The sequence below is a fragment of the Lepisma saccharinum genome, chromosome 20 (assembly GCF_977018435.1).
Source record: "Lepisma saccharinum chromosome 20, izLepSacc3.1, whole genome shotgun sequence".
Taxonomy (NCBI): domain Eukaryota; kingdom Metazoa; phylum Arthropoda; class Insecta; order Zygentoma; family Lepismatidae; genus Lepisma; species Lepisma saccharinum.
In genome coordinates, this window is record NC_139248.1 from 22947144 (window position 1) to 23008091 (window position 60948).

A 60948-nucleotide genomic window follows, 5' to 3' on the forward strand; every position below is an offset into this window, starting at 1 on the left:
ATTTAAAGCCTCTCTGATGCTTCATGTTGACCAGGGTATTCACTTGTTTATCTCAGTTGTCTCAACCTCTGTGGTATGTAAATAATGCACAGTGTTGTGCTATGCAAACCTCCTGAGGTATTCAGGATATAGGAAGTTCCATCAGCCTATGAAGTCAGCGGTTTGCATAGTGGCAGTTAAAATCACGATTCGGCATGGAGGAAGGTCTCCATGGCCTGGGGAATATAGAGGTGAGACAGACTGAGAAGGGACTGACTTTTGATTTGGATTGAGGAGAGAGAGGAGCTTGGGAAATGGATTGGAGGAAAAGGGAGGCGAGGCGCTGGTCAACCTGCAACGAAGCCTAGAGAGGACTTAGTTTATTTTATTCTTCGAAATTATCTTCATCCTTCAGATAGACAGGTAATTATCCTAACCCAGCCATGATTCAGGTTCAAAGGTTCATAAAACCCAATGAGTGACCATTGTCTTTTCGTTGTTAGTTTGCTTGTTAGGGGTTTAGTTTTAGTTGTGCCTTTTGCACTGCCAAGTGTTAACTCGTCATGTTAATGACGAATGCTTTCATCTCATCATCGAGGATGAAGAATGAATAAGTTACATCACCCATTGATTAATTGTGTAAGTGACTGGTTCTGATCCCCATCATTCTGTAGAATGACACGTTATGACAAAATCCTAGATGTGCGTTGTCTCATTGTTTAACATGGAGATGTACTCGGTTATGTGATACATCTGAGGCCTCTTGTGTACCTATGACTTGATATTGTGTTTTTTTAAGGTAGTAAAACTTGACAATGTCATAATGATTAGTAATAAGCAGGTGTGTTCAATTAAATAAAAAAAATCAACAATTTAATGTTCATAATTTATTTAATATTAGATTTATCATATGTTCCGGGTGTTTCAAAATTACTTGAGGGGTTACAAAAATTTATTGCAAGTGAAGTATTGAACTTACATAAATGAAACCAGTCCAGAATAAATGAGAAACTTACATTTTTTTTTTACACCTACAAATGTTCAATGTGTGCACCAAGGACAACACAGCACGCATCGACATGATAGTCTACTTCTTGCCACACTCCCATCAACATGGGCCTGTTGATAGTGTATATTGCTGCATCGATGATACACTCCCTTACGGCTGCTATATCACGCGGCATTGGTGAGACGAATACCCTGTCTTTGATGAACCCCTCAAAAAGAAGTCACACAGTGTAAGGTTCGGTGATCTGGTGGACTAAAACATTGCACAAAACGCTGTGAGTGATGTGGCTGATGTGAATGTCACCTAGCAGCAGGGGTGTGAACTCTCAGCTTAACAAAACATACACGCACAAACTATTTGCTTTCCTCGATTGTTCTGGACTGGTTCCATTAACATAAGTTCAATAGTTTACTTGCAATAAATTTTTGTAATCCCTCAATTATTTATGAAACACCCTGTATAAGAGTAGTGCATTGTAAAAATAAGTTTCTATATAATTGTGCTGTTAAATGCCTATTTTCAGATAATAAGGTTCAATTAAATTCTATCCGAGCTAGAAACCCAGCTGCCCCTCCTATGTAAATTTCCTTGCTGGGCCCAACCGTTAGAGCAGTTATGTAGTTGCCGACATCCAAAGTGGCAGTGTCCTTCATAGAATCCAGATCCCATTCACGGAGTGCATTGTCCCATCCTCCACTGTAAAGCTTGTTCCCATCACCTGCAAGCGAATTAATGATCCTGTCATGTCCCTAGAAAAGACAAAAATGATTTAAAGTTTCCATGCTATGAGCACAGGTTTGCTAAGTGTACAAGAATGAATCTCTAGCCAAACACACTGCTACAAATGCTGAAATTTTAATGTACTGATAAAGTATCAACTTAAAATTTATTACAAAATATGTCACAAGAAAGGAGTGCAAGTTGTGACTCGCCCATTCACAAATGATTATTATTATTATTATGTAAATGTGAGACTTTTCTCCTCAATCCACCTGCTGAGTGAATATATGCAGCACAAACTCTTTTCCATATTTTTAATATTTCATACAGTTAATGTACTGACATGCATAGTTAATCTATTTTGTTATGAACTTTAACACACATCGTTCAAGAAAAAGCTTGAAAAGTGTGGGAGGAGGAATTCCAGTATTTTTTTGGTATTTAGAAAACTTTAATCGTTGAATTAAATGGTAGAATATGAAAACATGACAAGGTTCCTGTATTTTACACTGATTTTGTTTTATCTAATGCAATTTTTACTTTGAATACTTCCTGACCTTTATTTCTGTTATTGACAATAAAAGTAACAAGCTTTCTTTGTTTTTGTAACGTGAAATGCACGATGTCAATTTCCAGTGGTGGGAGGGGTCAACCAGCTTGAATTAGTTCTATCTATTGCAGAGAGATGGCACTAGTGTTCACATGCCTACATGTGACCAATAGTGAATTACAATGTACCTGGAATGGTAACATTGTCCAAAATTTCCAAAAGGTGAAGGTAAATCAAGTCATCGTACCCATACCCTCTCCCAGTTGGGTGTCAGTGGCCCTAAAAACACCCCACACAAAGTTTGGGTGTCCCACGTGTGTTAATTTTTCCCATGAGGATTAAACGCCTATAATGTGCTGAATATGTGATACATATACAAACAAAATACATATATTAACTTACCTTTAGAGCTCCAATTTTATTAAATTTTGCTTGCACATCTCCGTGCACCAGTATATTCATCCCTTCCCTATCAACAAAGCATAGTTTTCCACCTGTAAGAACCATTGGTCCTCTCCCCATGATAGTGGTTTTTGTAGAATACTTATTGGTACCATCTGAAAAGTGCATAATAGACTTTTAGAATATATCGGCAAGGAAAACATGAACATTTATTTTCTCAGCTAACATTACTAAATAGAAATGTTATGTAAAAAGGTCGAAGATTGAACAAAGAATTATATTTTTTTTAGTGTTACATTTCATTACACTCCACCTCAAATTATATATCAGCGAAGGCAGTCACCAATACCAGTTCAAATATTTATCTGGTTTTGGATATCCTGTGGACTCTGCAAGATGTTGCACAAAACTTTTGTGGAGTCTCATTAACCCTGGAAATGATGCGAAAAGCACAATTTTAATTACACCAACATTGTGAGGCAAAAGTGGATTTCCTGATTAAATGTAAGCTATTGTATTGTTACTCATTATCTAAAAGTATGTACTTGAAATACTAGAATACACTTTTACTGCATTATAACCCATTAGAGATGTGCAAAATGGAAATACATGGTGCAACAATGAATCGGGCAATTTTGAACACACTACACTTAGAATAAAACAATACATAACAAAACATACATAAATACGGAGAAAATAGTACTCACTGTATCTGAGAAACTGTTTTTTTTTTCTTATTTCTTCTATTAATTTTGGTGGCTACTGCCACCAACCTCGTTGGAACTTGCTGTACTGTTGCTTGGCATGCAACCAACAACAAGTTCCTACAAGGATGGCGGCAGTGGCCACTGAAATTAATAGAACAAAGAAGAGTTTGACGGATACAGTGAGTACTTTTTTCTCCGCGTGTCTCTTCTCCCAATTATGAAAACATACATAATTAATACAAAATGAACTACTTTATTCATTGAAGAAAAAATACCACAATTAAATACAAATCAAATCCTTACACTGATTATTTGAATATACCATTACTAACATGACCTCCATTTCGTTCCACACACTTGAGCAGTCTTGCATGAGAATTTGAGCTATGTTTTCCCTGATCTGATCTTTAAGTTCATTTAGGGTGCGTGGGGGTTGGTTGTTAGACTTTGGTTTTCAAATACCCCAAAATAATTTAATCTCACGCGCACATATCTAGTGATCTGGTGGGCCAAGGAATATCCCATTATTGTTTCTGTAATATGCTTTTACAGTGAAGGTGCACTGTGCCCCGTTCTAGGACTCCTTCATAACTGAATGGTAAACAGAAGCTGCAAGATGGCAGTAGTCACATGTTACCTCTGACACAACAAATATCTCCATCCAGTGTTGCAAAACCACCTGATTCGTTGCTGCACCCTTTAGTTTTATCATGATTCAAAATATTCAGGATTTCACTACATGGTAAAATCGAGATTCTACAAATTATTTCTCCTTGAAGTGATGTTTTCACATTTCTGTAGTGAAAATTGTAATTTCCAAGACATTTCAAAGATTTGAAAACTTCAATAATAATTAATACTTGTAATACACAACCAATTAAAATTCAGCCATGTTTGGATTTCAAAACCAAGGAAAACATTTAAAACAATTGGGGATGGGGATTGAAAACTTTTTATCCATTCCCAGAACCTACATTTTGGGACCTTGTACAGTCAACGGCAAAGATAATGGTAGGCAAATTGTCCATCATTAATTTCATTACTTTTTATTCTACATCCTGTGTTGTTTTAAGGAATGAAATTATGTTGGTGCGAAACAGACATTGCCCTCTGCTTATTGATGTCTGTATTTCAATTCATCATATTGTGCAATGCAGACTGAATGAAAATGGTGATGGACAATTCGCCTACTGTTTCTTTTGCCGTTGGGTGTACATATCTACAACAAGCACAGAGCAGATAGAGAACAACACACAAAATGTACAGCACAAGTTTGAGTAATTAATCACTATTGTGTTCCATATCCAGCAGCAAAAGAAACATTTGAAAAAATATAAAGAACAGTGGAGTGGATATGTTTTAGGGAGCTTTCAGACCAAAGTGACATGTGTTCCTTGGTTTAACCCTCAGAAATAGGGCAATGTTTTGAACCAAAGAGAGACAAGCTACACATGTTACTTGTTGCCAATGTTTGGCTTGGACTGAACCATTTTCTCAATGGCTTTCATCTTGTCACTTCATGAATGTGCAGTGAATGCTTGCTTTCCCAGATAGCACGTAAGCTTGTGGCGATCTGATGATAGCTTGCCTATAGAAAAACTCAATATGCTGACCAAGGCAGAAATGTATTTTATTATAAAACACAAACTAAACGTAACGTTTCAACCTTCTAGCAAAGTCTTCTTCAGACTCTGCACCCAGTACAAATGTAACAAAGTACAAAACAGGACGATGTATATACACAAAAATTACTCCCCTCCAGACTATTAGAAAGTTGTTTTCCTGGAACATTCTACAGAGCATTCCCTGACATTCTCTATGAGACTCGGCGGCAAGCGGCCCTGCATCAACGCTTGTCTTTCCCAGTGAACGGGTCCGCGACTGTCACTTATATTAAACCTCATAAAAAAGTTTGGAGTAACAGGGTCAGTTCTGAATAAAAGTGGAAATAAAAATGGTAAAATATAGTATACAAAGACAATACGCACACTATCCGTGAGTTAAAAGAAAGTATTGTACGAGAAATCGGGAGAATTACAGTAGACGAACTTGCACGTGTAAATGCCAATTTCCTTCCGAGATGCCAGGAATGTGTTGCAGCAGAGGGGCATCATTTTCAACACCTTCCGTAGTCAAGGTTAGTACACAATATGAAAACTGTAATTTTAATAGCTGACTCTACCGACTGTCGCTGACCCGTTCACCGGGAAAGACAAGTGCTGATGCCGGGCAGCTTGCCGCCGAGTCTTGTAGTGAATGCCAGGGAATGCTCTGTAGCAGGTGGCCTTCCCTTGTCAACTGTACTTTCACCTGACAGGCGATTTAGCTAAACATTTTATTTCATCTGGAATGTGGTTGGGCTCTTTATCTCACGCTCTTTTTCCTTTCAGAAGCTTCTTAAGAATAGCGAAGAATGCAAACATGATAAAGGAAAACAGAAAAGAGGAAGAGAAAGGGATTATCTACGAAGTGAAATGTAAAGAATGTCAGAGTGTGTACGTAGGAGAAACGAAAAAGAGGTTGAAAGACAGGTTGAAACAACATGGGGATGATGTACGACTTAAGAGAGAGAGAAATGTGATATTTAAATACACGAGAGAAACAGGACATGACAGAGTGAGATGAGGATAAGCAGATAGGAAGGGAGAAGAGAATACTTGTGAGAAAATGGAAGGAGGCCAAGGTGAAGAAGACACAATGAACTGGAATGGGGGACTGAAGATAAAGAATGGAAGAAAGTGTTAGAAAGAGTGGAAAGGACAAGAGAGAAAGAGGAGACAAGAAGGAAGAAACAAAGGAAAAAGATCGTGAGATAAAGAGTCCAACCACATTCCAGATGAAAGAAAATGTTTAGCTAAATCGCCTATCAGGTGAAAGTACAGTTGACAAGGGTAGGCCATCCAGGAAAACAACTTTTCTAATAGTCTGGAGGAGAGTAATTTTTGTGTATATATATATCCTCCTGTTTTGTACCTTGTTACATTTGTACTGGGTTCAGAGTCTGAAGAAGACCTTGCTAGAAGGTTGAAACGTTACATTTAGTTTGTTTTATAATAAAATAAATTTCTGCCTTGGTCAGCATATTGAGTTTTTCATATCATGGAAACAAGGTTTAATGGTGTTATACTTGCCTATTGGTTGTCAAAAGTAAGTTTGATGTGGCAAGCTGGATACAAGTTCAAATTAAGTAGTACCCGGGAAGCAGGTTTTTGCAGATAGCTTGCAGCTAGTCATGACAAGTGTGATGGAGGTTTGAATTGTCAAGGTTGCTGCAAATTCGACTTGCATTAACGAGATAGCTGGATACAAGGTCATAGCTTGCCATGGAGAGTGTGCTGCAAGCTTCTCACTTGGCATGGCAAGATTGCTTCAGGCTTGCAGCAAGTTTTCTGTTCTATCTGTAGACTGACAAGGCCAGTGGCGTGCCCAGGATTTTTGAAAGGGAAGGGTTATGTGTACATTTTTTAAGTAATCCTCATTTTACTATATTTTCCTGCCTTTGATGTTCTTTTTTTAGAAATACTGGACCAAAAAGGAGGGGATTATAACTCCCACCAACCCCTCTTTGGGCACCCCACTGGACAAGGCCCATGTCACTTACCACTTATCACTTCATTGTGACCCACATCTCTGAAAGCTCCTGTAGAGCTGCACAAGTAACAAAGAGTTTAAAAACAAAAATCCCATATATAATGTTGTTAACCTTGGTTTTCTTATATTGATTTCCAATTTTTTGCACAAATTTGTTTGAATTGCATATATATGTCAACTTTCGTACCTTTAAGCTCAGTGACAACCACATCTTTATCTCTAACAGTGAAAAGGAGGTTGCCTTCTACCAGCAGGTCCCATATTTCCTCCACCATATTGTATACATATTTTTGAGTATCATTTTCCCACATGCTCACCTGTTAAGAAGAAAATAGGTCAATAACTCATTAATGTTCTTTCAAATAAAAATGTCTGTCAAGTTTTACTTTGGCATCCTCAAATGTGCAGGATTGTTAGTATGACTTTTGTAATGAAACAACCTGAATTGATTTTAATTGTATTATATCATAGCACCCTCACATTATCTTCAAACTCTACATGGCTCGGTATCCAGCTCACAATCTAATGACCAAAGTTTCCAGTTCAAGTCTCAGCTTCTTGGATGCGAGTGTTTCATGGTGTGTGAGTGTCTTCAATTAATTTCATGAAAGCATCATCCTCCTCAGTATTACAATTAGCATAAAGAGGCAGGAAGAGAAAGAAAGTAAATGTTTACAATTCATTGTACTTTGAAAGTAATATATTATTTTTCCATGTACCATAGACAGATAAGAATAAGAATCTTTAGTTAAAACATGCGTGACATACTATTGCACACATTTGTGCACATCCAGTTAGTCATAATGCAAATAAACTAGTCCATTCTGAAAGTAGCAAATTATCACAAGTAATTGTTACCAGTTTGGTATTTGGAGAACTGCCATTGTGTAGGTGAAGGTTGGGAGTCCAATAATATCTTTCAAAAAATAAGGATGTTATGCTCACACCGTGCCACAAGGTCTAAAGAACTTTGCGACAAGAGGAGGAATGCCCCCTTATCTCGCCTTACAAATATCACCCAAATAGTTATTAGTTTCATAAAGTAATATGTTACCATTATTACAATATATATATAAAAGCAAGGCCAAAAGTGCTAAATAAAAATCAAAGGAGGAGAAAGGAAACTGAGATTGGAAACACTCACCGGAGAGTGGAAAAATTCAGAATTTTCGCTAACTTCGAGAAGAGTGTTTCCTTTATCCTCCTTTGATTTTTACCATATATATGCTGATATATATATATATATATATATATATATATATATATATATATATATATATATATATATATATATATATATATACACACACACACACACACACACACACAGGGTGTCGCAAATCTCTTTCAACAACGCTTGGGTGCTGGTAGATATCATAAAAACAAGTAACTTTTCCCTATAAAGTTTACCTCGAAAGCACTTAGTTTCTGCGCTATAAGCGCTTAAACTCTATCTCCAACACAGCAAACGCTTGCTCTGACATAACTACCAGGGGCGCGTGGCAGGGTTGCCACTAGCGTTACTCGCTAAGAGAGATCACTTGAAAACAACAACTTGGGAGTCTTGCCTGAGCAAAATCCAAAACATTAATGATACTTGCGATGTTGTAAGAAGGATTGACAGTATTTATAAACTGACCAAGACAAATAATGGGCAGACTGAAATTCAAGATTACGTACTCATTCTAATATATCTCCATAATTGATCGATTGATTTGGTTTATTTTTAATTTGCTTTTCTGCCACCTTTGGCTAATCGCGAAGATTAGGATGATAGCTATGATGAAATAACAAATGACACCATTGTCTAGGCCGGGATTTAAACTTGAGACACCTGGCGCCTTGGCGATCTTTGCTAACAATATCACTAAGGAGTGTTTCGTGTATCATGCAATATCAACAATTGCAAGGGACACGTAAGGTAGGGGAAATCCACGAACGAACAAATGTAGACATGATGTGTTTGCTGCCTCGTTTCGAACTCGCAGACTGTAATGTTATTACAATTTATTTGAAAATTATTCCTATCTGTGCTACCGTTATTGCTAATCGTGTTCGTCTCATTAGGCATCCCCGATGGCGCAGTGGTAGCGCCGTCGACTTGTACTCAAGGAGTCCCCGGTTCGATACCCTGTGGAGGCACATAGTGGTTCGGATCCCACTTTAAACTGTAGCTCCAGTCCCAATTAGCCTTACTGTGTATTCAATGGACTTAAAACACCCAATCAATCAATCATAAGGAAATAATTGTAAGGCTATTTTAATTTTAATGATTCATTGATTGATTGATTTTGCTTTATTTTACTTTACTTTTTGTGCCACTTTTGGCTAATTTGCGAAGATGGGGATGAGTGATGATATGATGAAATTGATGAATGGACACTCACAAACATTCATACCCAAGCTGGGATTTGAATCCAAGACTCCTGGCATCGTAGCGCGATGTTCTAACCACTCCACCACAGACGCCGACTTTCAGTTTAATGAAAAACGTCCTTTAGACATGAACAAAATTCACACATTAAAACGAGTGCTTATTAAGAACCAAAACCAAGAAATGCATAATTATGTCAAGCGCTGAACTGTAAAGGGTACTCGTATTGCACATTTGCGCATTATTTACATTTGTTCGTTAGTGGATTTCCCCTATCTTACGTGCCCCTTGCAATTGTTGATATTGCATGATACACGAAACACTCCTTAGTGATATTGTTAGCAAAGATCACCAAGGCGCCAGGTGTCTCAAGTTTAAATCCCGGCCTAGACAATGGTGTCATTTGTTATTTCATCATAGCTATCATCCTAATCTTCGCGATTAGCCAAAGGTGGCAGAAAAGCAAATTAAAATAAACCAAATCAAACGATCAATTATGGAGATATTTTAGAATGAGTACGTAATCTTGAATTTCAGTCTGCCCATTATTTGTCTTGGTCAGTTTATAAATACTGTCAATCCTTCTTACAACATCGCAAGTATCATTAATGTTTTGGATTTTGCTCAGGCAAGACTCCAAGTTGTTGTTTTCAAGTGATCTCTCTTAGGGAGTAACGCTAGTGGCAAACCTGCCACGTGCCCTAGTAGTTATGTCAGAGCAAGTGTTTGCTGTGTTGGGTTGCATACGTACAGGATAGAGTTTAAGCGCTTATAGCGCAGAAACTAAGTGCTTTCGAGGTAAACTTTATAGGGAAAAGTTACTTGTTTTTATGATATCTACCAGCACCCAAGCGTTGTTGAAATATTTTTGCGACACCCTGTATGTATGTATGTATATACAGGGTGTTTCTAAAGGTCGTTTACAACGCTTGGGAGGTGATTCCTCACACGAAAACAAGCAAAAAGTCTAAGTTCCATTTTTACGACTGAGGCTTCGTTTCCGAGATAGGAGCCTCGCAAAAGGTGACAAAGTGAACGTCACACCTGACTGGGACGAATACTATAACAGATAGAGAGGCGGTTCCAAGGGAATCATAAAGGAATCGTATGTGCTCAGTCCGGAAGTCACTATGAAAAGTTCACTGCACGCATGCGCAATGGAGTCCTCAAAGGAATTGGGGATTTCCAGCAAGAACAATACATGGAAAGGGTATGTAACGCAGCAAGAAGGACCGTGACAATGAGAAATGCGTTCAAGACAACACATCCCGACCTCAAACATCAAAACATGAGCACCGAACACAAAATCCGAAAAGTTGAGCACGGTTGCATACCCCAGTTACACGCGAGGAATGAACGAATCATGTCATGTGGCATACGAGAGACACATTACTCCACCAGGAGGAGGGAAAGAAAAACACAATATCAGATGATTGCGACAACGTGTATTTTTACACGCGACAACTACGTAATATCCCCCCCCACACACACACAACAAACAACAAATGCTACAATATCTTACGCACAGACAGTCCCTGTCACTGTACACCAACTGAAGATGTCACTTTCACCACACAATGGGGGTGGGGAGCAATACCAAGAGTGTTCTCACTGAGATTTGCCGAGGGCAATAATCACAGACGGTTTTCAAAATGTCTGCCGTTTACTTCTACGCAGAGATGACAGCGACGAATCAAGGATTGTCGAGTACGAGCAAACAAGCCAGGTGTATCTGCTATAGTGGAACCACAAGCAAAACAACCTGCGCAGACCCGCGACTCCTGTGCACCGTACTCCCGCGAGTAGAGGAGGGGGAGAGTGGACCATGCTTCCTTATGGCCCGAGGTGGAGGGAAGAAGGGAAAGCTTCGCGGGGACTTTTCGTCCCAAGGTTTTTTTCCTTGTGGTCGATCTGTACAGTCGCGGCGGCGACGTTGATGCGAACAACGAGGTCCTCAGCTGATGTGACAGGTGTGTCGTATACGAGGGTTTTCATTTCTCCCCATAAGAAAAAATCGAGAGGGTTGAGATCTGGCAACCTCGGTGGCCAAGGCACAGGCTCATCCCTACCAATGAACCTATTGCGAAACACGTCATGCAGGAAATGTCGTACATTACGATCGAAATGAGCTGGTGCCCCATCTTGTTGGTACCACCTTTCTTGCCGCAGTGCCAAAGGTACGGTCTCCAACAGTTCAGGCAGAATCTGACAAAGAAATGCATGATACGTGCGACCATTCAGGCGAACAGGGAGAATGTATGGTCCAATTAAATGATCATGTACTATCCCGCACCACACATTCACTGAAAACCTGTGCTGGTGATGGGCCACAAAAAGTGCATGTGGGTTCTCAAAGTCCCATACATGACTGTTTCTACTATTGAAGACATCCATCCTGGTGAAAATGGCTTCATCTGTACACAATACGTTTGCCCCGAAGTGAGGGTTTGTGTCCAGCTGATGCAACAACCATTGGCAAAACTCCATACGAGGGCGAAAGTCACGAGGTAACGGTTCTTGTACTTTCTGCAGTTTAAAAGGGTGCATTCCTTCCTCTGACAACACTCGCCAAACATTCACATGGGACGTGTTTCGTGCCCGAGCAAGCACTCGCGTACTGGTGCCAGGATGTTCTGCGACCGCTGTTAACACATCTTCTGTAAACTGATGTGTGCGTACACTTCGGGGTCTTCCAACTTCTTGCCGCGGTGGTAACACTGACCCTGTTTCACGCAGTCGACTGTCCACTACCTGAAAGAAGGTGTGAGACGGTAAACGTCTATGTGGAAAGCGTTCTCCATAAAGACGCCTTGCCTCACGGTTATTACCACGTGCCTCCCCATACATGAGATGCATGTCTGCTAGCTGCTGGGTCGTATACGCAGCCATCTGTGTAATAGGGAGCTGGAACTGCAAAGTATCGTTTTTGTTTAACACTGGCACACTGCACAAATTGGTCGTATCACCGTACGAACACCACATACCAATTGTAGCGATACTTGACTTGCCCACTCCACCACGTCAACTTCTTTCAATACAACATACTAGTACTCTTCAACCTAGAGCGAACTGCTGATCATATCCCAGCACATGTAACACGACTGGAACGACTGCCGGAGAGAACCAACCCTTCGAGCTCCACTCGCGGGAACAGCAGTCATGAAGGTCAAACGTAGACTACGAGAGCCAGACTTGCCTGTGCAGCGCTTCCAAAACTGGTCTCTTTTACGTCACAATGATCGCGTGCGAACACTTTTGGTATTGCTCCCCACCCCCTTTGTGTGGTGAAAGTGACATCTTCAGTTGGTGTACAGTGACACGCACTGTCTGTGCATAAGACATTGCATTTGCTGTTTGTTGTGTGTGTGGGGGGGGGGGATATTACGTAGTTGTCGCGTGTAAAAATACACGTTGTCGCAATCATCTGATATTGTGTTTTTCTTTCCCTCCTCCTGGTGGAGTAATGTGTCTCTCGTATGCCACATGACATGATTCGTTCATTCCTCGCGTGTAACTGGGGTATGCAACCGTGCTCAACTTTTCGGATTTTGTGTTCGGTGCTCATGTTTTGATGTTTGAGGTCGGGATGTGTTGTCTTGAACGCATTTCTCATTGTCACGGTCCTTCTTGCTGCGTTACATACCCTTTCCATGTATTGTTCTTGCTGGAAATCCCCAATTCCTTTGAGGACTCCATTGCGCATGCGTGCAGTGAACTTTTCATAGTGACTTCCGGACTGAGCACATACGATTCCTTTATGATTCCCTTGGAACCGCCTCTCTACCTGTTATAGTATTCGTCCCAGTCAGGTGTGACGTTCACTTTGTCACCTTTTGCGAGGCTCCTATCTCGGAAACGAAGCCTCAGTCGTAAAAATGGAACTTAGACTTTTTGCTTGTTTTCGTGTGAGGAATCACCTCCCAAGCGTTGTAAACGACCTTTAGAAACACCCTGTATATATATATATATATACAGGGTGTTGCAAAATACCTGTTACAACGCTTGGGAGGTGATTCTACAAGTAAAAACAAGGAAAAAATGTCATGTGAAAAAATGTCGAAATCGGCACCGTTTTCGAGTGACAGGCGTGCGAAAATCGCCTCACACCATGTGTAAAGTACAATAACTCAAGAAGGAAGAAATATAGCAATGTCGGAATAAAATAATACAAACAAAATCGTACCTGGTGAATACAATGGTGCATCAATTGAGGCCCAGTGTAAATTGCGCAAGGGGACTCTCAAAGAAAGTGGGGAATCCCCTGATGGAAAATACAAGAAATTTACTACTATCTTCTACATAATGTTGAGATCGGAATGTAGCCAGTAAAAAATGGCGACGTATGTCCACATGTCCCACTACTGCTGGGACACCGTCCCACACCCGGGAAATAGGAAAATAACTGCAAATCTCCTGTTGTACACGGTTCACATTGCGGTTCGAAGAAAAGAAACCAATTTGTCGCATGTCTCACTACTGCTGGGACACCATCCCAAATGGAAAAAAATACTGGAAAATCATAAAAAAAAGTTTTCAATCCCTTAATGTTGACACACTACTTTGCAGTACGAAAAACAAAAGTTAAACAATGGCCACATGTCGTTAGGCTGTACATATACTACAAGAGAGCTCCCCAAAGAAAGTGGGTAATCCTCGAAGGAATGAAGACGGAGAATGGCGAGAAAACGCACACAATGGCATGTAACATTTCCAGGCACAGCACATCTGGAAGGGATTCCACTGAGAAGCGCACAACCTCCGCACATGCAGATCGACGGTATGAAGTACAGCGATATCCAGCATCTTCACTCGCACCTTTCACTAAAGGACACTATGTGGTGCTGATAGGGGCTCACACAAACACCGGTATACTCAGAGACGTTGTTGAAAATGTCCGCCATTGACTTCAAGACAAAGATGGCATCGGCGAAGCACTGATTGTCTGGTACGTGCAAATACCTCTGGCATGTCACCAATTGTCCCAGCAGCGGCACTAACACGAGCAACGAGATCCTCAGCACTTTCCACAGGGGTTTCATACACGAGCCTTTTCATTTCTCCCCACACAAAGAAATCCAGTGGTGTGAGGTCGGGGGAACGAGGTGGCCACGGTAAAGGTCCACCCCTGCCAATCCAACGATCGCCGAAAATATCGTTGAGTAAGGCTCTGGCTCCCCGGTCGAAATGTGCGGGGGCGCCGTCGTGTTGAAACCAGATACGTTGTCTACCTGCCAGTGGCACGTTTTCCAAAAGTTCAGGTAATACGTCATGTAGAAACACCCGATAATTCCCACCACACAAAGTAGATGGCAAAATGTACGGGCCTATCAAGTGGTCACCTACTACGCCACACCACACATTCACTGCGAACCTATGTTGATGATGGCGCACAATGATTGCATGCGGATTGTCCATATCCCAGACGTGGCTGTTGTGGCTATTGAACATGCCGTCCCTGGTGAACATTGCCTCATCGGTCCACAAAACTATTGTTGGGAACTCTGGAATGGAAAGAGTTTGTTGCACGTACCATTGGCAGAAATCCATGCGTAGGGGAAAGTCCGTGGGCAGTATGTGGTGCACCTTATGCAATTTGTATGGGTGCAATCCCTCCTCTCGAAGAACGCGGAACACATTGCTATGGTGGGTTTGTTGAGTACGAGCAATGACACGTGTGCTGGTGTCAGGACGGTCTCGTATCGCGTCCAACACGTCCTCTTCAAATTGCACAGTGCGCACAGTGCGGGGTCTTCCACAATCCCACCTACGGGGTAGTAGAGATCCAGTTTCACGCAGTCGAGCATCAAGTCTTTGAAAGAGTGCATGTGCTGGTAATCGCCTATTGGGAAAACGTTCGTGATACAAACGACGTGCTTCACGGCTGTTTCGGTTTGCCTCTCCATAAACGAGATGCATATCAGCAAGCTCGTGGGTAGAGTACTCCACCATTGTCTTGTTCGAGAACTGCCCAGAAACAGGGGCACTTTCCCTCCGAGTGACGGATCACAACTACCGTGATTAGCACCCACGTAATGTCACACAGGTGTCCACGCAGTTGTTGCAAACCGAGAAAGAACACGGGAATACGTACTCTACGTACAGTATTCCTTAGCGCAATTCAACCATACACACACGCCAGACTAAACTCCACGCTGCGAGACGCAGAACAAGACAGGAAAAACAACGGTCGACTACAGTCTCTACGTAGTATCCACCAACACTAATACGTAACAGGTGACCTACACTCACAGCGCCTCTAGTGGAGCTTTCTGTATCAATTAGCTGAAATCAATCTGAGCGTAATTTGACGGCATAGCGTCATTTTCGAGTGAATTTCCTATTTCCCGAGTGTGGGACGGTGTCCAAGCAGTAGTGGGACATGTGGACATACGTCGTCATTTTTTACTGCCTACATTCCGATCTCAACATTATGTAGAAAATAGTAGTAAATTTCCTATATTTTCCATCGGGATTCCCCACTTTCTTTGAGAGTCACCTTGCGCAATTTACACTGGGCCTCAATTGCTGCACCATTGTATTCGTCAGGCACGATTTTGTTTGTATTCTTTTATTCCGACATTGATATCTTTCTTCCTTCTTGAGTTATTGTACTTTACGCATGGTGTGAGGCGATTTTCGCACGCCTGTCACTCGCAAACGGTGCCGATTTCGACATTTTTTCACATGACATTTTTTCCTCGTTTTTACTTGTCGAACCACCTCCCAAGCGTTGTAACAGGTATTTTGCAACACCCTGTATATATATATATATATATATATATATATATATATATATATATATATATATATATAAAATTTCAGTAACATGATACTAATCCAGTTACTGTAAAAAATAACTTGTTCATTCATAGGTGCTAACTTTAGGAGGACAAGGGACATTCTGAATCCATAAAATTCTTCGAGAGGTATTACATTATATGTCAAAAATATAGTTTACATCAATCTTCCCCCTCACCCAATATTTATGTGACGTTGGCGCTACTGAACATGTTATTTGTATTACATTCCCAAGCAACTATAGATGTGAGATTATGTACTAAACCGATGCCTTAGAGCAGATCCATTTCCTATCCATTATACATTTAAAAAAAGGCTAAGAAGATATGGGAGAGGAGATACTCTGCCACTGGCAATGTCGTTCCTTGCTCAGAAAGTGGCTCCTTCTCCCCAAAGTTACCACTAATGGTGCTGATGGCATATTATGCTCTTGCTTTATACTAAATGACATACAGTTTTGGGTTATGCTACTTACGATGCCCTTTTCGTCTCCAGAAAAAAGCCTCTCTTCACTGAATCGCAGCCTATGAACAGGCTCCTCGTGTCCTGTTAGTGTCTGCTTGGGCTCCCAGGATCCAATAGCCCAGGTGTTGATGTTTCCATCATTCGAGCAGGTGTACAACGTGTTTCCTTTTGCTGCCATGTGGTACACCACATACTGATTGGCTTGAATCTCACCCACAAGGTTTAGGTCAGGAGTCCATACCTGTAAGAGTGTTGCTTGCTTTACTACAATCTACAAGCTCTGATGTTATTACTATATATTTGTAGAATTGTGATTGCTCAAGATCAAGCTTGGGTTGATAGTTCCCCTTACCCAGCGAAAAAGAAAGTAAAATGTAATGAAAGATGGCACAATATAGGACTGGCTACAAAAAACTGAAAGGAATTCTGGGCATGCCACTGCTGGGGAGATAGGACATTAAGTTTGCCTGCAAGACTAAACGTGCCTGCCTTGTCAAGTGAGCAAACCTGTTTCTGCAGGCATTAAGCTTGCAGCAACCATATATCAAGCAAATTATGGACAGAAATGTTACGCCTCCCTTGCGCGAGTAGATGCGTATCTGAACCCTGCTAAAACCATCCCACTTCGCTCGGTAATACAAAACGTTTCTCGCGCGACGAATACCGATGTTCTGGCTCCCGTGTGACGGTAGGTGCCTTACTCGATCCCTGCTAAGAACATGCCACTTCGCTCGGTAATACAAAACTATTCTCGCGCGACGAATACCGTTGTTACGGCACCCGTGCGACGGTAGGTGCCGCACACTATCCCTGCTAGAACCATGATGCTTCGTTCGGTAATAGGAAACGTTTCTCGCGCGACTAATGCGCATGTTACGGCTCCCGTGCGACGGTAGTTGCCTCACTCTACCTCCGCTAAAACCATGCCACTTTGTTCGGTAATAGGAAACTGCTCTCGCGCGACCAATACCGATGTTACGGCTTCCGTGCGACGGCAGGTGCTGCACTCGATCCCCGATAAAACCATGATACTTCGCTCGGTAATTCAAAACTATTCTCGCGCGACGAATACCGATGTTACGGCTTCCGTGCGACGGTAGGTGCTGCACCCGATCCCCGCTAGAACCATGATACTTCGCTCGGTGATACAAAACTATTCTCGCGCGACGAATACCGTTGTTACGGCTCCCATGCGACAGTAGATGCGCACAATCTCTTTCCAGAATCCTCGCTTTGCTTGGTGATGTGATTTGAAAAATCCGTTTACACGTGGTTTCATGCGTAACACGCACCATAGTTTTCTAGAGGGATAATTTTTTTTAAAAAAATATATTTGCTTTATTTTATTTGCCTTTTGTGGCACTTTTGGCTAATTTGCAAAGATGGGGATGAATAGTCACTCACAATTCACAAACATCCCCAGGCCGGGATTCGAATCCGGGACCTCTGCCGTTGTAACGCGATGTGCTAACCACTCCGCCACAGGGCCGGCTGGGATATATTTTTGGATAACGTGCTCATTGTATAGGTATACTAGTAAATATGGTACAATTTAGTTTTTAGTCTGAAGGACAAAAATTTTCGGGGCATTTTTTGTTTCTTAAGCATAAGATGTGGGAGAAAGGTCACAATTTGCAAAAGAAAAATTGCCAACCTCCGTGGTATAGTGGTTAGCACAGCGTGCTACGACGCTAGATGTCCCGAGTTCGAATTTCGGCATGTCCGTTGATGTTCTTTGTGAATATCCCTTCATCATGTCATCCTCATCGTCCCGATTAACCATAAATAACAAAAATCAAATGAAAGCAAAATAAAAATTAATGAAAATATACATAGACAATGTATCTACCAATACTCGTTCATCCCGCTGTAATGTATGCATTAATATTGGATTGTTAAGTTGCGTGGTGAATACTACTTGCCCCCCCCCCCCTTTTCCCCGACAAAAATCGTGGTTGCGCCATTGTCCAAGGTGGGATGAGAGTGAAATCTCCCCTCTGCACAGACTAAATTATTTGGGCCGCCTTAAGAGGTTTTGAATTGTCTTTCTGGACAATGTTAGACAAATTGTCGTAACTTCATGTTCGTTTTTTACAAAAACTATTATGTATATGAATATGAAATTTTAACATTAAAGTCTCTGAGTATTTGTTATCACTTTAGGTTCACTGCGAAATAAATTATCAAAACAAATCTTTGTCCATCTTACTCGATAAAAAGGACTCATCATAATTACTGTTTGCCGTTTTAAACCAGCGGCGGCTCAAGGGGTAGAGCCGCCGTGCCATGGCACTACCCTCAGAAGAAATTCATACGTCGCCAAGTAAAGTTAAATGAATACATTCATAGTTTACAGACAAGGAGATTCGAATCTTGCAATCGGTCAAGCTGACGTGACGACCGCCCCAACCTCCTCACTGCATCGCCGTGCAACAGTCCGTGCCGCGGAAGAGCTGGCCTAATCATGGACCTAACCAAGTTGACACACGTTCAGAGGGTTGAAGAAGTCTCAGCGAGGAACATTTCCACCATGAGCCGAGAACAAAGTGGCAGGGGGCGGGGTTAGCCCATAAGAAAGCGTGTCAGTCTTAGCCTGGCCTGGCGAGGGAACTCTCTGTATTGACACGACACAGTTGCCACCTTCAGAAAAAAGTCGCTAAATACGACTGGTTTGTAAGACCCGTTGGGGATGTAATTTCTGCCTACTTTTGGAGAAACGAACCTAATATTTTTCCAAAGTTAAATGAACATTTTTGATAATAGATAGATGCACCAAGAGGGCCATCCAGACTTTTTAAAAAATATCCTATGATGATGCGAGTTTCCTTTGGCATTTCGACAATTTCTTTTCATAATAAAGATATTTTCGACATCCAGTTAGAATACGTGTGCATTGGGGAGGAGAAGGTGATAGGATTTGTTTTTCCTTTCCTCTTGTAATTGTTATATATTTTTAGGGAAGTTTCCTGTAGTGTATAAAGATAGGTTAGTGAGTGAAGATGAATCGGATTAGTACGTTATTACTTAAACACATGTTGTTTTCCACGTTACCAAACGAGGACAAACATCTTGGCTAGTGGCGCAACCTCAAGGAGGGGCGGGGGGTCATTGCGGAGGTTTTTTTTTTCTATTTACTTGATCACGTTGGCACTACCCATCGAAGTTGCCGCCGGTCGCCACTGTTTTAAACCATCACTTTACAAACTGCACAAAGCTCCTCCATAAATCAGTTCGAATTCCTGTTTCTTGTGGGTGGTGTTCCGATTGCTACTGCAATCTTCTTGTTATGCATAAATGTAAATAAAGGGGACGGATTTTAATGTGCAGCACCTTTCCAAAAATATAGCTGTTTTGACACCGATCGTTTGAGATGTGTATTTTAGAACATGAAATCAAGTAAAATTAACACACTTAGTTGCACCTTTTCGTGAGATGAGCACATTTGTCCCCTTTATACCCCTCTTGATGCTTCCGCATATTTTTTCCGTCCTTTTCTATCAAGTTTTGTTAAAAAATTGGACAGAAAAATAAATGATTTTCACTCTTCTTCAGCAGCTACATAAATTCGAGAACGACAGCTATAAAATAGTATAATATGATCGTTGCAGCCCTGATAGTTCCGCAGATAATGTAGCAAAACCCGCGAGAGAAAACACAAACTTCAACATAAGCTATTCGGCAGAACCACCGTTCTCTATGCGGTCCGCGCGCATTATATACAGAAGGCGCAGAAAAAGAGAGCATTGAATAAAGGCATTTTATCAGCTTCTTTTTTTTTTGCACCTTCTTGAAACAATCGAGGCTGTGCTCAAGGGAGGAATAAGTATGGGCCGATTTGTGGAGCAGCTCTGTGCGATTTATAAATAGAAAATCATCTTTACTAAGTGATCATTAATTATTATAGTAAACAATATCACATTGTTTTAGAGAGAGACAGAGAGAGGCATCTCAAATTAAACGAAATTCCTTCTTAACACTTATAGGCTATTGTTTCATTATTTTAATGATAATAATAATAGAATAGAATATATTTATTTGAGCGGACATGTTTCGTCATCGCGGGCCGCTCTTACAACAAACCCTTATCAAATAAGTGGTATTTTCTATTTTCTTTCTTGAGGACATGGGGTGCCCAGATCCCCTTCCCCTATGTGCGCACCCCTACGCCGCTGGTTGTTAATTTTTGGCGCTTGGAAGGGGAATTATATGTATACATCATATATCTATTATTGCGATACTCAATAGTACCTACTGGAATTCCCCCTCTCCAAATTGAAATTTTCCAGATACCACAGTGCGTGCATACACCTACCTCAGTGGCGTATGCTGGTTCTAACGAGTGGGTAATCTCCGACCCTTGATCCTCAAACTCCAAAAGTTTCCGTGCAATTTATGTCAGGATCCATATTGGATTTAGGAATATTGTGTTGGAATGTTTGTCTTATTGCTACGACCACAATCAATTAATTCTCGTTATTGCAGTTTAATATACGTGTAGAATTTCAAATAATAAAACAAGACAGTATTATAAAGCTATAAAAAAACAACCTGTGAAATATAAAATGAAAGACGTGCACTAGTGAAATAAAAACCCGCAATATTAATTTAAGTTCAAAATTCAACTTACCCCAGGACCCGATTACTTGTGCCGTACTACATCCAAAGCACGCTGTTTGTCCAGTTGCACGTCAATACGTGTCTGTGCCAAAGATTGCAGCTTAACAAAGGAAATTATGTGACTTTTGGATTTTTCATGTTTGGCACAAGCGTTGCAAAGATTACAGTATCCGCCTCGCGTCCATACATTCTTTTCAGCCCCGAAAAGTAAGCACGGCCAACAAAAAAGCAAATCTTATTAACACTTATACTTCCTGTCAACCATGGTGTTTTGTCATAATTTGCTTGCGAAAAAGCCTCACATATTCCCGATTTTTGTCTTTGTGTGTAGAAATAAGTTCAAGCGATGACACTGGACAACCTGTATTAACAATTTGCAACTTCTCCTGAAAAGATCTTGTTCCAAAAGGTTTGACCAGCAATCTTGTATCGCATCCATTACCTTTAACACAGCACTATCACGACAAACACTAACACCTAAATAAATAATAAACACGAAGCAGAGCACGAAGCCAACGACTACACGCATTCAGTTTCACGCGCCAAACTTCTGTTGTTGTGTTCCTGGCTCAGAATGAAATTCCCTATGAATGATAAAAAAAAAATCCCTTTCCGAGCTCGAAATGTCAGGTTTTAAAAGTTCGAATCATTGAAGGCCAGAGTCAGAATTTTATTTCGGGATGGGGATCATCCCTTATTAGCAGCCGCCACATAAAGTTGAAACAGTGGGGTTAGAAGTCCTGAAGATGAATCTCAGATTATTACAACGTATTATGTAAGGTGTTTAATCCTGCTAATGAAGTAAAATTAATTACCACTATACACTTTTTAAATTAGATATTTGTAGGATTTCGGGGAATGGGGTTTCAGCCCCCCGAGTCCTCCACCTGGCTACGTGCCTGATGTGTTTTTCGTTTTATGTTTAATTCGTTCATCTTCATCACTATTAATCTAAAGAGGCGGAATATAGCAACTTAAGTTAACTAATATACCGGGTGGTCCATTTATAATGATTGTATGGAATATCGAATGCAGAATGCATCCAATCGAAAAATTGCACAGAATAAAAGTTTGATACTATTGGGGGGGTAAGTCAATGCCGCAAAAATTTCGTCGCCGCCACCCACCCCTTAGGGGGGGGGGGGCGGGGGGTAAATTTGAAATTTCAAATGGAACACTCCCATTTGTTTTACATATTTGGATTCCGTGTTGAAAAAGAATTTTTTCTTTGAAAAATTTTGTAAAAAAATTGCAAACTTCGAACATTTATAAACATTTGGTAGTTTCAGATTCATTTTGTTCCCTTTATGTAATAATGGTGTTGGTTTCCGTTGAGAACATTGCATAAACGAATTTTATTCAAAAAATGTTTGCAAAGAATTCTGCAAAAGAAATTTTTTTGCAATTTATGTTTTTGTGTAACAATAAATAATATTAATTTGTTCCAACTCTTTGGTTTCAAGGAACAATTTCATATGAACAACAAAATTAAGTATGTTACTACAAATTAGTTATCATTTGAGGTACACAAATAAATGTTTAAAGGAGCAAATTTTCAAAATGATGACCGTTCTCATCAATGCATTTCAAGACACAGTGTCTGAAGCTCCACACTGTTCGTCCCAAAATGTCAGGAGTGATAGAGGCACAAGGATGGGGGGAGTCAGCATATAGGTGCTTTAATTGCTTAAGCTTTGAATTTTAATTTAGTTTGCTTCATTTTCAATATTTAAGCTTTTTCCTTTTGATAAATTTATCTTCAAGTAACAGAAATCAGCAAGACAGAAGCAAATGTAAAGTGAAAATTAGTGTAGAATTGGTTTGCCCATGTTATTCAATTTTCCTGTTCTTCGCACTCTACCGGGTATGTTTTCCCTATTCAGCGGAGGGAACGGAAAAAGGCTCTGACGGTTGAGAGTGCGACCGGTGGATGGGTGGACTCTCACAAGAAGGAGCTTACCCTAGGCACGGAATCACCGCGCCTGAGAAGGAGTGTTTCCTCCCCCTCTTTCCTCCCTCCTCGCAAGGGTTGTAAGGGAAGCGGGAGGAATGACGTCAGGGTGAGATTCCCTGAAGTCATTCCACCGGCTGGAGAAAGGTTCCCGGACATTCAGCGGCAAACGGTTGGAAGCATTCGCGCGCTGGAAGCAAAGAAATGTATGCATCGAACTTGGTTTGGAAGAATATTGCGAAGAAATATATATATATATATATATATATATATATATATATATATATATATATATTTAAAAAAAAAAGAAGAAATACAGCCGGGTCATCTGCGATTACCTAGATGACCCAGAGTATACGCCGCTGACCTACCTTGACTTTTCCATCATTGGCACCGCTGTAGAGCTTGCCGTCGTAAAAAAGCAAGCATTCCAAGTCATCAGTGTGTTTCACATCGTCACCTGCTGTAGCCTTGATTGTTAATGTCATTTCCGTAAACCAGACTTCAGCCTCCAACCAAACACTAACGTATCCCGAAGGCTAATGGTTACTGCACTGAAACCGAGCAGCCAATGGAAGCCCGGTTATTTAACAACTTCCGGTTAAATATAGCACCGCCTCCGAATCTCTCGAAACCTCTTTTGAACTTAAAATAGCTTGTCGGACTGTGCCAGAAAACTCTCGGTAGGACTCGATTTGATTCTAATCATTGCAAGAAGGAAGTAGAAACAGAATAATGAAACTAGCAGTGCCGTTGGCGTATTCTGAAAATTTGACTTGGTTTACTCACTGCACCAACTTTTATTTATTGTATATATTCATTATACACCCCACCTAGATTAATTATATGTAATATAAATAAAACATATGCAAGTAAAACAAAAGTTGGACAATTTCAAAATTTCTAAGAATTTCTATATTTTTCATAAAATATCACTTTTTACAGAAAATTGGACATATATTTCCCTCTAACAAGAGAAATTTCGCTTCATGTAGCAACACTGCCTCTGCCGAGAGCGGCACAGAAAGCAGGAAAGAACAAGCAGTTTTCTCCTGCCAACGCTGTTTGCAGCGGTGGAACTGAACCTGAAACTGGCCCAGTGGCGGCGCCAGGACTAATCATCTAGGGGAGTTGAGGGGCTGTGGAAAGAAATTTAGGGGGTGCGATGCTGAAAATAAGGAAATCATGAAACACGCATGCAACCTTTCAAAACTGGGGGAGTAAGGTGCCAAAACAAGGGGGGGGGGCAAGGACAGTTTACTTTCCCTTGGTAGATAAGGTTTGCATTGATTAACATAAATTACTGACTGAAAATTTTCCAGGGAGGCTGTGTCCCCCTAGCCCTCCTCCTGGATGTACGTGATGATATGTATTAAGTCTTATACTCCAAGAAAGTGGTCGTACAGTGTAAACATTCAGATACTAACACGTTGCGGTCTTATTGAACTATGTTGTAGTGAAATAAAAATGAAATTATCCTTGTCTTTAAAAACACAATTTTTGAACCTTTTGAATGTAACCTATGGAGGTACAAAATATATAGACACTTCAGGACAAAATGCAAAGTGCACAGCAACTTCATTTATACTTATTTCCAGTTTTCTACTTTTTAAGAGTTTAATGAGCCTTATAAAATTTTGAGCGCATCGAGGTTCGCTACTCGACTGTCAAGAGTCAATGTGCTATAGCTCGACCACAAGGAAAAAAACCTTCCGTCAAATGCGTTCGCGCATCTTCCATGCCGTTGTCGGTACTCGGGGCAGTGTTGCCAGGTCAGACTTGAAAAAATCGGGAGATTGTTCCTTCGAAAACCAGAAGATCTGCTACAAAATCCGATGATCTAATAGTAGCGGATAGGCGGGGGCGGCATAGGCGTGCGCACTGCGGGGTTGGGCAAGGGGACGTCCGCAGATTTTTTCCAGCGAAGAGGAAACAATGTATTTTTATCAGGCTGGTAAACGAGGCATATTACCCCGTAATAATGTTGCCCTCTCAGAAAACGCCACTTGAGTTTGAAATTATCACATTCATACATTCCTAATAATGGATGTACAGTAAAAGACCGGCTAAAATCAACTCATACATCTGAAATAATAGGTACTTTTATGTACAACATTCATTTTCCAGAAGAGGAGGGGGGTGGCAACCATCTTTGCACTTCCTTCTGGACGTCCATGCCGCTATATTATTTTGTAGAAAATTAAGTAAGTATAGAATAGTATATTAAGGATAGAAAATTAAGTATTTTCAAACCGATGAAAGTTGGAAGCAACTACGGGGGAGGGGGAGCATTTTCCCCTTTGTAATTGAACTATGCCGCTCGTTCTCTAGCAAATTTCTTGTTATTAACACTCACATGCTTTATTCGTCAGTTATGCTGCCTCTATGTTGCTGCATTCAATGTATATGCATTATATAATATATACATACACACATACATGTATAAAATAATTTGCCCAAGCTACGAAGTCAGTGTTTCTACCTAGTAAGGGAAGGACGTTCCACTCTGTTTGTGTAACTTCATCCATTTCATCAGTTTTTCATTCATCCATATTGTCGTACTTACCCATAGAGGCACAAAAGTGACGTAAAATAACTAAAATAGAAGTAGATTTTCGGGTGGGATAAAATACAACCATCTAAAAATAGTAATAGTAATAAAATAATAATAATAATAATATCCTAGGACAATTGAGTATCGTTTGGCATAATTTCACAGTTCAAACAACACTTTTCATGGCTGAGTGGAGTTCCACTCTACCTATCCCCTCCATGTTCAAGTAAGATGAGCAGTAAACGTGTTTTTGAGCGGGCCGTTGGAGTTCCATAGCAATAGTTTATAAAGGAATTCTCCCGAGAAATCAATAGGCCTGGCAACACTGACATTGGCCGCACCGAAGACTTCTTCCCCCTGTGTTTTTCCCCACCCGCCAGCGCGATGAGGTTCTGCGCAGGTTTCTTTCCTTGTGGTTCCACTATAGGTTATCGCCCGCTCGTTCCAGAGAGCTGCCCAAAGACGATCGACCGTCTTTGCCTGCCGCTGAGGAATCTTTCTCGTCATTCTACAGGCAGATGGGTGAGAGACAGTGCAAGACAGGGCGGGGTGTTGCCCAGTTATACGGTCCGCGAGGAAGGTCCCGTGGGTTCCTCAACAGTGATGCCAACTCTAGCATAATGGTTCTAAACCTAGCAAAATTTGAACTTCGTTGGCACCTAGAACTCTGTGTTTGGCATAGTAGAAAATCCAGCATCATCTCAAAAACGGGCGTCCCTAGGAAAAAGATAAATTGAATTCTAATAAAGATATTTTGAGGAAATATTTATTTTTAAGAAAATATCCAGATCTTGTTTGTACTTCTCTAGCGGACTTGTTTCAAAGAAAAGGAAGTATGCCGACCAAGGGACAAGCTTTTACAGGCCCTGATCCATCCTCTTGTTTTCATATTTTCTTTATCCTCCCCGATTTCACAAGGGAGGAACACTTCATAAAAGAAAATCGGTAGAAAGAGTTGGAGGTCACAAATAGAACAAACGGACGCCGTTACCAGTCATGGAATTTTCTTCAACTTTTTTCAAGCACTATGCTAAAACCCATTTTAACTGCAATAAATAATCAATAACGCAGTTCACAACTCCAAAATAGCAAAATAAAATTGAACTTAAAACTGTTACAGTCATCAGAAAATGATGATGATAAAATAATAATAATTGTATAATAATAATAATTTTATCACATTTAGCGTAATTTATGAGTTGAAACAGCACCTTTTCTTATCAGGCGGTTGGTATTGGCAAAGCTGTTCTTAATCCACACATGACAGGCATGAAGGGCCTGCAGCTAACATTACAAATCCAATGGCTAATCCAAGGTACAGGCGATACATGTCACTTTGTAATTGAACGCATTTTCGAAAACTTTCCTCGGTCTGTTTACCATAACTTCCTACACCCCAAAAATTCCACGAGTCGCCATTGTCTGCCGCACTATACCCAACAATGAACTGTAAAATTTCTTCGTGAACGTTGGGCCTCTTCCTAACGGTTTTTGAATAAGCCTGAAATGGTGCGTTTACTTGGAACCAATACACGGAACGTATTAAAAAGAAAACTACCCTTCACGTTACAACTCACAATAAATAATTTCCCGAGCACGACTTGATGATACCTTGAAAGCAGCTAAAATTTGTGCTCCAGTGTGAGGAAGAACAAGTAGGCGGAAAGTAAACCGTTTATCAACAACAATCCAAAAAAGAAAAAGGAAAAAACTAACATTAAGCTGTAGGATGTTGCATATAATAATAACTGTCTTACTTCAGTACCTAACATTCGGCGCTCAATTTGACGACATGACATAATATGAGAGATTAGTGTTTTCAGTTGAACGTAGAGGTGCGGAAGAAAATTAAGGGGTGCGCAAACACCCCTCGCGCTCACCTGGCGCCGCCCCTGACCTGGCCGCGTGTTTTTAAATAGCCACTCGCTTCGGCTCCCTCGCCCTCCTGCGTACAATTGGCTACGGAATTCGGTCGTCAGAAGGACGCGATGGAGAATGATCAGTGGCGTACATGAACCAGCCTTTTTGTTCTTAATTAAATTTGCGTTTAGAAGCTTGTTTTAATAGTTTGCATAAGTTAAATGTATAAAAATAAGAAAAAAAGTTCGTGTGTGTGTGTGTGTGTGTGAGAGAGAGAGAGAGAGAGAGAGAGAGAGAGAGAGAGAGAGAAACGCGGTTTCATGGAGAATACGCCACTGTGAGACGGGTAGAAGCGCAGAGGTAGACGTAGCGTAGCCATTGGAAGTTGAAAATGTTTTGTGAGGGGAATGGAGGGGGTTTGGTCGAGCCTAGAGGTTATCTGGGGGATGCTCCTATGAGTTGTTTTAAGCCCACTTTATGCACGGTTAAGTTAATCGGGACTGGACCTACAATTTATAGTGGGATCCCCGCCACTCCAACGGGTATCGAACCCGGCACACCTTGATTACAAGGCGACAATGTTATCGCTACGCCATCGGAAGCTTCGGGTGCTCCGAGCATAGGCGTAACTTGGCGGGTAAAGGGGGACGCTTGTCCCACAAAATGTTCAGGCTTTAACTTCTTGGTACCTGAGTAGCAAAGTATTGAAGTGTATTTTTTTAAGATTGTGAAAATGTAAGCTATTCAGCAAAATAGTTCTGGACGCTATTTTTATGGGATGGAAACTTATTAATTCTGCCCCCCGTTTAAGTGTCAAGCTCCATTCTGTCCCCAAATTAAGTCCTAAATTTGATTCTACCCCCAAGTTAAGCCCTAAGTTTGATTCTGTCCCCCAGTTTAAGTCCCAAATTTGATTCTGCCCCTCCCCCGAGTTAAGTCCTAAGTTTGATTGTGCTCCTCCCCCGAGTTAAGTCCTAAGTTTGATTCTGCCCCCCCCCCCAGTTTAAGTCGCAAGTGTCATTCTGCCGCCCCAACTCAAATTTAAGTCTCTAGTTTGATTCAGCCCCCCAAATTTAAGTCACAAGTTTGATTCTGCACCCCCAAATTAAGCCCCAATTTTGATTCTGCCCCCCCAAAGTTAAGTCCAGTGTTGAATTCTGCCCCTTACCCCCAAAGTTAAGCCACAAGCGCCCCAAGTTCGATTTTGCCCTCCCAAAGTTAGGTCTCAAGTTACGCCCATGGCTGCGATGGTTTAACATGGTGACAATGAGGCAGCGGGGGGAAAGAATGCTTTGTAAAAAATCTGCTAACTGGGTGGATACCGCCCCCCCCCCCTCCGCCGTATGGGAGGAAGGAGTACAAACATCAAGTGGTAAGAATAATTGGAAGGAAGCTGGTGGTAAATGCTAAATTACAAGAGTAGATGATTAAAACGGAACAGACTGTAGTGGATGGCATACAAATCCAATATACGCGGAGCCTATAACCAAAATTTTGATTTTAAATGTGCCCCAATAGCGATGTTAATTATTTGTTATTACAAAACTTGGTGTGTGTGTAATATCAAACTATTATTGTACGTTTCAAAGTGGCAGTTTTTTAAATTGCGGTAAATCATTACCCACAGTGTTACGACAAATAAGATAGTTTTATATATTTAATTTCTCTGTGGTGTCACCTACACTTGACCAGCTCCATTCTTCGATAATAACTTGCTAAGAATATGGCGGTTCAATAACTTTTCCAACGCTTCAGCGTATCTCGTTGGTTTGTTAAATCAGGTGCAAATTTGAAGTTGGCAATGCTGCTTCCGTTTCTGCTTGTTTACATCATGGTTTATTGATAAAGTAAGGTGTAAGGGAAGTTTAGAGATAAGAGATATTATCTGTTTTTGGTAATTACAATTCTGTGATTCTTCGTTACATTTATCACAGAATATAATAAGAAATGCCATTACCGAGTAACCAGATGATTCAATTCTGCTGCGTTGCACGAGCAAGTACAGTACTTGTTAGCTATCAATCGGATTTAAGCAATTATGGAGGTTTAGCTCATTCGCTGCTAGAAGCTATATCCACGGAAGTTAACAAAAAGTTAACATATCCATGTGACAGGTAACTCTTTATATTCCTATTTTTTGTTATCATTTTAAGTATTTTCTGTATAATACAATAGATACAATAGGCTCTATGGGACGATAACTCTAATTTCCATAATTTTCTTTGAAAAGCGTAGATAATTTATTTTATATGATTTTATCAGATATCGTTGTCTTTTCAAAAACTAATTGTTTATAAATTACATTTTTTCTCAATTATTTTAACGCAAGAAAGAATCGAAGGAGAAAGGTACACAACAGCCCGTCCCTTTTTTTTTTTTTTTTTCCATAATGCACCTGACTACCCTTGATTTGTAATTTGTTAACGGTTCCGATCATTTTATGATTTTTTTTTCAAATTCGCGTAGCAGGAGGACTAATTATCGTAGAATTTTGGCAATCATTGTCACACGAAATTTGAGCAGTCCTTAAAGTAATGAGAACTGTTTGAATTTCGAAAAAATGTTACATTGAAAAAGCAACTTAAAAATTACTTGAAGCAAGCAGCACACTTCCTCGTAGACTAGTGGGAATAAATGTAGAAGTAAATCGGAACCTTAGTAGAATGTATTTAGGGACTTTATTTTAATGCTAAGAGAACCAAATCTAAGCTACCTAACCTAACTACGAAAGCATATATCGAACAAAATCTTAAGTGATCGCTAAAACCGCAGTATGTGTAAACAGAAGTAAATCGAAATCGAACCATGTTAAAATTGCAGAGGCCGTAAACCCACTGTACTCCCTTGAGAATTACGTTCAAATTTGTATTAATCGACATATTTTGATGTTTTATGTAATATAAAATTAGTTCCAGCATGCGGAAAACACAAGTATAAACCATGTAAGCAAAAACCTGCCATTTCGGAGTGCTTTCGGAGCTTTTGGTAAAATTTTCGTATCCCCAAAACGTATTTCTTCAATTTTACAGGAGAAAGTACTTACCGAAATGGGTTTATTTATACTTTAGGAAGGTCTTGGAAGTTTGTTTTCACCTCGTTGAAATATTTTTGCCGATAAATCATGTAATTTTCGACATTAATGTAACTCCGATGCACGAAAGCTGTTCCCTTGATGTCCGTCTACTACGTGAACCAAATATTTGCGAGCGTTTCATGACGTAACAACCGGTCAGTGTTACCAAATGCGCCGTTTTGTAACTGTGTAACAGTTCTAGAACGTAAATAAACGTGAGTTACTGTTCATCATTTCTGATTACGAACTTTCGACAACATGGCGTGCACAGGATCAGTGGCGTGCTCAATGTGAGGTTGATGGGTGTTATAACCCCCCCGCCCCTTTCGCCCAGTATCTCTAAGGCTATTTATGAATGGTTCGTGGGGCTATTTATGAATGGTTTGTGGGGCTATCCGTCAATGGTTCGTGGGGCTATATATGAATGGTTCGTGGGGCTATCCGTGAATGGTTTGTGGGGCTATCCGTGAATGGTTCGTGGGGCTATCCGTGAATGGTTCGTGGGGCTATCCATGAATGGTTTGTGGGGCTATCTCTGAATGGTTCGTAAAAAATTTCTAATTTTGAAAAACAAATTTAACTATCTTTCCTAACCTAACAGAACCTAACCTAACCTAACCTTGCCGTGCATGGTTCGTTGGGCTATTTATGAATGGTTTGTGGGGCTATCTGTCAATGGTTCGTGGGGCTATCCGTCAATGGTTCGTGGGGCTATTTATGAATGGTTCGTGGGGCTATCCGTGAATGGTTCGTGGGGCTATCCGTGAATGGTTCGTGGGGCTATCCATGAATGGTTTGTGGAACTATTTATGAATGGTTCGTGGGGTTTTTGAACCCGAAAAAAAAATAATTGAAAAACAAATTTAACTATGTTTCCTAACCTAACCTTGCCGTGCATGGTTTGTGGGGTAATATTTATGAATGGTTTGTGGGTCTATCTGTGCATGGTTCATGGAGTTTTCGAACCTGGAATAAAATACAAAATCAGTAACACGAAAGTAGGTATTTTTCTATGAAGAAGCTTGCAACACTGCATAACCACTGATCATGGACTACGCTAGTCAAGATTTCTCCGCCATATCGCGTGTAACGCAAGCGAAAGCGAACAAAATAAAAATACTCGATATTTCGAAAATTGAGATTATTTGCGTGCAAAAAACGAAACGCGAAATAGAAGAATCCTTACGAATGCAGAATATGTAAGTATCAATGTGAAAAATAAGAAAATAAGGGAATTAGAGACGTTTGGTGGTTACCGAAATTTTAATCAGCTTTTTATTATTAAAACCTTTGATATGCACTCAAATAGCGAAAGAACACGTTGATAATAACTATTGGTACCTAACCTAACTATGTAAAATTATAGTTGCTGTTGTGGAATGTCGTTTTGGGTGCTAGATTCACTTGCACGAAGCCTTCAGACTGTTCTTCTTCACGGTAAAGTAACAGATGTAATTAACTTCACAATAACACATTTACGCGAGCTAAAATCAACTGAAAACTTTCATAAACAACAAGATCTTCATATACCATGCAAAATATTTCACTTTCTCTAGGGGTACAGAGGGTCAAGGGCAGGCACGTCGCCTGATAATGTTCGCATGAGCATGTGAACACTCATGTATGTTTTAAATTAATGCACACACCAGTGGCGAAGCATGACATTTTTACGAAGTCATCGCAAGACTTGCCAAAAGTCAGGGTTAATCTTTCAACCGGGGTGGGGATTCCTACATTGATAATGATAATAACACTGTTCGTACATGATGTGTAAAGTAGATTAAGCCAAAGCCATTCTTTTTTCTACGCAGTTTATGATTGTAAAATAGGCTAAGGAAGACAAAACTTTCTTAATAAATTCAACCGAAAAAAATGAAAAAATTGTTAAACCTCTCCCTCTAAAATGCAGATTGCCTCCAAAATCCGGGTAGTAAAATTTCCGAATCAAGATTTTAAATTTTCCGGAACCCTGATATTTTTTACCATCTCTGGTGTGGAAGTATGATATGTTAGGGAAAAGGTTTTGTCGGAGTAAGTATATCTGTAACCTCGAGAACAAAAATCTTGATCAGTCTTGTCATTTGTAAGCATAGTAAACACAAAACAACAGGAAATCTATATTTGAACATGCAGGATCCCAAAAAATTAAAAGGAGAAATACTATGAAGGAAATACAATGGATCAAGAACTGCTTTTTTTCCAATTATTTCTAGCACTAACCGTGGGTAAATTTATGCTTTTGTATACTTATATTTTTTTCTATGCACCATTACTTTCATGTATTCTGTGTGAGTTGCATTGAGATGCTCTTCATATGTGCTTTTCTCTTAAAAACAAAAGCGTTGCATGCTTTACAGTGCTGGAAATAGCAGACACTCTGAGAAGTTTCATCTTGATGATGTCACAGAAACCCTGCCGTGTTCGTAAACAAGGGAGCTGAAAAAAGGATCTCTTTATTACCAGACCCTCAAGAGCGGGGAAAAAGTGGGCGAAGGACCTTGGATTCACAGACTTGCTGCGATAACCTGGCCTGCCTGACACCATTGCACTCAATAGGAAATGTAGCAGGACGGTTGGGTATGGGGGTAGAACTGGTCTCTCCTTTCGATGCATTAAACTTAACGACTTATATTTGGACTTATTTTTACTTGTCTAAAATATTTAAAAGGCAATATTTTTATGATTTTGCTTTGTCATCGCCGCATCTCCCTATGACCGGAGGACTCGCCTCTGGCACACAACACATATTTAATCAAAAAAATACTTTGTTTGATGTACGAGTCCCTAGTCATATCATAAATACTGTCACAGCTTTGGAGGCTGGCTGGACACCCTCAGGGCAAAGGCAGCACCTGCCAACAGGGAGCTGTAATACCTGAGTCGTCGTGTGGTGAGCTGTGGATGGGAGAAGGTGATTGTGATGCAGGTCAGGATGGAATGGGACTTGTATGAAAATCGAGTGGCTGTCATTGCACTACATAAGGTAGGGAAAGCAGCAGGTGAGATGCCATACTTCTCCAGAAGCTTCAAATCTCAAAGAGGTTCGTGTATCTCAGTATCCAGTGATACACTGAATTTGGAACTGTGCAGGGTGGCCTAAAACAGTATGGATGCCAGAGGTTGTGAAAGCAGTGATGGCGTGTGTGCGATGAAATCATGTCAGGAGACGGTCATTTCTGGCTCGGGACCAAAAGATGTTCAAAATGTTCATGTCTCGTGTGTTACGTTGTGACCTGGGACTTTAAGCTTACAAACGACGTACAGGTCATTTCCTCACTGATGCCTTAAAGCAGCAGAGGTTGGTCAAAGCAGAGTGCCTATTCATGCGGTACACAGCAAATGGGCACAGATGAATCCTTTTCATTGATAATGAACAGTTCAATGTTGAGGACGCATTCAATGCCCAAATCGACAGGGTATATGCGAGGAGTTCACAAGAAGCTGCCGACAAGGCTCTGAGGATCCATCATCCAGTGTCAGTTATGGTGTGGTGGGGGTGAGCTACGAGGGCACCACTGAGCTGTATTTCTGTGAGCAAGGCATCAAAATATTGGCAAGGTGTACTAAGAGATGGTCCTTGAGGGTGTTGTCAAGGCTCTCACGAACACCCTCTTTCGCATTCAGGCCTGAAGTTTCCAGCAGAATTCGGCACCAGCCCATAAGGCTAAGAAGACCCAGCAGTGGCTCCAGACGAATGTGTCAGACTTCATTTCCACGTCTCATTGGCCCTCTGGTAGTCCTGATCTTAACCTTCTGGACTACAAATTGTGGGCTGTGCTTCAGGAAATGGCATGCAAGAAAAGACACCCTAACATCGCCAGTTTGAAGCGCTCTCTTGTAAAGGCAGTGGTGGACTTCCCTGTAGATATCATGTGTAATGCAATTGATAGAGCCATGCATATTTCGTTTTTCACGAAAACACGAAATGTGAAATAACACATTGTAATGTTAATTTTTCATGTTTCTGAAAGGTGTGAGGTGCATTTTCCTACCCTTTTTTTTGTCACAAATTGATGTGAAATGAACTGCAAAATGCAAAATAGACTTAAACACGAAATTTACTGTTTATATACCAACGAGACACTTCCTGAAGTCTGAAGTATCCTGAATGTTATGCAATTCACGGAAAATTGATTAATTCTGCTGTAAATATTTGACAAGTAAAGATGGACCACTTTATACAGGAATAAACTTAATATTCTGGTAATGATTGAATGTGCTATTAAAAGGGATATGTTTATTTTGTGTAATAGTTCAGTTTTTAAATCAAATTTGGGATTATATTCACATTTTTGAAACCAAAATGTCATTTTATATACTGCTTTTTCACTGCTATAACAGCGAATTTCATGTTATTTACTGCTTTTGAACTCGAAATTGACTCTGTTTTTATATGGAAATTTTGCTTTTTTATTTACCAAAAATATGTGCCCCTAGCAATTGATGTGTGGCCACAATGAATAGAGGACTGTGTGCATGCTAAAGATGGTCATTTTGAGTAGTTATAGGTGTTTTGTGTTCCTGAAATATCCATGCACCACATATTCTAGGGATATTACACTGTCGCTAACGATCTTGTGTCTATTTCCTGCAAACCTTGTGACAGTATTTATGATACGACACATAATTTACTCTGACCTGACTTCTTTCACATCTGATAACTCTTGTAGATAGTTGTTAACACTGACTCCCACAGTGTTCAACAGAGGGCTTTGAACACATTTGCTGTGCATGTTGCATAAAACTGACAGCTAAGGGGCTGTTGGCCACTATACCCCAAAGATGTTCACTTCGCTGTGCGAACAGTGATGCAAGCGGCAATACTTCTTTCATTTGGCACCTTGGGGATCTCGAAAAGGTCTGTGCTACATAGTTGCAAAGTTTAGCGAGAAGTCGCTAAACCTGGCTGATTTTAAGCAAATGAAAGTGCATGTCTAGTGTGTGTTCTTTAGCTACTTATTTGGGTAAATCTGCAAGTAGTCTTGTTCACAATAAAAAAGGTAAAGTGTTACCCTGTGCTTAGCACCATGGGGTGTCGGGGTAACGCCCCACACTTTCTTGATCCGGTCATGAGTGGGGGTGATGTGATCAGCATCATGCCCTGACTGCCTTTACCCTCCAGGGTTTCCCCCAGGTACCTATGTCATTCGATGCTGGGTGGGTGCAATAGATACATATAAAAATATATATAAATATATCTAGAAGAGAATATTGTTACAGTTAATCTTTTTTCATCACACAGTACTTGTAATTCTGGAATTCACATGAATGCATGGATGGGCAAAGGACACATCCTGGGCGTTTGTTACCATTTGCACACATACAAGGGACTCGCTTCCAAAAAAATTAAATCTGGAACGATTTGTTTCGTGCAATGTATAAGATCAAGGATGGTAAATATGTTAATGACGATGATGAATAGATGTTACTGTACACTTTAAATCAGTGGTTCCAAAAGTGTGCACCACGGGAAGAAGGAACATGAGTAATATCACATTGACTGATACTTCAATCATAAGCATTGCAACCAAGTTATTGTGTATAATACCCAAATATCTTAGATACACATAATACATTTTTCTGTACTCTTGGGAAGACACGTCCTCCCCTCTGTCCCGCTAACGATGCACATGTTTTCAATGCTGAATGAATGTCCTTTGTTAACATGTGGTCCATGTAATAAAAATTAGATTGCGAATTATGGTTGTCTTGCATTGTACATACCTGAGATTGCATGTTATACTAATTATAAATAACATAATTAAAAGGGTGTTAGTTGTATAAATAAATCTGGTATTCTTCAAATATTCAGTTTGATTTTGGGGGAAATTGTTGAAAATTGATTTGGGGGGAAATTGTTGAAAATAAGTTGAACTGTTATTCTCACTTTTTCAATTGAAGATGAAGTTACAAGGGAGAGGAGTTCTGCATTCAGTATAAACATGTTATTGTGAACACCCGTATGTGAACCGGACTAGACGCCACTGGTCAAGGGTACCAAATCGCAATGAAACAAAACGAACTTAGGCCTGTAATTTTTTTCATACTTAATAGCTACTTAGAAAGTAGTTTTCAGCATTTTTTCCTGTCCCACTAATTGCACGTCATTGTAATGATAAAGTTATTAAATTTTAAATCCACTTAAGCGGTAAAGGCTAAAAAGATCCACCATATAATAGGCTAGGCCCAAGTTCCAATTTCGATTTAATCATGGCACATGGGCATTTTTTCATGGTTCACCTTAACACATACTTTGGTGTTTTAGCGATTATTTACTGCACGCTTGCTTGAGAATGGTTTTTCACTACCGTATGCTCCTAATGATTCTTCTCTTGCAACCAGCCGTTCGTTCACTGTCATCTTGGTTATGGACTGCTGCTGCCATCTAGGTCATGTGTGTGGTGCGATGGGGTTTCATTCTTCGGTGGGGCATGTCAGGTTTAGGGCTTTTGGTATTCAAATAGCGTTTCCAAATGTTTTCATGGTTAGGGTAGGAAGGCCAGTTTTGGGCTAATTACTTTCAGAAAGTTTAAAATTTATTTTCACAATCATTTCCACTATTTTGTGATATCTCGTTTTTCTTCTGTGAATGAAAAATGCCTTGTTGATGGGAAGCATGGGTGTTTGCATAAGGTATTTTTATCTTTTTTTTCTGCAAATAAATTGCACTTTTCGGAACTCCAAACAGTGGTAATTATTTTGACTTAAGTTTCAAATTTATTGTAACAATCATTTCTGCAAGACTACAATACTTCGTCTTTCTCCCATGAAACTGAAAAAAATCATTAAACCTTCGAAACTATTACCATAAACTATTATGTATGTGAAAATTATGATCTTGTCAAAATCTCTCCCAAAATTTGTTCTTGGCACTCCCCAGTTGTGTACATAATTTATATAAAGTGGCCTTTGAAGTCAAAATTGTTAGTTTTGGGATATTTTCTTGAGCCTTGAACATAGCTTAGAGGATATAAGCAATACTAAATTAGTTTAAAATTAAACTTACTTACGTGAGTGAGTATGAAGTTTAGAAAACAACGTTTCAGGGTACAACTGCCCACTTCATCAGGTTCATATTTTCTCTAGGCACTAATCATACTGCCACGTCACTAAGTGTTAAAAAAAGGATTAGGTTAAGAAACACTTGAAACAATCACTGCCAACATTCCTGTCTAGAACAACCAGTTAAAAATCACGTTTTAAAAAAGTTCCCCATGTTCCATGAGACCTTTTAGACCCGGGGTCTTATAAAATCTGTAATACACATTCAGTTGCACAGCCAGCACTAGCGATCAACGTTCAGTTGCACAGCCAGCACTAGCGATCAACTCCAGTTCGGGAAGTTGTGAAGGTTATTTCCCCTCCTTTGCATCACCATTCCAACTTGAATTCCTGTTCCACCCCGGCCGCTCGGACAACTTCCAGAGTAACATGGAATCCTATCTTTCGTTCTTTTTTCATTGCTCTGTCCCCATTTTTTGAGAAATTTTACCCATCCTTCCTCTAAATTACCATCATCCCTGTTAAGTTTTATATTTCTCCCAGTGCAAATGTTCGCGGTCTCGTAGACATTTCTATTAATTTTTTTTTTTTCTTCTAATAACCTGCCCGACCCTGTGGTCGAGTGGTTAGCACATCGCGCTGCGACGCCAAGGGTCCCGGGTTCGAATCCCGGTCGGGCTTGGTTGTTTGTGAATGTCCATTCATCAATTTCATCATTTCATCACTCATCCCCATCTTCGCAAATTAGCCAAGAGGCACAAAACGCGAAGTAAAATAAACTAAATCAATCAATCAATCAATTCTAATAACCTCTTTCTTTGCAATTTTATTCCCGCTCATGATTATATGTTCGGATAACCCAGTTTTGGGAACTCGTCCTCTAATGTCATCCTCGTGTTCCCCCCATCTTATACCCATGCTTCTTCCAGTTTGTCCAATATACTCTTTGCCACATTCACATTTAATTCTGATTACGCTTTTAGATTTCGTGGGGTTTCCTTTGCCTTTTTCTCCCTTTTTATATTCTGTGAAATGTTTCTCTATATTCCCAGGGGGCTTCATCCCACACCTAATCCCGTATTCTCTTACTGTTTTTAATTTTTTTTCCGATACCACTTTAAAGTATGGAATCCCTACAAAAATTATTTTTTTCCATACGAGGGAGGGAGAAAAAGAAAAAAGTATGACATTAGAGAAGGAGTCCCCAAAACTGGGTTATCTAAACATGAGCAGGCATAAAATTGCAAAGAAAGAGGTTATTAGAAAAGAAAACAAAAAATTGAATGGAAACGTCTACAAGACCGCGAACATTTGCACTGGGAGAAATATAAAACTTAACAGGGATGATGGTAATTTAGAGGAAGGATGGGTAAAATTTCTCAAAAAATGGGACAGAGCAATGAAAAAAAGAACGAAAGATAGGATTCCATGTTACTCTGGAAGTTGCCCGAGCGGCCAGGGTGGAACGGGTGTTCAAGTTGGAATGGTGATGCAATGGAGGGGAAGGTGGAATAGCGAAGGAGGGGAAATAACCTTCACGACTTCTCGACCTGGAGTTGATCGCTAGTGCTGGGTGTGCAACTGAACGTGTTTTACCGATTTTATAAGACCCTGGGTCTAAGAAGTCTCATGGAACATGGGGAACTTTTTTTAAAATGGGATTTTTACTGGTTGTTTTTCGACAGGAATGTTGGCCGCGGTGGCTCAGTCGGTAACACGTCTGACTACCATGCTAAAGGTCCCGGGTTCGATCCCAGGCCCGTTCAAATCCGGGAACTTTTCTAACGTTGGAAGCGGCCCCGGCACCCACCCAGCATCGAATAACATGGGTACCTGGGGAAACCTGGGGGGTAAAGGCAGTCAGGGGCATGGTGCTGATCACATCACCCCCACTCACGACCGGATCAAGAAAGTGTGGGGCGTTACCCCCACACCCCCTATACGCCTTCATGGCGTGGTGCTAAGCACAGGGGAACACTTTACTTTACTTTGATTGTTTCAAGTGTTTTTTAACCAAACCTCTAACCTAATCCTTTTTTTAACACTTAGTGACGTGGCATTTTGATTAGTGCCTAGAGAAAATATGAACCTGATGAAGGGGGCAGTTGTACAATGAAACGTTGTTTTCTAAACTTCATACTCACTCATGTAAGTAAGTTCAATTTTATACTAATTTAGTATTGCTTATATTTCATAGTGAGTAACACGCACAGTACGTAAATAAGTTGTTAGCTTAGAGGAATGGGTCTTACGTATAACATGGTGACAATGTGATAAGTTAGGGATGCTTTGCATACATTTTTCTAACTTGAGGCACTTCAAGATTTGACAGTAAGAGTGAAAACCTTGAATAGAGTAAAATAACAAATGGACAATTATTTAATTTTCAGTTTGCAATTCCATGTCTTGGTGGAAGATGGCCTTGTGTACATGTGTGCTACAGAGAAAACGGCTCAGCATTACTCCTCATTTGTTTTCTTGGAAAACCTGAGGAACAAGTTCTGTGAGCAACAGAGTTTGATCAGCAGGGCTCAGCATGCAACTCTGAATGAGTTTGAACGGGATTTTGGTCCAGTCATGTCTAGATTTGTGGTGAGTATAGCTGTAAGTTTTCCTACTCCACAGATGATTTTATCACCTACATAAGAATTTAATAGTCACATTTCAAACACAAATGCAGTGTAACCTCGATTTTTCATTTTTCAAAAGACAAAGTTGAAGGAAAATTTAAAATCCCGGGAAATTTTATAACATGTTGCTTTATTGGAAACAGCAAGTTTAAATGTATAATGTTGGAAAATGTAAAATCGGGTTTTCACTGCATTTGCATTACATTATCCAATGTAAACTTGTTCTTGAACCAAGTATTGTTTTGCTTTGTAATCAAGGGGTCCCGGGTTCGATACCCGGTGGAGGCACAAGTGGTTCGGATCGCACTTTAAGCTGTAGGTCCAGTCCCGATTAGCCTTATTGTGCATAAAGTGGACTTAAAAAACCAACTCAACAAGTATTGTTTCGTCCTTTCAAATACATCAAAGCAATTGTTGACTACACATCTACCTAATGTAAAATTCATAGTATATGCCCAGATTGTTATTAATTATTATGACACCATTGTTACAGGTGTTTTGTATGGTTGAGTAAAGAAACAATATATTAATAAACATAATGAATGCATTTTAATAACAATATTGCAAAACTCCTTATTTCTTCATTTACTCAAGACAGAGTTTGGTAAAGTCTTCTCAGAATTATTTTTACAAGTATCCAGCGTTACCCCCACACCCCCTATACGCCTTCATGGCGTGGTGCTATGCACAGGGGAACACTTTACCTTTTTTTAGTATCCAACAAGTTCTAAAATTGCAATAACAATTGTGATGAAACAAATGTCATTAGCCATCATTTGAATAGAAATGCCATGGGAAGATATTTTAATGAGATGTGAGATGAATTGCATGTTATTTTTATGATAATAATAATCTGTATTTATCTGCAAGAAGCCTGTACAATAGGTATATGACATGAAACTTTATTTATTGCTTAATCTTTATAAATACAGGGTGTTTCGTAAGTTCGTTTACAACGCTTGGGAGGTGATTGTATGAGTGAAAATAAGGTGGAAAGTTCATGTAACAAAATTCCGGAAACGGCTTTGTTGCTGAGATATTGACGTTTGAAAACGTGGGAAAATGATTTTCCGAAGTGAATAATGGCAAAACGGGTGAAGAGAAGTCGTCGGTGTTGGGCGGTCCACTAAGAAATTGGGTACGCTCTTGTCAAAAAATCACGTGGCAATGTTGTGCAAAGTCGGCGCAAAGGATTCCCCAAAGGACGCGAACAAAGATGTTGACGGGAGTATGGTGGGTGTACGTTCTGCGTGAGCTGGTAACGACAAAAATTGGCATGTGTTGAATGGCACCAAAAAACAAAGAAAATTTCCTGAGCGATGGGCACCATGACGTAAAAACGAAAAAAATGAACTGTCATAGGTTCCATACCCTGAAGGGCAGATGGGTGTCCGTGTGATCTGACGTTAAGTACCACATTTCCCACTAGGGGTGCCAACAGTGTATGTTTCCTCATGAAGGAGCGCACGTGTCTGTTCCATTCGTACTTCAGGTACTGTGGCAGCAGCAGGTTGTTAAACATTCAAGGTTGAATGGAAAGACGTGAGGTTCTTGGACAGTAGTATTGCACAAACATTTGATCTAGCGGTGTTACATGTTAATTCTTAGCCACAGCCCATTGTGTTCTGTGAAGTGTACTTGTGTTAACGGCCATAAACACTTCTAGCCCGGTGTAAGGGATGGCTGCATACACGTCCCAAGAGCTGTCAGACATGCATCTGATTTATGGGGAAGCTGGAGGTAATAGCCGTGCTGCAAGGCATCTGTATGGGGCACGTTTTCCAAATAGGGTGTTACCATCGCAAACCTTATTTCAAACTGTAGACACTCGACTTCGGGAAACAGGATCAGTGTTGCCACCTCGTCGAGAAGTATGACGACAGCGAAGTGTGCTAACAAGACAGTTTGTGGAAGTTGTGCTAACTGCAGTGATGGATCATCCAGGCACCAGTACGCGTGCACTAGCCTACGAACGAAACACCTCCCATGTGAATGTGTGGCGAGTCCTGGCAGAAGAGGGGATGTACCCATACAAATTGAAGAAAGTGCAAGACCTTTTACCTCGGGACTTTGGCCCATGTGAGGACTTTTGCCAATGGTTTGTTCATCAAATTGAAACTATTCCCAATTTTCAGAATACGGTACTATGGACTGATGAGGCTATCTTCACGAAAACTGGTGTGTTCAATAGTAAAAACAGTCATGTGTGGGAACATGCAAATCCACATGCACTGCTAGTGGCACATCATCAGCATAGATTTGCAGTGAATGTGTGGTGCGCGATACTGCATGACCATTTGATTGGACCGTACATTCTCCCTGTTTGCCTATGTGGACCCACTTATCAAGCATTTCTCAGTGAAGTTTTGCCTGAACTACTAGAGGACGTGCCCTTGGCACCGAGACAAAGACTGTTGTTTCAACATGACGGTGCACCCCCACATTTCGATCGGAATGTGCGCCATTTCCTCAATACCGTATTCCACAACCAGTGCATTGGCAAGGGAGGGCCTGTGCTATGGCCACCTCGATCGCCTGATATTATGCCCCTGGATTTCTTCCTCTGGGGAGAGATGAAACACCTCGTTTACGAAACACCTGTCATGTCAACCGATAACCTTGTTGCCCGTATCAATGTAGCTGCAGCATCGATAGCAAAAATGCTGGGGTAATTGGGTCGCACTAGACAATCCTTGATTCGCCGTTGTCGCCTCTGCTTGGAAGTTCATGGTGGACACTTTGAAAACCGTCTGTGATGAGGTTCCCTTCACATCTCCATTAAGCAAACTGTGTGCCCTTCAGGGTATGCAACCTATGACAGTTCATTTTTTTCGTTTTTACGTCATGGTGCCCTTCGCTCAGGAAATTTTCTTTGCTTTTGGTGCCATTCAACACATGCCAATTTTTGTCGATACCAGCTCACGCCGAACGCACACCCACCCCACTCCCGTCAACATCTTCGTTCGCATCCTTTGGGGAATCCCTTGCGCCGACATTGCACAACATTGCCACGTGATTTTTTGACAAGAGCGTACCCAATTTCTTAGTGGACCACCCAACACCGACGACTTCTCTCCACCTGTTTTGCCATTATTCACTTCGGAAAATCATTTTCCCACCTTTTCAAACGTCAATAACTTGGCAACAAAGCCGTTTCCGGAATTTTGTTACATGAACTTTCCACCTTATTTTTAATCGTACAATCACTTCCCAAGCATTGTAAACGAACTTATGAAACACCCTGTATAGGGTGAGTGCACCAGTAAATGACCATCTCCAGTGAATGACCATTCCCAAATACTACAAAGCAAAATAAGGCATGGAACAAACTGTGCCAATAAGAAATAATATTGCATTCATCTACAATCCATATTCTGTTATGTAGGTTTTGATTGGTTTGCCCAGGTCACAAGGTAGGGAGTTCAAGAGCACACTTGTTTGAGTTCAGCAGACGAGACGAAGAATCTGGTATTGCTAGTAAGGTAGGGATTACTACATTGTAATCATGTGTACAAGAAACATTCAAGGTGTGTGAAATTTGTGCTTATGTAATGTTACATGATGAAATCGGAATAATGGGCTATTCAAAAGTAACACATTCTCTGTTGTTAATTGCAAGAAAGCAGGGGAGGGGGGAGGTCATGCACTAGATACCAATTTGACATCATCTCTAGTAAATGACCACTGAAGTCAGAAATGAAAGGAAGATCCAGGTGAAATTGTTAATGCCTTCCAATCATCTGCAACACTGACATAAACCAACTACCTTTTTTCGATCTTTGGAAAAAAAATCAGAGAGAAAGCTTCTGGAAATGAGCCTTGTGATTTTCATTTTGATGAGGAAGGAAATACTGATATGTCCTGCTCATTGCTACATGAAGGAAGTGAACTTCAAAGAAGTCAAGCTGAAATTTCAACACTGATGTGAACATCAATACCTCAGTCTCTAAAAAATCATCTAACCTTGTACATTCAATACAGGCCAGTTCTTGGTCACTGACAGTAAGAGAAAAGAATCATCTCCGGTGGTTGAGTGCCAACAACAAAAAACTCCAGAGGAAGAGTGGTCTACTCACTTGCATTGGCCTAAAGTAAAGGACAAAAACATGAACAGCCAACAAAAGAAGATCTGAAACAATAATATCAAAGAAATGGAAAGAATATCATGAACTAAAACAATGAGGGGGAAAACAGCAACAAGTGAAAGGGGATGTTAAGAAGAAATCAAAAGCTATGACATCGGAAGAAGAATATAGTGAGACCAATAGATTCAGATTAGATGTCCTTGGCATCAAAAATCTGAAGGAGATTTACATGAGTTGTTGTTAACTGTTGTGTAAAACAAGAGTGAAAGCAGTGAAAATTGCATTATGCACATGTTGGTGATTACACTACAGTGTGTTATGATGGTGAATATTATCCAGGAATAGTGATTCATAATAAATTTAAGGATGAATCTGAAATAAAAGTTTTGCATAACTGTGAAGCTGACAAATGAAAATGGTCAACAAAGCTGATCAAATTTGGTACAGTCGTTGAGACATCAAGGAGTGTATGAAAGGTCTTATGGTGTTTACTATACAATACCTGAAATGCTAAAATATATAAAAAAAACAGTGTGTAACTTTTTCAAATTTCTTTGTTCAGGAAACATCATTATTATCATTATTAAAAATGTTTGTGGTCATTCACTGGTACTGAGGTAGTCATTCACTGAATTTTGCTGGTCATTCACTAGTGCTTTGATTGGAATTCACGAATCTTTACCTATTTCTTTCATAATGATATGTATTTACTTTAAAATAGTACTAAATGAAACTCAACATTATACCGTATTCATTCATGCAATTTGCTTGGATTCACTGTGTTTTTCTTTGACCTAGAAATAAAAGTTGTGGTAAATTGTTCTTAACTGGTCATTTACTGGTTCACTCACCCTATTACTTTTTCCAAACTTGTGATCATGTGCTTTTTAACATGATAGATGCAATTGTAGGGCAGCCACACTGTCCTATATACTTTTTTTGTGCTCAACATTTCTAATAGTAGGTGGCGAACAATGTTTTGGTGCAGCTCAGAATGAAGCAAGTTCATTGAAGTTAACTTTCTTGTTCTATATGCATATTCATTTTGAAACCTGCCAAAACAAAGTAAATGTTTGCAACTCTTGTACAGATATTCCCATGTACTATTCATGCATATTTCATAATGAAAAATATATTTGGTAGGCAGCAGATAAGAGTGTGAATTGGGTGTGAAGGTTGCTTTACAAAATAGAGATAGTTATTGACCATTGTTTATACAGTCACTATACATAAGAGGTGTAGGATATATGATGTGTTTACTCACCTGTATCTGTTAAACAAGAGCAGACAACCATTTTTGTAAGTGGCTTTCCAAGATAGTAAAATTACCAAATTGCTGAGTCCATAATGCCATTCCCCAGATTGCATACGCTCCTACTTTAAAAATTCCTTTATTTTCCAGGAGGATTACAACATGGGCAGAGGTGATAAGATGAATCAGCTTCGTGCTCAAGTTGATGATGTAAAGCAGGTTATGTTGGAAAATGTCCAGAAAGTGATTGATCGAGGGGAAAGACTGGACGAACTTCTAACTAAGACTGAAGATTTGGAATCTCAGGTGAGTGTTGCTAAGAATGTGCGTTAATGGTGGTAAATAATAATAATAATAATATTATCCCATGTCGCAACAGCCCGTGAGTGCCAGCGCCCACCTACCGACTGCCGGCCTCACTCCTCCCTGCCAGCGTAGGAGGTCATCCAACCAGTTATGGGGTGACGTGTGGTCAGCACAACAAACCCCCAGTTGTTGTTGTAGGTTTCCATGACCGGGTTACGCTACTCATTCATAGCTCCTCAATTTCCTACGATGGTAGGTTTTCATCACCTGTCCCATACACTGGCCACCAGTGGCGGCGATTGGGTTCCAAAATGGGGGGGGGACAAAGACAGTATATTTCCCTTTGTATATATATGATTTAGCATAGTGCGGGAGCAAAAGTGGCAAAAAGTGGGGGGCAACTGCCCCCCTTCATCTTCCCTAATTGCCGGCACTGCTGGCCAAAATCCCAGGAAAAGCTGTTACGCTTCCCCAGAAGACTAGAACCTGTGTGTGTCCCATACGTGAGCCCAAAGTGTGGCACCTTAGACCGCACGGCCACGGTCCATATTTAAATTATATTTTGAAATTTTAATTATTATTTAACCCCTTAAGTGTAGATGGTGTACATGTATGTTTTGTGTTTGCTTCAACTAGATTCGACTGCAGAACATAATCACATTACTTGACATCATGCTAGCTGTATTAAAAACAAAGAAAGTGTCAGAAGAGAAAGAAGAAGAAAGAGAATATAAGTTCGATGTAATTTGTACATAATAGAAGACCAAAATATGGCTTAAAAACGAAGTTTACGAGATTGTGGACATTGAGTTGCACTGGTTTCAATGACTTCCACACCAGAAAGATTCATTCTGCAAGAACCTGAAGTACATATATTCTGACATTCCATGTATTATTGTATAATTGTATTTGTGTATTATTTACGTTTGCCGTACAATATGAAAGCAATTCTATAAAAGAAGAAGGCAGACAATTACATACGGGTGTTTGTTTCAGTTAATTTTGTTCAACGGAATTCTGCTGAAAACCTACATTTTCCAGTAGTGAATTGTTCACGTAATTCCACACTTAAGGGGTTAATATGTATGCTTCTTGATGTTTGTCAACACATTATCAGGGAACAATAGTAACCCTTGGTGCAACAGCCTTACGGACTACCGGCCTCAGTAGAGGCATTTGTAGGTCCCCAATTTGTTCACGGTGGAGGGTGGCCACCAGTCCCATACGCTGGGTGAAATCTCAGTAGAAAAGTTGTTACTCAAACCAGCGCTCTTTCTGTAGCCCGAGCCCAAACCATGGTGCGGGAGGGACTACAACAAAAAAATCTTATGATAGATTTGACAAACCTCCCTCCTCTTCTATATTTTTTGAATAGTCAACATACTAGCACAGGGATTACCATTGATCGCGAGCTACCGGTAGCTCGTGAGGTCATTTCCAGTAGCTCGTGAGGGACTTGGCTAGAATAGACTGTAGAAGAGTGGCAAGATCTGCTTTTTCCAATAGGTGGACATCTAGACAACTTGTTCCAATATCTATGACAACCTATTTATCCAACCTACAAATATTGTATGTAGATGAAAATGAGTGTCATCCTTCACATTAACAAGATGATTAGGGGCAAGTTTTTAAATTTTACTGTTTGTAAAACCAGTATTTGCATGTTTCATTTACATTTGAACTCTCTTTAAATGACAAACTCTGTATGTTGCAGAGAAATTAAAAAAAATTGATTGATTTGATTTGCCACTTTTTACTCGCAAAGAAAGCATGCTCATGCTGGTATTTGAACCCAAGTCCCCTGGCATCTTAGTGCTGTAAAGAAATGATTATGTATCTGAGAGTTGTTTTAAACCAACACAGGGTCGAAAAATTTCAATCCACACTTTGTAGCTCATGTATTTTCAAATGTTGGAAATAGCTCAATGGCTCTGTGAGTTTGGAGATCTCTGTACTAGCACATGATATAATTGTGTATGTACATGTTCTTTATTGAACAAGTGCTGCAGTTGTCACTACACATAAGAATTATTCTTGTATTCCAGGGAAGTGCATTTCGACAGAGAGCAAACGAGATACGCAAGAAGGCCTGGTGTAGTAATTTCAAAACTTGGGCAATCCTTGGGATGATTCTGGCAATTATTCTAACATTAATTATCCTATTTGCAACAGGCGTTATTAAAATGTAACATAGTAGTCATATTTTAAGAGTTTTTGAAGTAAATTTTTTTATATATATTTGTAGGAAGTGTATACTTCCAATATATGCCATCCACTAGATTTCTTCCAGCTGAAAGGTTACCACCATCTAAGTAGTGCTAAGAATGAGAAAACAACTCATATAATTTGGTTCTACATTTGTAGACCTTTTTATGTAGTGCACTTTTTCTTTTATTAAGGTTCGTATTTATAGAAAATGTATTTGTAATGAAGCCTAGATTAACTTGCTGATATGAGTAATATGTATATGGAAAGCACATGCACTTGTTAAATTAATTGTTCCTCACGTCTGATGTGTTGACTTTTTAAATCTTCCGATATTTGTAGCATTACCTAGTGCTTTCACTAGTAATATAGTAAATGTAAAAAAAGGATTACAATTCATACAGGTTGTTGCCATCAGATGTAAGCATATATTCAGGGATATGACAGAAACTTGTTGTTACGCCTTGAGTAATAATGATACGATGTGTAAATTTATGCTACTTTGTGGTCAGTCATCATTTTCATACTGCATTTAGTGAGGTTACAATAGTGCAAAATAAAGCAAAATTGTTCATTTTAGGTAATGAAAAAGATAGTGAAATGGAACATTTTTGCTGCAGTTTCCCACACAAAAAGAAAGTTTTGTGAGATTTCTGCACCGTAAGTTTTTAAAATTGAAACATGAAGTCCGTGTATTTCTAACTTAATAAGAAATAAGGTATAACAACAATTATTGTATTCAGCTTAGTTAAATTTTGATCTAACTTCTTTTTTTTTTAGCTGTTCATGTGCTTTCTTTTTCTTTTTTTTTATAATAATTATGTGTATACACTTTTGTTCATAATATCTTTACATCGTTGTCACACAATTTACAATAAGAAAAGAATGCATTCTTCAAGTTGTTTGATAAAAATCAAGGTTCAGAAACTTGTTGTATTACAATAAGTCATAGTAAAATGCCATGTAATATAGTAGCTTGTTTTATCAGATGATAATCATCACAAATGCAGAGAGCTATGTATATTACAGATAAATATTGCAGACTTCTTACTGATTCTCCTCACGTATGGAAGTTGGGCAATATCTGCAAAGTGCCATATATGATGTGCTCTTTTATTTCATACAGGCTGTTACAACATTGTGACCGGGGTAAGACTGATTACATATATTTCCAGTCTTCATTTAAAAGAAAAATACTTTTGTGTGGTAGTAGTTCACTTTTGTTCCCTGGGAGTATCCAGTAACAATCATGAAGTTTTACAGTGAATTTGAATACTGAAGAATCATCTTTGTGGACCCCCTCCTGCATTCCACTCAGTTAAGTTGTTCATGTACAGTGGTTTTGCTTTTTCCAATAACGGTCATCTCCAGTGAAAGTAACACCAATGAAAGAAATGTAGTTGAATAATAGTCTGTTTGTATAAATTTGGTAGTGGGGTATGACTCAAGAAACTAATTGGCAAGAGGTCCTGGTGTCCCTGGTGAAATCACATTACATTGCAGATGGGATCCAACTTAAACTGTAAGTCCAGTCCCTGTCACATGGAAGGTGGTTCAAAAGTTATACTGTAGGACTGTACAGGGTGGCCCGTAAGTCTGAGCCCATAGGAGTTTTTAACAGGATGGCAACCCCCCATCCACACTTTACACGCTCACAGCACATCACCATAATACACAGTTTCCTGCATGTACACTGAGGATGAATGAAGTGGTCTCCAAAGAACCCAGATCCCACTCCTCTCAATTTGGTTGTGTGGGGGCCTCCTAAAAGCCGTGGTGCACAAGATCAAAATTAAGAATATTCTCTTTAAAGAATAATGCACTGCAGGTGTGTCAGCAAATTTCTGAGACTCTGATCCATAAATTTTTGCAGAATGTGAGATTTTATCTTCAACTGTGTATGTGTTACAATGACTGACACTGAACAAACTCTGTAATTATATGTGTTTTTCTCCTATGGGTTCAGACTTACGGGACACCCAGTACAATAAAACCAGTTCATGGCTAGTATGCTTGTCAAAGCAACTTCTCTACGGTAGCAGGAAGGCAATTGGTAGCAATAACAAGTATCAAACAGTCACAAACGTTTCTTTTTCTGCACATTCAATGCAAAAATATAAGCAAGTGCAGAATATCAAATCAAAAAATTGAATGCCTCTGTTTAGGTTTTTTACCTTGTCCCCTGAAAAATGTCAAATCTGGGTTTTACTGTACATGTATGGCGGATAAGTATTTCTAAAATGTGGATATTAAGAAAAATATACTTAAACCATTTCCTTATCTTAGATCACAGGGCAAGAAACTTGTTTCAAAGGCTTCAGTGATATGTTTATTGAAACACTTACGGTCTTTTCAAATCCTGTATAGTTCTGCATTGATTTTGCATATGTAAGGAAATTGCAAATATATTTCAATACCTGGTCCATTTTTTTTCACATTTGTGATATCTGTGTGTAAATTGTGAATATGTACATTGCTGCCATTTTGTGAAATAATGTTTAACCTGGTCGTAAGAGCTCTCTGAATCTGATTAGTTCAAACAATGAATGATGAGAATTTCAGAGGAAAATTGTTTACAGTGCAAACGTTTTCCCCGTGAATAGTTATAATTTTTATAAGAGTTTCTCTCTATTTATTTTGGTTAATTTTGTTTGCATTGCCGAATTGAGACTGCAATTCAATGTTACTGGAAAGTCCAGGAGCAACTGGATAAGGAGGGATTTTAGAAGTCACACAGATGATGTATTCAATTTCTTGAAATTATAATCTGTCTATTCTTAAGATAATGAGAAATAGGGATAGGATGAATGAGGGTTGAGTGAAGATAGAAAGTGCTAGTTTTGTCAACATTTTTGACATTTTAATGATTCATCTTTTTAATGCGCATGGTTGAATCACTAATTCATCTTGTTTAAGGAGTATTCATTTTGATTTTGTGAGTGTCCCTTCATCAATTTTATGAGATTATCATTTATACTCAATTTGCCAAAAAATGTCATAAGAGCAATGTGAAATAGAAATAATGAAATTGTAAGAACTTTGTATGTAAATAAGTAGTGCAAACAACTTGAAAAGATAATAATTTTTTTTGCATGCAAATTTAATTTCAGGTGGTTCATATGATTAATAATAATTACTATTATGGCAGAGAAGTGCAAACAGTCATAAGGTCATGGTACTTACGTACAGTTCTTGGAGTTCTATTCTTCTTTTCAATGTTTCTATCCTTCTTACAACCTATTATGCTAGGAGTGTGCGGGATCCCGAAAAGTTGGTACCGAGGTCAGGAGATTAAATTTTCAATCCGGATCCTGTCTTCGGGAAATTATTCCCTGACTTTTTGGGATCCCAGTCTGATCATGTTTAAAATTGGTTAATTATCAATGTTTTCTGTATTGTAAGTGCCTGAAACTCCTGAAACATTGTTAATTTTTATTCCAGAAATGCAAAAAATAATAACTCAAGAGAAAAGGGCATGTAGAATTTGTAATTTCTACAGTACTGGGAAATTGCAAATTTTTCCTGTCCCGAATGTCAGGGTAGAAAAAAAATCCATCCTGATTCCATCCCAACCAAAAATTTCTGTCCCTCACACCCCTAGATTGTACTGATGGCGGCAGTTATGTGGACATATACAAAATCCTGATGGAAGACAGTTCATTTCAATTAAAATGCCAAAGAGAGTTTGACAAATTTTTAAGTCTCATTGTACTTTGCAAATCCATTCCTTTTTTATACATGGTTCTTCAATTGAATGTGTATTGTTGACTTGAAACCAAAGAAATTCTGTTGTTCAGGCTTGTCTAATGAATGTTGGAAGGAGTGTTGTTTTCCATGTTGATAATTCCTGCCAATATATTTATTTTTTCAGGGATCCATATTGATAAGCATTTTTGTAGGTATATACATTATGCCTTGAAGCATATAATGTACTTATGTAGACCTGCATGTTATTCAAGTAAATTGTGACATATTTGTAGTTATTTTAATTTAATTTAATTACTGTGCTTCTAGTTATGTAGACTAATATTTCATTCCAAAATTATGTATATATGCACCAAAGTTTTATTGTATTCGTTATTAATGATAAAAGTAGTGAATTTATGTATATGATATGTACTAATACTTATATATATTATAGTACCTAATAGTTTTTAAAAATCTTGTTTACTGTATGTATAATTTATTCATTTTGAAATTTTTTTATAGTGTTATGTGATAAAATCTTTAAAGATCTTAGATTATATATTTTAAGTTATGCTTATTTCATTTTATAAGAGTTTAATCATTACTTAATATGTACATTATAGTGATTCAGATGATGGTATTAAAGAGAAAGACTGCTATGAGATATATATTTGTACTGTAGTTTTTATTTACTTCCCATCATTGGCATTGAAAATGTGAGGACATGCACTATAGGCAATGTGTACTCCCAGGTTTGTATTGTGGGTGTTTTGTTCCTAATCATTTAACCAATTGTCTTCATCATTGTGATTAGACTTCAGAGATAGCAAACAGTCATAAAGTAATGAAAAGTTAAGAATTCATAGATACAAACAGGGCCAGATTAAGACTAAATTGGGCCTGATGCTTGAAATCTTGGGTGAACATTAAACACAATGACGTTATAGTTACGTCACAGCGCAAAGAATAATAGTAACTGTACAATAAGTAACGCTGTGTCTAGGCGTCCGAAATTGGGGCTCCAAATTTCATTCTAAGATTTATTTTCAGGTTAATATAGCAAAAGACAACTGTTCAGCTTTTGGAAAATTCTCGTCTCTTTTCATCTGGGCCTATTTCAGGAATGGGCCTAATGCTGCAGCATCAATAGCACCCACCTTAATCCGGCCCTGGATGCAAATAGTTTTTATTGCTGCAACCACTGTTTACAATCAGTGCTCAAATGCTGGTGAATCCAGAATTTACGTCTGAGAGGAGCAAATTTCAGTTTGTTACCTCACCTCGTCGAGAAAAAATTCTAACCTTCACGTATTTTATATAAACAATATATAGTACTGTGGACAGAAACCAAGCGGACTTACACGTTCTAGAGATTAGTGTATTGTTTTGCAGAAATAGTGGCCGCGGTGGCTCAGTCGGTAACGCGTCTGACTACCATGCTCAAGGTCCCGGGTTCGATCCCCAGCCGGTTCAAATCCGGGAACTTTTCTAACGGTGAAAGCGGCCCCAGCGCCCACCCAGCGTCGAATAACATGGGTACCTGGGGGAAACCCTGGGGGGGAAAGGCGGTTAGGGGCGTGATGCTGATCACATCACCCCCACTCACGACCGGATCAAGAAAGTGTGGGGCGTTACCCCCACACCCCCTATACGCCTTCATGGCGTGGTGCTATGCACAGGGGAACACTTTACCTTTTTTTTTTAGTGGTACAGGATTTGAATAGATGTTTATTAAGTTTGTGTGTTAAGTCCACTTTATGCACAGATAGGCTAATCTAAACCAGTGTCTGCATCCTCCAGGTATCAAACCAAGAACCCTTGATTACAAGTCGATGAGGTTACCATGATGCCATTGTGGAGGTCCTGATCAGATGGTTATTAATGTATGTTGCTTTTATAATTTCTCCCATTTCCACGGTAAATAGAATGATCAGATGTGAGGAGTAAAGTGAAGAAGCAAAGAACAAAACTAAAAACCTATTCTCTTGGGGGATGTTGTGTTTGACCAACTTTTGTGCATATTGCACAGTGGTTTGGATTTAAAATTAAAGTGTAGGCCCAGTTCTGATTAGCTTATCATGAGCATAAAGTGGGCTCAAATCAAACTTTAAAAAAATATCGATTCTGTTAAACCAAGGTCTCCAAGGATAGGAGCTGCACCAGTGCAGTGTTGCCCGGGAACCAGTGGAGTGGGTAAGAGGAAAGCAACAGTGCACCAGCCCAAGTGATTTCACAAATATCCAGTGGCGACTTGTGGATTTTTTGGGTGTATGAAGTTATGATAAACAAACAAAGGAAAGTTTTCGAAAATGCATTAAATTACACAGTCACACGTATTGCTTGTACCTTGTACACCCAACAGTGAAAGAAACAGTAAGCGAATTGTCCACCACCATTTTCAATCGATCTGAATTACACAATGTGATGACAATGAATTGAAATTAAGACATCAATGAGCAGAGAACAATGCCTGCTTCGAACCAACATAGTTCCATTCCTTAAAACAACACAGGATGCAGAATAGAAAAGTAATGAAAATAGCCGTGGACAATTTGCTTACCATTATCTTTGCCGTTGACTCAATGGGATTCATGAGTATTACCGTTCAAATTGTCCACGTCTATTTTTATTATTTTTTCTCTTACATCCTGTGTGTTTTTAAATGATGGATTTTTATGTATGCTGGTGCAGAAGTTGTCAACAGCTTGTTTTGAGTTTTCTTTTAATTCTTGAAGCTCTTATTGGGTCAAATAAAGTGCACGAACATGGAGACGGACAATTTGCACGGAAATGCTCATGAATCCCATTGTACTAGCCATTGCATTTATAATATTAGCTGCAGGCCCTCTCCCTATCAGTTGTGTGTGGATTGTGAACAGCTTTGCCAATAGCAGCCCCCTGATAAGAAAAAGTGTTGTTTCAAATCTTAACTTACACTGAATGCAATCAAATTATGCTAAGGTCTATTATTATCAATATATAATTATTATTATTAATTTATCATTATCATTTTCTGATGACTGTGGTAGTTTTAAGTTCAATTTATGCAACCATTTTGGAGCGGTGAACTTTGTTATTGTTATTTATTATAGTTAAGCAACATTAGGAATTTCGACCATGCAATAAAATGGGTTCAGTATAGTGCTTGAAAAGAGTTGAAGAAAATTCAACAACCGGTAGCGGCGTCCGTTTGTTTTATTTGTGATCCCCAACTTTCTGTCGGTTTCCTTTCATAAATGTTTGTAACCTGTTAAATCGGGGAGGATAAAGAAAAGATGAAAACAAGAGGTTGATCCTGTAAAAGCTTGTCCTTTGGTCTTGAAACAAGTCTGCTGTAGAAATACAAACAAGATCTGGAAATTTTTAAAATATAAATATTTCCTCAAAATATCTTCAATAGAATTCAATTTTTCTGTTTATAGGGACGCCTGTTTTTGAGATGCTGCTGCATATTATCATTATGTCAAACACAGAGTGAGTGCTAGGGGCCAACAAAGTTCAAATTTTGCTAGGTTTAGAATTATTATGCTAGGGTTGGCATCACTGGAGCTTCCTTGCGGAACGCATAACTGAGCAACCCCCCTTCCCTACCTTGCACTGCCCCTCGCCCATCTGCCTGTAGTATCACAAGGTCGGTTTGGGCAGCAGATTGACTCTTGACAATAGTTTAGTTGAGTAGCGAACCTACATTGCACTCATAATTTTATAACGGTCATTAAACTTTTAAAAAGTAGAGAACTGGAAATGAACTGTAGGAAGTTCCTCACTTCCTACATGAAGGAATCTCCCCTGCAAATATCCCCTTTTAAATTCTCAAAGTGAAATGAATTATAAATACGGAATTTCAAAATACTGATTCCTGTGCATTTCGTCTTTCAAGATGCTTGAGAAGTATTAATCCATGTAATCATAAATTTTGTTTCTTTTTAATTTAAACTCTAATTGTAATATAACAAAAACACTAAGATTGCTGACCATGGCAGTTTATTAAGATATAAAAACACTTATCATGTAATGTTTCAACCCTGTATCAGGTTCTTCCTCAGATGAAGAACTAAACTAAAATGAAGAAATACTCACACAGAAAGATATATACACATAGCAGGTTGACTAGCCACACAAAAACAAATCATGTTGACAGTCCTTATCTTGGACTATTTCTCAGGAATTAAGTACATTTCCCCTCTTGACAGATGACTAATGGATCTACCACACTGACAGGTGATTGACAGGTCAAGATTAGATTATCATTCCCCCACCCCTTCTGCCTTTTTGGATATGGATGAATACCTTGTCCTCTGGTCTTCTTCTCTTTCTTCCTTGTTCCTCCTTCCTTTTTCTCATCCTTTCAACTTTCTGTAACACACACTTCCATTCCTTGTTTATCTTGAGTCCTCCATTCCACTTCATGATTTCTTCTCTATTTCTTTGCCCTCCTTCCATTTTCTCACTAGTTCTCTCTTCTCTTTTCCTATTTACCTACCTGAATCCCATTCTACTTCCATGGCGGTAGACAGAAAAATATTTCGGGGGGGGGGGGGTTCAACCATAATTGATCATATAGTTAATAGTATTACATGCAGTCACTAAACATCATGGCACGACAAAATGGTTAAATGTAAATACTACACTAGCTGCCCTGCGAGAATAGTAAGAGTAAAGTACGAAGTTTGGGGGTTCCAGGTTCGAACTCTGGTCAACCATGGGTAGGTACTTCATCATAGTCGCGGTTAACCCACAATGTAGAAAAGCAACATAAAATAAAAACTTATACGAGGGTCACTATTTATATTTTGAGCCTTGGCAACACTGATTGAAGTTAGGCGCGATTTGCCGTTTGCAGGAATTGTCTGGCATTATTGACCATAACGTACTTCAAATGTTTTGTCAATAGCTTCATTTGTGTTGTTTACGTTGCCTTGGAGATTGCGCGACAACAATAAAATGGAATTAACTCGTGAACATTTTCGTGCGATGATTTTTTAAGATTTTCGACGTGGATTATCAAGGCACGAGTGCATCGATCAACTTACTTCCACATTTGGCGATGAAGCCCCATCCTTTGCCACTGTGAAACGCTGGTATAACGAATTTAATCGTGGCCGCCATTCGCTCACCGACGAGATTCGCGAAGGTCGTCCAAAATCAGTTGTTGTTCAAGAAAACATTGATTCTGTGCAAAACCTAATACTGCAAGATCGTCATGTGACATACTGTGAGATTGAGGCAACCATAGGCATTAGTTCCACCAGCATATATAAAATATTACATGATCATTTAGCAGTGAGAAAGGTATGTTCTCGTTGGATCCCACACAATTTGACAAAAACTCAAAAAGACGCTCGCGTCAATTGGTGCAAACAAATGCTCAATAAATACGTACAATCGTGGTGCTTCAAAAGACGTATATAAGATTGTAACAGGTGACGAATCATGGATATATGCATATGAGCCGGATCGTAAACAGCAGTCGACTGTATGGGTGTTTCAAGATGAACCCAATCCAACAAAAGTTGTTCGCGCTCGAAGCACATCGAAACAAATGGTCGCCTGTTTTTTCGGGAAAACTGGTCATGTGGCAACTGTGCCTTTAGAGGAACGTAGAACGGTCAACTCTGAATGGTACACAACAATTTGTTTGCCAGAGGTCTTCGCTCAAATACGGAAAACAAACAAACGCCGTCGGATCATTCTTCATCAAGACAATGCCAGCTGTCACACATCTCGTCTAACAACCGACTTTATGAACAGTCAAAAAATCGAATTGATGGGTCATCCGCCGTACAGTCCTGATTTGGCACCCAATGACTTCTTCTTGTTCTCGAATGTCAAGAATAAATTGCGTGGACAACGATTTACGTCGGCGGAAGACGCAGTTGATGCGTTCAAAAACCATATTATGGAGGTGTCTCAAGAAGATTGGAAAAACTGCTTTGACAAATGGTTCGAACGAATGCAAAAGTGTATTGACCATAAAGGAGAATACTTCGAAAAACAATAAAGCAGTTTTCAATGCCAAATTCCTGTTTTTTCATTGTTAGGCGCAAAATATAAATAGTGACTCTCGTATGCAGTAATTTTTTGAAAATACAGAAAACGTCTACTTAATGCTTCAATGATGTTCTCGCAACAACGAAAAGAATTAGTGAATAAAGAAATGAAGAATATGTGGCAGCAATAATATTTAAAATGTGACACATACAAAATTCAAATTTAAACTTTTCTCCTACAATAATGATCATCGTGGTGATGATGATGATAATAATAATAAAGGGAAACAACTCACCGAAATGGAAGCTACAATACAAAACGCCGAGAACGCTTTGAAAACTGGTCGAGCACATCCTCAGGGTTTATCTTCATGTTGCGATGAACAGACACCAATGCCAGACCGTTGAGTCGATTTTCACTGGTGGAATTTCGAGGGTAAGTCTTCAGTTGTCTGAGTGATGAAAATGTTCTTTCCGGTGAAGAAGTTGAAACTGGCAATGTAGCCAGTATCTGTAGAAGTTTACTTATGTTGGGAAATAATGAAGAATTGCACTGCACAAATCCTTCTACAGCAGACTTGGGTGGTGTGTTGTGCTTCTCCCATTTATCTACGCGAAGATATTCCTGCCAAAATCCTTTCGGAATCACCCGGCGACTACGACCGATCTTCCGAATATATAATTATGGAAACTACCGTCTGTCGACAGAAACTCCTCCTTGCCGTAGTCTATCGACCACCTACCACTCGCCTCGAAAACTTCGAAAACGATATCGCAACATTTCTACCAAAATATTCTCACGCAATTGTTTTGGGAGACATGAATGTCAACCTGTGTACCACCAAAGAGGAGGCTATGCAATTCCGCGATACGTTCTCGGCCTTAAATCTTACAATCTGTCACCTAAACCCAACCCACCACACGGCCACTTCAGACTCCTGGCTTGACGTCATTCTGGTCTCGGACGAAAATCGCGTAACGAGCCATGGCCAAATTCCGGTACCTGGGATTTCCTATCATGATTTAATTCACGTATCATATAACATCCGCGTTCCAAAATTTAAGCCTAAACAAGTATCTTACAGGGACATAAAGAACGTTGACGAAACCCGCTTGAACGAGGACGCTGCACTCGTTCCGTGGCACGTAATTAGCACGTTACCAACAGTGGACGAGCAAGTTCACCTGTTAAATACATTTATTCTTGAGCTGTTCAATAAACATGCTCCCGTCAGAAAGAAACGGGTCTCACGTCCCCCCGCCCCCTGGCTGACGGACGACGTACGTCGACTTATGGTCATGAGAGACAGAGCTTACACCAAATACAGAAATGACGTAAAAAAAGGTGACTCTAGCACATGCAGCTTCGAAAATTATAGAACCCTGAGGAACCGCTGCAATCAGGAGGTAAGAAAAGCCAAGCGCCGATTCGCATACGAATTGCTCAACCACCAAAATAAACCGGACGTTCTATGGAAAAAGTTGAAAATTCTAGGTGTTGGGAAACAGAAAAAGGACGACTACATTCCTAAGTTTGCACCTGATGTACTGAATAATCATTTTGTGACCTCCCGACTATTGAAAATAATGTTAAAATTGAAACTATTCGGAACATCGCAACGCACTCCACAAACGCTTCAAAATTTTGCTTTTCCTGGATTTCACCGGAAGACGTTAGAAAATCTTTACTTAAGATAAAATCGTCGGCCGTAGGAGTAGATGAAGTTTCCATTCTCATGATCAAAAAAATCCTCCACCATGTCCTTATTCCCATCACGGACATATTCAATTTCTCCTTGCTTTCTGACACATTTCCGTCGCTTTGGAAACTCGCCCAGGTACGCCCTATACCTAAAACAAGCAACGAAATCAATTTAAACAATTTTAGACCAATCAGCATCCTCCCAGCTCTGTCTAAGGCTCTAGAACATCTTATTAGTGGTCAAACCCGTGACTTCCTAGCACGAAATAACCTAATAAACCACTTTCAATCTGGGTTCCGTACCAACCACAGCACATGCACGGCTCTCGTCAACGTAACCGACGACATTAGGTTAGCCATGGACAATCGACAACTTACAATTCTTGTTCTTCTCGATTTTACCAAAGCTTTCCAAACCATTGATCACGAAATTTTACTCACAAAACTATCATCCCTATTCAGCTTCTCGAACTCTACGGTTAACTGGTTCCGTTCCTACCTGTCTGGACGTCAACAATGTGTCGTCGACCCACATCGAAGATCATCCTGGAAAAGCATCCCCTGTGGCGTCCCTCAAGGCACCGTACTGGGCCCCCTCCTGTTTACACTGTATATTAACGCCCTCCCGTCGGTGCTTAATCACTGTAGGTATCACATCTATGCCGACGACTTTCAATTATACTTTTCTTTCCCTCCTCAAGAAATATTGAATGCAACCGAACGTATAAACAACGACCTGAAAAAAATCAACAAGTGGTCTGTAGACCACGGCTTGCACGTCAACCCGACCAAAACCCAGTGTATGCTCGTAGGCTCCCCAAAGATTCTGAACAGAATTGACGAATTAAATCTCCCTAATCTTACGGTCAACGATAAACACTTGCCTCTCTCTACCACGGTTAAAAATCTGGGAATTACACTAAACAATAATCTTACCTGGAGAGAACACGTAAACTCCGTGTGTAAAAGAGCTTTCGGTGCACTACACTCTCTTTACCGGCTTAAAAACTTCCTCCCCGAACGTATAAAAACCAAACTTGTTCAATCTCTTGTTTTCCCTATTATTGATTACTGTGACACTGTTTACTCGGACGTAAATTGCGAGCAAGCTAAACGCCTTCAGCGAATCCAGAACGCCTGTGTCCGCTTCGTTTTCGACATAAAATATTCAGAACATTTGACACCGTATTATGCGAAGGTCGAGTGGCTGAAATTAAGTGATAAACGGATTTACCACAACCTTGTCCTACTGTACAAAGCCCTAGAAATAAAAGATCCAAAATACCTTTCCGGGCGGTTTCAATATCTTTCGGATTTTCACTCCCGCAACACCAGATCACGTGAAAAATCTCTGTTATCCATCCCTATCCACAGATCTAACTTCTACGCCAATTCGTTTACCATTACCTCTGCAGGACACTGGAACAGACTGCCCCCCG

The 60948-nt window shown here is 39.7% G+C and overlaps 2 protein-coding genes across 2 annotated transcripts; one reads left to right on the top strand and one right to left on the bottom strand.

The window, feature by feature from the left end:
• Positions 1-900: 900 nt before the first annotated feature.
• LOC146003557 (uncharacterized) lies at positions 901-23685 on the bottom strand. Its single transcript, XM_083141853.1, has 5 exons — positions 23535-23685; positions 16606-16836; positions 7146-7275; positions 2661-2815; positions 901-1737 (listed from the first exon to the last, which is right to left on the bottom strand). The coding sequence occupies exons 1-5, from the start codon at positions 23649-23651 to the stop codon at positions 1522-1524; spliced, it is 849 nt and encodes a 282-aa protein (XP_082997979.1). The 5' UTR covers positions 23652-23685; the 3' UTR covers positions 901-1521.
• Positions 23686-29378: 5693 nt separating this feature from the next.
• Positions 29379-52462, top strand: LOC146003780 (uncharacterized). The gene is made up of 4 exons (XM_083142195.1): positions 29379-29691; positions 40043-40244; positions 45770-45925; positions 47971-52462. The coding sequence occupies exons 1-4, from the start codon at positions 29525-29527 to the stop codon at positions 48112-48114; spliced, it is 669 nt and encodes a 222-aa protein (XP_082998321.1). The 5' UTR covers positions 29379-29524; the 3' UTR covers positions 48115-52462.
• Positions 52463-60948: the final 8486 nt, after the last annotated feature.

What these genes read in the sequence shown, in the direction of transcription:
- LOC146003557 (XM_083141853.1), bottom strand. Translation starts at nt 23,651, where the DNA reads ATGACATTAACAATCAAGGCTACAGCAGGTGACGATGTGAAACACACT. An exon ending in CCAATGATGGAAAAGTCAAG is followed by an intron (nt 16,837 to 23,534) that starts GTAGGTCAGCGG and finishes ACACTCTTACAG; the next exon opens with GTATGGACTCCTGACCTAAA. An exon ending in GGTTGTCACTGAGCTTAAAG is followed by an intron (nt 2,816 to 7,145) that starts GTACGAAAGTTG and finishes TGCACTTTTCAG; the next exon opens with ATGGTACCAATAAGTATTCT.
- LOC146003780 (XM_083142195.1), top strand. Translation starts at nt 29,525, where the DNA reads ATGCCATTACCGAGTAACCAGATGATTCAATTCTGCTGCGTTGCACGA. An exon ending in CAGTCATGTCTAGATTTGTG is followed by an intron (nt 40,245 to 45,769) that starts GTGAGTATAGCT and finishes TTTATTTTCCAG; the next exon opens with GAGGATTACAACATGGGCAG. An exon ending in CTGAAGATTTGGAATCTCAG is followed by an intron (nt 45,926 to 47,970) that starts GTGAGTGTTGCT and finishes CTTGTATTCCAG; the next exon opens with GGAAGTGCATTTCGACAGAG.